General features: G+C 45.0%; 1 protein-coding gene across 2 annotated transcripts; it reads right to left on the reverse strand.

The window, feature by feature from the left end:
* Positions 1-21,850: 21,850 nt before the first annotated feature.
* Positions 21,851-31,963, reverse strand: LOC123188920 (probable carbohydrate esterase At4g34215). 2 transcript variants are annotated; one of them, XR_006495372.1, is made up of 4 exons: positions 31,379-31,963; positions 22,986-23,215; positions 22,137-22,315; positions 21,851-22,040 (listed from the first exon to the last, which is right to left on the reverse strand). XR_006495372.1 is itself a non-coding variant. In XM_044601200.1 (3 exons), the coding sequence occupies exons 1-2, from the start codon at positions 31,886-31,888 to the stop codon at positions 23,009-23,011; spliced, it is 717 nt and encodes a 238-aa protein (XP_044457135.1). In that variant the 5' UTR covers positions 31,889-31,963; the 3' UTR covers positions 22,048-22,315; positions 22,986-23,008. The 2 variants fall into 2 exon arrangements, 1 of the variants encoding a protein (XP_044457135.1); XM_044601200.1 differs by lacking the exon at positions 21,851-22,040 and having other exon boundaries at positions 22,048-22,315.
* Positions 31,964-72,089: the final 40,126 nt, after the last annotated feature.

The following is a 72,089-nucleotide window of genomic DNA, read 5'->3' on the forward strand; positions in this document are numbered from 1 at the left end:
TTGTCTATGTATTCACACATGTATTATGTTTCCGGTTAATACAATTCTAGCATGAATAATAAACATTTATCATGATATAAGGAAATAAATAATAACTTTATTATTGCCTCTAGGGCATATTTCCTTCACTAAGAACCCTAAAAAAACACCTTCCCTACCTATGTGAGTTTAATGATAATGAAATCTTATACTCTTATGAAAAGGGTGTTTATAGTTACTATGATATCGAACAAATTGAGGAATTTGTTGCTTTTAAGAGTGCTTATGAAGTTGCGTCTTTGATTGAAAAGTATGATATTACTCTCTACAATCTAAAAATTTCGACATACTTAAGTATTGCTATGAAAATTATGCTCACAATGCCTATGCCAAAGAATTTATTGAGAGAATGACCGTTGCTTTGGAAGAAAATAATGATATGCATGAATCTATAGATGGTTATGATTCTGATGATTTGATTGAAATATCCCTTGATGAACATGATGCTTGCTATTCTTATGGCCATAATGCAAATATTTGTGGAGATGAATTTGGTATAGTTCCTTATGTTAAACATGAGACTATTGCTATTGCACCCATACTTGATAGTTCCTTGAATGAAAAGCATGATTGCAATGATGTTATTATAAATTCTATTAATGTCAATTGTGTTAATGATATGCAAAACCCTAAGCTTGGGGATGGTAGTTTTGCTACGTCCACTACTTGTTGCAATGATCATGATTGGGGTGATTCTTCTTATAACCTTGGAAATTTATTTAAGCCCCATGATGAATATGAGATTGATTATAATGTTTGCAATAATACTTAAAGTGGGTTTGGAAGAGTGTCAACTTTAGATCCCATGTATTTGGATAATTTTCAATCTTATGAAGTTTTCAATAAAAGTGGGTTCGGTGAGGTCATGACTTTATTTTATGATAATCCTACTATTTCGGAAGAGTGTCAACTTCTTATGCATGTGGATCAATGAAGAGAAAATTTTATGTGATAGCTATATTGTTGAATTCAATTATGATCCTACGTGTAATTAGTATGAGAGAGGAAAATATGGTTGTGGAAATCTTCATGTTACTAAATTACCTCTCGTTATGTTGAGATTGCTTATGTTTCTTTCTTCTTCTTTGCATATGCTAGGATTTGCTTGCCTTGATAATTTGTTTGCCTATAAGATGCCTATTCATAGGAAGTATGTTAGACTTAGATGTATTTTTCACATGCTTCATGATGCTCTTTTTATGTTCCAATTGCTATCTTTCATGTGAGCATCATTAAATTTATCAATGACTAGTTAGGGGCGTTAAACAATAGCGCTTGTTGGGAGGCAACCCAATTTTACTTTTGTTCTTGTTTTTAGGTCCTGTTTTGCATTAAATATTTCATATAGCCTATGGTTAGATGTGCTTTTATTTTTTAATTAGTGTTTGTGCCAAGTAAGACCTTTGGGATAGCTTACTGTGATAGTTGATATGATCCTGCTGAAAAACAGAAACTTTTGCGCCCAGGAGATTAATTTTCATTTCTAGAACAAGCGCGATAAAATATTGATTATTTTTCAGAGGATTTATAAACAAATTTTATGGGACTTCCTAATTTCTCAGGATTGTTGGAGTTACAAAAGTATTCGAAATATCTAGATTGCTACACACTGTTCTGTTTTTGACAGATTCTATTTTTCACATGTTGTTTGCTTATTTTGATGAATCTATGGCTAGTATCGGGAGTATGAACCATGGAAAAGTTGGAATACAGTAGAAATTACACCAATATAAATAAATAATTATTTCACAACTGTACCAAAAGTGGTGATTTATTTTCTTATACTAACGGAGCTTATGAGATTTTCTATTGGAGTTTTGTGTTGTGAAGTTTTCAAGTTTTGGGTAAGGATTTGATGGACTATGGAATAAGGAGTGGCAAGAGCCTAAGCTAGGGGATGCTAAGGCACCCCAAGGTAATATTCAAGGACACCAAGAGCCTAAGCTTGGGGATGCCCCGGGAAGGCATCCCCTTTTTCGTCTTCGTCTATCGGTAACTTTACTTGAGGCTATATTTTTATTCACCACATGATATGTGTTTTGCTTGGAGCGTCTTGTATGATTTGAGTCTTTGCTCTTTAGTTTGCCACAATCATCCTTGTTGTACACACCTTTTGAGAGAAACACGCATGAATCATGATTTATTAGAATGCTCTATGTGCTTCACTTAATATCTTTTGAGCTAGGCAAATTTGTTCTAGTGCTTCACTTATATCTTTTTAGAGCACGGCGGTGGTTTTATTTTAAAGAAATTGATGAACTCTTGTACTTCACTTATATTATTTTCAGAGTCTTTAAAACAGCATGGTAATTTGCTTTGGTTATAAAATTAGTCCTAATTTGATAGGCATCCAAGAGGGATATAATAAAAAACTTTCATATAAAGTGCATTGAATACTATGAGAAGTTTGATTCCTTATGATTGTTTTGAGATATGAAGATGGTGATATTAGAGTCATGCTAGTAAGTAGTTGTGACTTCAAGAAATACTTGTGTTAAAGTTTGTGAGTCTCGTAGCATGCACGTATGGTGAACCATTATGTGATGAAGTCGGAGCATGAGTTATTTATTGATTGTCTTCCTTATGAGTGGCTGTCGGGGACGAACGATGGTCTTTTCCTACCAATGTATCCCCCTAGGAGCATGCGCGTAGTACTTTCTTTCGATGACTAATAGATTTTTGCAATAAGTATGTGAGTTCTTTATGACTAATGTTGATTCCATGGATTATACGCACTCTCACCTTTCCCCCATTGCTAGCCTCTCTAGTAGCGTGCAACTTTTGCCGTTACCATAAACCCACCATATACCTTCCTCAAAACAGCCACCATACCTACCTATTATGGCATTTCCATAGCCATTCCGAGATATATTGCCATGCAACTTTCCACTGTTCCGTTTGTTATGACACGCTTCATCATTGTTATATTGCTTTGCATGATCATGTAGTTGACATCGTATTTGTGGCAAAGCCACCGTTCATCATTTTTATACATGTCGCTCTTGATTCATTGCACATCCCGGTACACCGCTGGAGACATCCACATAGAGTCATATTTTGTTCTAAGTATCGAGTTGTAATTTTTGAGTTGTAAGTAAATAAAAGTGTGATGATCTTCATTATTAGAGCATTGTCCCATGTGAGGAAAGGATGATGGAGAATATGATTCCTGCATAAGTCGGGATGAGACTCCGGACGAAAAAAAAGAGGCCAAAAAAATGAGAGAAGGCCCAACAAAATATGAGAGAAAAGAGAGAAGGGGTAATGCTACTATCCTTTTACCACACTTGTGCTTCAAAGTAGCACCATGATCTTCATGATAGAGAGTCTCCTATGATATCACTTTCATATACTAGTGGGAATTTTCATTATAGAACTTGGCTTGTATATTCCAAAGATGGGCTTGCTCAAAATGCCCTAGGTCTTCGTGAGCAAGCGAGTTGGATGCACACCCACTCAGTTTTCTTTTTGAGATCTCATAAACTTATAGATCTAGTGCATTCGTTGCATGGAAATCCCTACTCACTCACATTGATATCTATTAATGGGCATCTTCATAGCCCGTTGATACGGCTAGTTGATGTGCGACTATCTCCTTATTTTTATCTTTTCCACAACCACCATCTGTTCCACCTATAGTGCTATGTCCATGGCTCACGCTCATGTATTGTGTGAAAGTTGAAAAAGTTTGAGAACATCAAAAGCATGAAACAATTGCTTGGCTTGTCATCAGGATTGTGCATGATTTAAATATTTTGTGTGATGAAGATGGAGCATCACTAGACTATATGATTTTGTAGGGATAAGCTTTCTTTGGCCATGTTATTTCGAGAAGAGATAATTATTTTGTTAGTATGCTTGAAGTATTATTGTTTTTATTTCAATATTAAACTTTTGTTTTGAATCTTATGGATCTGAACATTCATGCCACAATAAAGAGAATTACCTGGATAAATATGTTAGGTAGCATTCCACATCAAAAATTCTGTTTTTATCATTTACCTACTCGAGGACGAGCAGGAATTAAGCTCAGGGATGCCTGGTACGTCTCCAACGTATCTATAATTTTTTATTGTTTTGTGCTATTATATTATCTATTTAGATGATTTATATGCATTAATATGCTATTTTATATGATTTTTGGGACTAACCTATTGACCTAGAGCCCAGTGCCAGTTCTTGTTTTTTCCTTGTTTTAGAGTTTCGCAGAAAAGGAATACCAAATGGAGTCCAAATGGAATAAAACTTTCGCGATGATTTTTCTTGGAATAGAAGACACCCAGGAGACTTGGAGTGCAAGTCAGAAGAGCCACGAGGTGGCTACAAGGGTGGAGGGCGCGCCCCCGACCTTGTGGGCCCCTTGGTGACCCCTGACCTAGATCTTCCTCCTATATATTCTCAAATACCCCGAAAACTTCAAGGGGAGCCACGAAACCACTTCTCCACGGCCGCAACCTTCTGTACCTGTGAGATCCAATCTAGCGGCCTTTTCCAGCATCCTGCCAGAGGGGGATTCGATCATGGAGGGCTTCTACATCAACACCATTGCCTCTCTGATGAAGCGTGAGTAGTTTACCACAGACCTATGGGTCCATAGCTAGTAGCTAGATGGCTTCTTCTCTCTCTTTGATTCTCAATACCATGTTCTCCTCGATGTTCTTGGAGATCTATTCGATGTAATACTCTTTTGCGGTGTGTTTGCCGAGATCCGATGAATTGTGGATTTTTATGCCAGCTTATCTATGAATATTATTTGAATCTCCTCTGAATTCTTATATGCATGATTTGTTATCTTTGCAAGTCTCTTCGAACTATCGATTTGGTTTGGCCAACTAGATTGGTTTTTCTTGCAATGGGAGAAGTGCTTAGCTTTGGGTTCAATCTTGCGGTGCTCGATACTAGTGACATAAGGGGAACCGACACGTATTGTATTGTTGCCATCGAGGATAACAAGATGGTATTTTCATCGTATTGCTTGAGTTAATCCCGCTACATCATGTCATATTACTTAATGTGTTACTCTGTTCTTATGAACTTAATACTCTAGATGCAGGCAGGAGTCGGTTGATGTGTGGAGTAATAGTAGTAGATGCAGAATCGTTTTGGTCTACATGATAGGGACGTGATGCCTATACTCATGATCATTGCCTTAGATATCATCATAACTTTGCACTTTTCTATCAATTGCTCAGCAGTAATTTGTTCACCCACTGTAATAATTTCTATCTCGAGAGAAGCCTCTAGTTAAACCTATGGCCCCCGGGTCTATTTTCCATCATATAAGTTTCCGATCTACAATTTCAGTTTCCTATTTACTTTCTTTGCAATCTTTTACTTTCCAATCTATAAACCAAAAATACAAAAAGTATTACTTTACCGTTTATCCATCTATATCAGATCTCACTTTGCAAATAACTATGAAGGGATTGACAACCCCTTTATCGCGTTGGGTGCAAGTTGGTGTTTGTTTGTGCAGGTATTCGGTGGCTTGTTGCGTTATCTCCCACTAGATTGATACCTTGGTTCTCAAAAGTTGAGGGAAATACTTACTCTACTTTGCTGCATCACCCTTTCCTCTTCAAGGGAAAAACCAACGCAAGCTCAAGAGGTAGCAATAAACCCTAACAAAACTAACTGGATTACATGATAAATCTCATCCAATCCATCACCGTCCAGCAAGCCTGTGAAGGAATCACTCACTCCCGGTGATGAGCATCATGAAATTGGTGATGGAGGATGGTTCATGATGACGACGATGTCGAATCCCTCTCTCCCGAGCCCCGAACTGACTCCAAATAAGCCCTCCCGGTGAAGAACAGGAGGTGGCGGCGGCTCTGTATCGTAAAATGTGATGATTCCTTATCTCTGGTTTTTTCTAGATGATTATGTACTTATGGAGTTGGAGTTAGGGTTGCGAGAGCTGCCAGGGGCCCAAAAACCTGCCAGGCGCCCCCTTGGGCTTGTGGCACCCTGGTGGCCCCCCTCTTGTATTTCTCTTCGCCAGTATTTTTTATATATTCTAAAAATATTCTCCATAAATTTTCATCTCAATCCAAGAACTTTTATTTCTGCATAAAAACAACACCCTGGCAATTCTGCTGAAAACAGCGTCAGTCCAGGTTAGTTACATTCAAATCATGCGAAATTAGAGTCCAAAACAAGAGCAAAAGTGTTTGGAAAAGTAGATACGTTTGGGACATATCAAAGCGCTATGAAACTTTTTGACGATTTTTTTCTAGACATAAATGACCATGGAAGCTTCGAGAGGAGACCACACGAGAAGCAAGGAGACGGCAAGGCAACAGGGCGCTCCCACGGTGGTAGGGCAATCCCTGATACCTTTGTTGGGGAACGTAGTAATTTCAAAAAAACTCCTACGCACACGCAAGATCATGGTGATGCATAGCAACGAGAGGGGAGAGTGTTGTCTACGTACCCTAGTAGACCGAAAGCGGAAGCGTTAGCACAACGCGGTTGATGTAGTCGTACGTCTTCACGATCCGACCAATCCAAGTACTGAACGCACGGCACCTCCAAGTTCAGCACACGTTCAGCTCGATGACGTCCCGTGAACTCCAATCCAGTAGAGCTTCACGGGAGAGTTCCGTCAGCAAGACGGCGTGGTGACGATGATGATGTTCTACCATCGCAGGGCTTCGCCTAAGCACCTCTACGATATGATCGAGGTGGATTATGGTGGAAGGGGGCACCGCACACGGCTAAGAGATCAAGAGATCAATTGTTGTGTCTATGGGGTGCCCACTGACCATGTATATAAAGGAGTGGAGGAGGAGGGGGCCGGCCAGGAGGAGGAGGCGCGCCCAAGGGGGGCAATCCTACTCCAAGTAGGTTTTGCCCCCCTTTCCTATTCCAACTAGGAGAAGGGGGAAGGAGGAGGTGGAGAGAAGGAAGGAGAAGGGGGGCCGCGCCCCTTCCCTTTCCCAATTCGGATTGGGGCAAGGGGGGCTGCGCGCCACCTCCTGCTGCCTCTCCTCTTCCACTACTTTGGGCCCATGAGGCCCAATAACCCCCGGGGTGTTCCGGTAACCCCCCGGTACTCCGATATATATCTGATAACCCCCGGAACCATTCCGGTGTCCGAATATAGTCGTCCAATATATCAATCTTCATGTCTCGACCATTTTGAGACTCCTCGTCATGTCTGTGATCACATCCGGGACTCCAAACAACCTTTGGTACATCAAAACTCATAAACTCATAATATAACCGTCATCGAAACGTTAAGCGTGCGGACCCTACGGGTTCGAGAACTATGTAGACATGACCGAGACATGTCTCCGGTCAATAACCAATAGCGGAACCTGGATGTTCATATTGGCTCCCACATATTCTACGAAGATATTTATCGGTCAGACCGCATAACAAAATACGGTGTTCCCTTTGTCATCGGTATGTTACTTGCCCGAGATTCAATCGTCAGTATGTTAATACCTAGTTCAATCTCGTTACAGGCAAGTCTCTTTACTCATTCCGTAATACATCATTCCGCAACTAACTTATTTAGTTGCAATGCTTGCAAGGCTTAGGTGATGTGCATTACCGAGAGGGCCCAGAGATACCTCTCCGACAATCGGAGTGACAAATCCTAATCTCAAAATACGCCAACCCAACAAGTACCTTTGGAGACACCCGTAGAGCACCTTTATAATCACCCAGTTACGTTGTGACGTTTGGTAGCACACAAAGTGTTCCTCCGGTAAACGGGAGTTGCATAATCTCATAGTCATAGGAACATGTATAAGTTATGAAGAAAGCAATAGCAACAAACTAAACGATCAAGTGCTAAGCTAACGGAATGGGTCAAGTCAATCATATCATTCTCCTAATGATGTGATCATGTTAATCAACTAACAACTCATGTCTGTGGTTAGGAAACATAACCATCTTTGATCAACGAGCTAGTCAAGTAGAGGCATACTGGTGACATTCTGTTTGTCTATGTAACACATGTATTATGTTTCCGGTTAATACAATTCTAGCATGAATAATAAACATTTATCATGATATAAGGAAATAAATAATAACTTTATTATTGCCTCTAGCGCATATTTCCTTCAGTCTCTCACTTGCACTAGAGTCAATAATCTAGATTACACTGTTATGATCCTAACACGCATGGAGCCTTGGTGTTGATCATGTTTTGCTCGTGGAAGAGACTTAGTCAACGGGTCTGCAACATTTACATCTGTATGTATCTTGCAAATTCCTATGTCTCCCACCTGGACTAAATCCCGGATGGAATTGAAGCGTCTCTTGATGTGCTTGGTACTCTTGTGAAATATGGATTCCTTCGCTAAGGCAATTGCTCCAGTATTGTCACAAAAGATTTTCATTGGTCCCGATGCACTAGGTATGACACCTAGATCGGATATGAACTCCTTCATTTGCTGCTTCTGAAGCAGCTATGTACTTCGCTTCACATGTAGATCCCGCCACGACGCTTTGTTTAGAACTGCACCAACTGACAGCTCCACCGTTCAATAAAAACATGTATCGGTTTGCGATTTAGAATCGTCCGGATCAGTGCCAAAGCTTGCATCAAAGTAACCATTTACGATGAGCTCTTTGTCATCTCCATAAACGAGAAACATATCCTTAGTCCTTTTCAGGTACTTCAGGATGTTTTTGACAGCTATCCAGTGATCCACTCCTGGATTACTTTGGTACCTCCCTGCTAGACTTATAGCAAGGCACACATCAGGTCTGGTACACAGCATTGCATACATGATAGAGCCTATGGCTGAAGCATAGGGGACATCTTTCATTTTCTCTCTATCTTCTGCAGTGGTCGAACATTGAGTCTTACTCAACTTCACACCTTGTAACACAGGCAAGAACCCTTTCTTTGCTTGATCCATTTTGAATTTCTTCAAAACTTTGTCAAGGTATGTGCTTTGTGAAAGTCCAATTAAGCATCTTGATCTATCTCTATAGATCTTAATGCCCAATATGTAAGCAGCTTCACCGAGGTCTTTCATTGAAAAACTCTTATTCAAGTATCCCTTTATGCTATCCAGAAATTCTATATCATTTCCAATCAATAATATGTCATCCACATATAATATCAGAAATGCTACCGAGCTCCCACTCACTTTCTTGTAAATACAGGCTTCTCCAAAAATCTGTATAAAACCAAATGCTTTGATCACACTATCAAAGTGTTTATTCCAACTCCGAGAGGCTTGCACCAGTCCATACATGGATCGCTGGAGCTTGCACATTTTGTTAGCTCCCTTTGGATCGACAAAACCTTCCGGTTGCATCATATACAACTCTTCTTCCAGAAATCCATTCAGGAATGCAGTTTTGACATCCATCTGCCAAATTTCATAATCATAAAATGCGGCAATCGCTAACATGATTCGGACAGAGTTAAGCATCGCTACGGGTGAGAAAGTCTCATCGTAGTCAATCCCTTGAACTTGTCGAAAACCTTTCGCAACAAGTCGAGCTTTGTAGACAGTAACATTACCGTCAGCGTCAGCCTTCTTCTTGAAGATCCATTTATTCTCAATTGCTTGTTGATTAATGGGCAAGTCAACCAAAGTCCACACTTTGTTCTCATACATTTTGAGTATATGTTCACTGACAGAACTATTCTCCTCCATCTTGCAGCTATACAACTTATTGGAGACTTCATATCTCTCAATCCGGGTATTTGCTTGAAATATTAACTTCAACTCCTGAAACATCTCATACGCCCCATGACGTTCAAAACATCGTTGAAGTCCCAATTCTAAGCCGTAAAGCATGGCACACTGAACTATTGAGTAGTCATCAGCTTTGCTCTGCCAGATGTTCATAACATCTGGTGTTGCTCCTGTAGCAGGCCTGGCACCCAACGGTGCTTCCAGGACGTAATTCTTCTGTGCAGCAATGAGGATAATCCTCAAGTTACGGACCCAGTCCGTGTAATTGCTACCATCATCTTTCAACTTTGCTTTCTCAAGAAACGCATTAAAATTCAACGAAACAATAGCATGGGCCATCTATCTACAGTTAAACATAGACAAGCAAAATACTATCAGGTACTAAGTTCATGATAAATTTAAGTTCATTAATCATATTACTTAAGAACTCCCACTTAGAAAGACATCCATCTAATCTTCTAAGTGATCACGTGATCCAAATCAACTAAACCATAACCGATCATCACGTGAAATGGAGTAGATTTCAATGGTGAACATCAATATGTTGATCATATCTACTATATGATTCACGCTCGACCTTTCGGTCTCAGTGTTCAGAGGCCATATCTGCATATGCTAGGCTCATCAAGTTTAACCTGAGTATTCTGTGTGTGCAAAAACTGGCTTGCACCCATTGTAGATGGACGTAGAGCTTATCACACCCGATCATCACGTGGTGTCTAGGAACGACGAACTTTGGCAACGGTGCATACTCAGGGAGAACACTTTTATCTTGAAATTTAGTAAGAGATCATCTTATAATGCTACCGTCAATCAAAGCAAGATAAGATGCATAAAAGATAAACATCACATGCAATCAATATAAGTGATATGATATGGCCATCATCATCTTGTGCTTGTGATCTTCATCTCCGAAGCACCTTCATGATCACCATCGTCACCGGCGCGACACCTTGATCTCCATCGTAGCATCGTTGTCGTCTCGCCAATCTTATGCTTCCACGACTATCGCTACCGCTTAGTGATAAAGTAAAGCATTACAGGGCGATTGCATTGCATACAATAAAGCGACAACCATATGGCTCCTGCCAGTTGCCGATAACTCGGTTACAAAACATGATCATCTCATACAATAAAATTTAGCATCATGTCTTGACCATATCACATCACAACATGCCCTGCAAAAACAAGTTAGATGTCCTCTACTTTGTTGTTACAAGTTTTACGTGGCTGCTACGGGCTTAGCAAGAACCGTTCTTACCTACGCATCAAAACCACAATGATAGTTTGTCAAGTTGATGATGTTTTAACCTTCGCAAGGACCGGGTGTAGCCACACTTGGTTCAACTAAAGTTGCAGAAACTGACACCTGCCAGCCACCTGTGTGCAAAGCATGTCGGTAGAACCAGTCTCGCGTAAGCATACGCATAATGTCGGTCCGGGCCGCTTCATCCAACAATACCGCCGAACCAAAGTATGACATGCTGGTAAGCAGTATGACTTATATCGCCCATAACTCACTTGTGTTCTACTCATGCATATAACATCAATGCATAAAACCTGGCTCTGATACCACTGTTGGGGAACGTAGTAATTTCAAAAAAAATCCTACGCACACGCAAGATCATGGTGATGCATAGCAACGAGAGGGGAGAGTGTTGTCTACGTACCCTCGTAGACCGAAAGCGGAAGCGTTAGCATAACGCGGTTGATGTAGTCGTACGTCTTCACGATCCGACCGATCCAAGTACCGAACGCACGGCACCTCCGAGTTCAGCACACATTCAGCTCGATGACGTCCCGCGAACTCCAATCCAGTAGAGCTTCACGGGAGAGTTCCGTCAGCACGATGGCGTGGTGACGATGATGATGTTCTACCATCGCAGGGCTTCGCCTAAGCACCGCTACGATATGATCGAGGTGGATTATGGTGGAAGGGGGCACCGCACACGGCTAAGAGATCAAGAGATCAATTGTTGTGTCTATGGGGTGCCCCCTGGCCACGTATGTAAAGGAGTGGAGGAGGAGGGGGCCGGCCAGGAGGAGGAGGCGCGCCAAAGGGGGGGCAATCCTACTCCAAGTAGGTTTTGCCCCCCTTTCCTATTCCAACTAGGAGAAGGGGGAAGGAGGAGGTGGAGAGAAGGAAGGAGAAGGGGGGCCGCACCCCCTTCCCTTTCCCAATTCGGATTGGGGCAAGGGGGGCTGCGCACCACCTCCTGCTGCCTCTCCTCTTCCACTACTTTGGGCCCATGAGGCCCAATAACCCCCGAGGGGGTTCCGGTAACCCCCCGGTACTCCGATATATATCCGATAACCCCCGAAACCATTCCGGTGTCTGAATATAGTCGTCCAATATATCAATCTTCATGTCACAACCATTTCGAGACTCCTCGTCATGTCTGTGATCACATCCGGGACTCCGAACAACCTTCGGTACATCAAAACTCATAAACTCATAATATAACCGTCATCGAAACGTTAAGCGTGCGGACCCTACGGGTTCGAGAACTATGTAGACATGACCGAGACATGTCTCCGGTCAATAACCAATAGCGGAACCTGGATGCTCATATTGGCTCCCACATATTCTACGAAGATCTTTATCGGTCAGACCGCATAACAACATACGTTGTTCCCTTTGTCATCGGTATGTTACTTGCCCGAGATTCGATCGTCGGTATCTCAATACCTAGTTCAATCTCGTTACCGGCAAGTCTCTTTACTCGTTCCATAATACATCATTCTGCAACTAACTTATTTAGTTACAATGCTTGCAAGGCTTAGGTGATGTGCATTACCGAGAGGGCCCAGAGATACCTCTCCAACAGTCGGAGTGACAAATCCTAATCTCTAAATACTCCAACCCAACAAGTACCTTTGGAGACACATGTAGAGCACCTTTATAATCACCCAGTTACGTTGTGACGTTTGGTAGCACACCAAGTGTTCCTTCGGTAAACGGGAGTTGCATAATCTCATAGTCATAGGAACATGTACAAGTTATGAAGAAAGCAATAGCAACAAACTAAACGATCAAGTGCTAAGCTAACGGAATCGGTCAAGTCAATCATATCATTCTCCTAATGATGTGATCCCGTTAATCAAATGACAACTCATGTCTATGGTTAGGAAATATAACCATCTTTGATCAACGAGCTAGTCAAGTGGAGGCATACTAGTGACATTCTGTTTGTCTATGTAACACATGTATTATGTTTCCGGTTAATACAATCCTAGCATGAATAATAAACATTTATCATGATATAAGGAAATAAATAATAACTTTATTATTGCCTCTAGGGCATATTTCCTTCAACCTTGTGGGCCCCATGTGGGTCCGTCTGACCCAATTACAACGCTATAAATTCCCAAATATTCCAAAAAACCCATAGAGCCAAACAAAACAATTTTTTGCCGCCACAAGCTTCTATTCTTCCACTATACCATCTGAAGACCTTTTCCGATACTCTGCCGAAGGGGGAGTCGATCACAGAGTGCTTCTACGTCAACCTTGTTACCCTTTGGATGGTGTAAGAGTAGTTCACCGCAGACCTACAGGTCCATAGTGATTAGCTAGATGGCTTATTCTCTCTCTTTGATCTTCAATACATTGTTCTCTTTGGAGATCGACCCAATGTAATCTTCTTTTGCGATGTGTTTGTTGGGATCCGATGAATTGTGGTTTTATGATCAGATTATTCATTGAAAGTAATTGAGTTTTTTTCTAAACTTTATTATGCATGATTGTTATGGATTTGTATTTCTCTCCAATCTATATGTTTGGTTTGGCCAACTAGATTGATTTATCTTTAGTGAGAGAGGTGATTTGTAGTGGGTTCAATCTTGCGGTGTCCTCACCCAGTGACAGCAGGGGTAGCGAGGCACGTATTTGTATTGTTTCCATTATGGGTAAAATGGTGGGTTTTAATCATATTGCTTGGTTTTATTCTGTCTCCATTATGTCATCTTGCTTAAAGCATTACTCTATTTGTCATGAACTTAATAGAATAGATGCATGCAGGAGTCAGTTGATCGGTGGAGTAATAGTAGTAGATGCAGGCAAGAGTCGGTCTACTTGTCACGAACATGATGTCTATATACATGATCATTGCCATGAATATCGTCATAACTATGCGCTTTTCTATCTATTGCCCAATAGTAGTTTGTCTACCCATTGTATGCTATGTTTCGAGAGAGAAGCCTCTAGTGAAAACTATGGATCCCGGGTCTACTTTTATCATATTACTAAAACCAAAAATACCTTGCTGAAATTTTAGTTCTTTTATTTTACTTTTTAGTTTATATATCTATCACTATCAGATTTAATCCTTGCAAGTAACGAGTTCAAGGTGATTGACAACCCTCCTGCCTCCATGGGGTGCAAGTATTTGCTCTTGCATGTGCAGGTACTGCTTACTAGGAATTTGTGTGGTTCTCCTATTGGTTCGATAACCTTGGTTCTCACTGGGGGAATTACTATCCTCTAATATATTGCTTCACCCTTCCTCTTCAGAGAAAATCCCAACGCGGCTCACAAGTAGCAATAGTGGTAACACTATAACCACTATTTGGTGGCTTTTTGGAAAGCCACAATTTAGGGCTTTGTCCCAAAAGTCAAGGGGATGACATGGGGTGGTAGGACCCCCTTTGGGGGATCCCACTAAAGGTGACCGGCCAAGGGAGGAGCTCCTCCATGGATCTCCACTTCCCTTCCCCTTTTGCCCTTATGAAGGACAAATCTCATGGGTTTTTTGGTATTTCCAAGTGCCACTCTACCCCTTGCCTCACACTATAAATAGAGGTGGAGAGAACTCTTCAAACTCACTCAAGTTCTCTCATACACATGCCATGGAATGATCTTGCTTTATATCTCCCTCTCCACGAAATAGTTTCATAGCCGAAGGCTATCTAGTCTTCGGTAGGGCCTAGTTTTGGATGACAAAGCCCTGTTGGATAATTGACACCGGATGTGTGCAACCCGGTAGAGAGATTGTAGTTTCAATCTTATTTCGAGAGATACGCTGAGGTTTTGTCCGAGTGATTGATCAAACTTCTGTCTGAAGGCCTCCCGAAGGGCTATCGGAGTGACTGGTCGAGTTTCTATCCAAGGGCCTCCTAAAGGGCTGTCCGAGGGAGAACATCCTTGTGGTTGGGAGGTTGTAAAATCCTAGTCGCGGATATCTGCACCAACGATCTCCACCGACTCTCCTTCCACTGCGCTACGAGTCGGTAATTATCAGATCAAACCTTGTATGCATCTTCATAGTGGTCCTAGGCGTCTACGTAGTACGGAATTTATTTTGTTTTCTGCTATGTTAACCTACACTTCCATCTACTCTAGTTTCTCTCCTTTCAATTGCACCCCGCTAAATATCGTGTCATAAAATAACCCCTGCAAAGGTACCATGCAAAGATTCCAGGCTTCAAGCATATTTCTATTTTTTTCAAGATGGATTTTCTCAAGAACTGCCGTCCCATGTGCACCAATGTTGCATACATTGACTAAATAAAAATAAATAAAATCAGACTTATGGTCATATGCAAACTCACTGAGCGATAAATGTGTCATGAGTTAGATTAACTAACCACCCTATTAGGTTGTTTCATGCTAAAAGTTTAGGCTTCATCAATTCCTGCCATATGTCAAGGTTAACTTTTCAGGGACACAAAGTCCATCACATTAGCAATATTCTACAATTTATTGCTCAGGGGGGCTATATGGATATCATTTTTACTTTTTTAAAAGGGCGTATGTTAATTAAGAGTCATTACAATCATGACACACCAAATCCATATGCATGTTGGGACTAAATGTAGTAACACACCGTTATGCACCCCATATCTACTTAACCTAGCTAATCCATCTACAAGTGGGGTGGACTTAGAGACAAGTTAAACCCTGGGCTGGGCCACGTGGGTGGGCTTTGGGCCATTACTTTCTATGTTTTTTCTAGATTTCACAAAGGATTGAGTGTAGTTTTGGGCCTAAGCACTGGGCTAAAGCCCGGGCTTACCTAGGTGTAGGTCCACCCTAAGAAACTCCATTGGCGCTCCTATGAAATTTCACAACTTTAAATCCTAGGAGCTGCACCAGAAGTTGAACTTTATCTTGGCTATGCCAGCTAATGCTGACTTTGAGTTCTTGCAACTGTCCAACTCCTTTGCGACTGATGTGCACCCTGCACCCCTTCCAAGCACATGATGTCTTCAACAAACCGTATTGTGGGACAATATTCAATGAAGTGCCCTGCTGACTAGAGGACACCGCCTTCGCCGTTGCCTAACACAGCCCCAAGTGTCCCTACCTAACTGGGGGTCAAAGCTCGCACCTACACTAAGTTTCAGCTAGCCCCTGTCTGAAAGTGCTAGTTATCGACTAGAGTGGGGGTGAATAGGCGATTTTTATGAAAGTGTTCAGAACATGGGGCCTTTAAAGATAAACAATAGAAATGAACCTATTGATATGCAGCGAAACATAGACTACACTAGACAAGCCATAGTCAAGTAAGCAATGAAGTGAAAACACGAAGACTATCAGCAGCTAGGTAGTATGGATCAGGATGGAAGATAGTATGAAGCCAAACAGTAAAGAGTCTTCACTTAGTGAATTCAATCAGATCATAAAGGCATGCAATGACTTCATGAAGACAAACTGTAAAGTAAAGGGAAGTGAAGGATAGAACCAGTAGCTTGATGTAGACAAACTGTAACTGGATTTGGTAGACCAGATCCAGTTGTTGTGACAACTGTATGTCTGGTTAGGGAGGCTGAGGTTCAACTCAAAAGACCGCCTCTTCACCTTATTCCCCTTGAGCTAAGGACACACAGTCCTTGCCCAATCAGTCTGGTAAGACTTCAAGGTATACTTCCAAATCTTCACAGACTTCGTTCACCGGCGATCCACAATGACTCTTGGACGCTCAGAACGTGACGCCTAACTGGCTGGAGGATTCACAGTCCTCAAGTGTAACAAGTCTTCAGGTCACGCAGACAGAAAGACTTCAGTGATGCCTAACACTCTTTGGCTCTGGGTGTTTTGGGCTTTGTCCTCGCAAGGATCTCTCTCTCAAATGCTTCGGAGGTGGGTTGCTCTTAAACGACAAAAGTCGTGCACTAACTCTGAGCAGCCACCAATTTATGGTGTAGGGGTGGGCTGTTTATAGCCAGGAGGCAACCCGACCTGATTTGTCCGAAATGACTCTGGGTCACTAAGGAACTGACACGTGTCTAACGGTAAGATTTCAAACACACGCGGCAGCTTGACTTGGGCTACAAGTTAAGCTGACTCATCCAGCTCTGAATAAGATTTGCTCTCATTGTCTTCGTTCGAAGACACATGATTTGGTTGAGCATCACATCAATCACTTTGACCTTGTTCACTTGGACCCCACTTAACAGTACGGTGGTTCCTATGACTCAACAAAGAAGAAAAGCAAACTACGAAACAACTATGTCTCTGTACTCCATAGTCTTCATACGATGTCTTCTCATGTCATAGTCTTCAATGTGAATCTCTTCACAGACCACCATTGTCTTCAATGTCTTCACACATTTTTATGGGTCGTCTCTGATAGGTAAACCGAATCAATGAGGGACTACTACATGTGTTATCCTGCAATTCTCACAAACGCATTGGTCCCTCAACCAAGTTTGTTGTTAATACTTCAAAACCAACTAGGGGTGGCACTAGATGCACTTACACTGTCCGGCCTAATTCATCTGGCACTGGTGCTTTTACTCTCATGTATGGGTTCATTATATTCACAACTCCTAGTGTGTTTTTCCATTACGGTTGTACTAATTCAGATCGGTTACTATATCTCTCAAAGTTTGTTCATAGCCTTATAGGTACAGAGGCATAGATCGAAGCGCCCCCCCCCCCCTCCCAAAAATGGCGCAATTTATTATGTGCGATGCTCTCCACCATATGAACAATAGTTGTCCTCATCAAATTTTGCTGTAGTTGTGAGCAGCAAATCCCTAACTATAAATCTATCTCGCTGGGAGGTTCTATTGCTTGCTTATCTCACTTCACAGTGCTCCTGCAATTTTAAAGCTCATCACCGTGTAGTAGCCGTCATCCGGTTCCATACCACAAACACTGTAGGTTGGCTTTCCTTCCATTTTCCTCCTCCAATAATTACTTTGAACCCGTGCAATTCCGTGGCAAGTTTGGGACCAAAAGCCCAAACTTTGAGAGGTACTCCTGCCTTCTAAATCACATTTAAGAGCTTCCTGTCTTCATTAGGATTGTTACTAAATTGAGCCCTAGAGCTATTGCTTATAAGTTCTGAAATCGCCAAGAAATAGGCACTATAACATAGAATAGTGTTGATTTTTTCATACTACCATGCTATAAAATCATCCCGGTGGCTTGAGGATAGTCCGACAGAGAGGATTGCATATGTGTCATTGGGAAGATAATTTGGTGGATCAATGGCTCATTGTAACTCCGCGTGTTTGTGGTCATTAAGTCAAACACCCATCATATACTTGATCGAGTCAAGTTCGCGGGAACTTTTAGATTTTTCTATGGCATCTAGTTTTTTTCGTGAATACACAAAGCTTGCGTATCATTCATTAATAGAAGGAGTTGAAAAGAGTATATGTAGGGATAAATCACACAGCACGGACGCCAGGAGGCATGTACATGGCACCCGAAGCAGAGAGATAGGGGATGCTTGACCCGAACAGAGGAAACTACATAGCTAAACCCACAAAGTCGTGAACAAAAGAAGCGGATCTAACCAACAAGACATCCAACATTGCCAAAGCCAACTCCAAAGACACCACGGGTGACAAGATAGCGCCTTCAAGAAGGAAAGCGACGCCACTGCCGTCCGATCCGGAAAACCGGACCTAGGGTTTCCCTTGAGATCAAAGAGGGGCACACATGAAGGCTATGGCAGCGCCTCCAAGAAGGAAAACGACACCTGCGGGTGTCACCGCTGCCAGCATTAGGAAGCCGAGCAGAGTTTTCTCCCTGGCCTGATACTGAGGTATCCCAAAGCCCCCAGATCCAAAATCTGTGATGGGGAAGCAGCAGTTGGTCGGAGCCGCCAAGTCTGTAGTGTGGTTAGCCGCTAGGAGGTGGCACCTGATGCCACCGAACACACATCATAGGATCTGACACTAGGCAAGGCGTGGAGGCGTACAAGCGTCGAGATGCGGCGAGGCAGAGAGAATCGGCGCAGAGGAAGCAACGGCGATCAACGACGCTGACAAGCTAGGACTAGAGAGAGCACAGATCCGAGTTGCCGGAGTCGTAGCCTCAGGACACAAGGAGCCGGGAGAGTTGGAAGGGACGCAACTACCGGATCGCTGGGGCCGAAGCTGCACTGAAAGAGGACACCAGCAAACCACGGACACTGGAGAACGCAGGTCGAGAGACCTCCGAGGCCAGAGTAGCGCCAACAATGCCCCACTGCGAGGCGCCATATAAACACCACATCAACCATCGTATCCTCGACCACCGCCACGCGGAAAAGCCGCCACCACAGCGCGAGGGAGGTGGGCGCCGCCGAAGACGAGGGCCGCCTCCACGAGGCAGGCCCGCGGCCGGCCGCAGCATCCACCTCCACACCCCGACAAGCTGCAACACCAACAGCAAGTCTGGATGCGTCCACGGGGAGGGAGGGGGCTGCAGAGGTGAGCTTCCTGGAGGCCTGCCGGCCAGATCGGCAACGGGAGGGGCAGCCGGAGGGGGGCACCACGCACACGAGCAGTGCATGGGGGAGGAAACAACTCCACCACCACCATGCCCATGACCAGGCCGCGCCTGGCCAGACCGGCAGGAAGGAGGGTGCGTCGGAGGGGACCAGGCCGCCCGAGGACGGGTCTTGGGGAGGGAGGGGCGCAGCGCGCGAGGGGGCAGGGGGAACTGCTCGGCTGCCACCATCCTAGGGACCGGCGCGGCTTCGCCGGTCGTCCCTGCGGCAGCGTGGGGAGGGAGCGAAGGGAGAGCTCCCGGCAGCGGCGCGAGTTACCTCCGTGCCGCCAGCGTCGAGCGCCCCCGTACGACATCTAGTTATCTCTAGTTCTCTACCCCGAGTGAGTTCTCCAAATGGACTTTCTTCTTAACAACTCGATCTCATTACATATACCATGCCAGCAAGGAGACGAGTTGCGAATAAATGGATTATCGATCAGTCCTCTGCTGGGGTAATATTTTGCTCATGCCTCTGTAATATTTAGGTTTGAGAAAAGTATACTTTTCGTCCCTCAACTTTTGGTGAAGTCTAGATTTGGTCCTTCATCTTCAAAACCGGACAACTTGCACCCCCAACTACCGAAACCGAACAAGGTTCGTCCCTGGACTCGGTTTTGACCGGTTTTGGTGCTGACTCATCCCGGTTTTGACCGGTGCTCACTCATATTTGTGTAATTTTTTTATGTCCGTGAACTTTTTGAAATTCACATACACTTTTCAACTCTACGTAATTTTATCAAGCTCGCGTATTTTTTCAAAAATAAACATACTTTTTTTCAAATGAGCGAACTATTTTGAAATTTGCATACTTTTATAATATGTGTTCCTTTTATGATAATCCATGAACTTTGTTTGAAATTCACGTACTTGTTTCAAGCTGAACTAATTTTTGAAATCCACATATTTTTGCGTAAAAAAAGTCCATATCCCCGTACTTTTTTCCGGTTCGCATAAACTTTTCAAATTCATGAACTCTTTCCAAAAAAATGTACTCGAATATGAAAAGGTACATCAATTTAAAAAATGAACTTAAAAAAACTAGATGAACTTTAAAAAAATACGCATAATTAAAAAAGTACATGAACTTGGAAAAACTACGCAGATTTTAAAAAAGTACACAAATTTTAAAATGATTCACGTATTTGAAAAAAGTAACCGAATTTTAAAAAGGTGCACGTATTTGAAAAAAGTAACCGAATTTTAAAAAGGTTCACGTACTTGGAAATGGTAGGCAAATTTGAGTTGGAACGGTCAAAACCAGGGTGGGACGGCACCAAAACCGTGACCAGGGATGAATCTTGTCCGGTTTCAGAAGTTAAGGGTGCAAGTTGTCCGGTTTTGAAGTTGAGGGACCAAATCTAGACTCCGTCAAAAATTGAGGGACGAAATATATACTTTTCTCTTTAGGTTTCGTCAATTTGTCTCAAGCCATCCAGTGAACCTTCCTTCGATCATATTCATCGCCCCACCAAAAGTTACGAGTGAGCTTCGCTGATTCCTTGCACAACCCACACGAGAACTTGAAAATGATCGTGGCATACGTTGGGAGGGCTTGCACCACAGACTTAATAAAGAACTTCCTTTGCTGCACGTGATAAATAATATCTCTTAGACCAATCTGAGCATCTCTTTAGGAACTTATATTTAATAGGCTGAAACTTTTCCTGTCCTAGACATTTCTCCTTGAAACCAGCGGACTAGACGTTCAAAACTTGTATCACACTAAATGGACATCATGATGCAGATAATAGAGTACGAGATGAGTCAAGATATTTTGATGTTCCATTCAAGTTTTTCAAATACATCTCTTGACTGTATTCATTTTATTCTACCATATCATAAGTGTTGGTTGTTTTCACGTCAAGTTACTGTATCATGTAAGAGCAGTTCTGCAGGGACGACACGTTTCCAGCCGAAATCTGGACGATGGATCAAATCATCCGATTTAAGATGGACATTGTCCAGATTTGTCCATGCAGTGTCTTGTGCGGAGTACTTTCGATCATGTAATGTCTGTTAATCATTTTGTAATTTTAGCACGAACGCAAATGATCATGTTTAAAATTCAGAATTTGCGCGCACATACTTGTATCCATTTTCTACATGCATGAATTTTGTTCATAAATTTGTGGAACATAAGTGAGGCGGTTTTTGCCTAAAGTCCAAGTGAAGATCATATGTACTCCCTCCATAAAGAAATATAAGAGCGTTTATAGATCACTAAAGTACCTAGGTTCCAAAGGTCGACGGTAGGGAGAGAGATAAACGGCAGAAAGGCTGGAGACACGTATGACATGTCAACCGGTTGAGGGCTGAGTGCGTCAGTAGGAGAGCTGAATAATTTACCTCCCGGTTCACAGGGGGTGCATGCCATGCTACATCAAGTACTGCATGGTGGCATCAAGTATTTGAGGTACATATTCATCGCCCCACCAAAAGTATTCATAGGGGATGCATGCCATGCTACCTGCATGCCATCCATTCCCCCGAAAGAGGAACACCACCCACATCATCAGTACTGTATTTGAGGTACGCATGGTCGCATCAAGTGTGTGTTCTTGCGGATCCTAGAGGGATCTGATGTTGTTTTGCGCGCACACAAGGTTGTCGTGTCGATGTAACTGAAAATATAAAATGCATCCTTTTCATTACTGCAGAAACATGGAAAACATTATGAAGTACTCCCTTTGGAATCCATTTTGGGACGGAGGGAGTACCTTAAAACAGGAAATACATTTGGAATCCATGCAAATTTTCATTTACATGTGATTTTTATTCGGTCTTTGTACTGCAGATGTGCAAATGTTACAATGCCTTCCAAATATAAAAGGTCGTCATGGCGGTCTTGCAAGGGTACTGTCAAACATATGTGCCGTGGAACGAAGATGGGGCAACCCTGCAAAATTGGGAAGCAAATAAGAACAATACTTCTGGAGGTCACAACAGTTTAAAAGATCGAGCAAAGTGAGAGCTAACTGGAAGGAAGGAAACTGAAATTTTCAATCCCAACACCCAAAGTGTATTATCAAGAGATAGGAAACAAAGGGGGCAGCCCAGAGCAAGAGATAGGAAACAAACTGAAAAAAAAAGCCTAAATTACCACAGAGCCACTAAAAGGAAACAAAACAATAGGTCCACACTGCGCACCCAATCTAATTGACTAATTCATTTAAAGAACACATTAAAAGAAACCTCTCACAAGAAATTCAAGCACCAGTGAGAAAAGTATTCATATGATCTGCTTATCTTGAAAAAGAAACCAAAATTTCCAGTTTGAAATAAAAATGCTATTATCATGTACACTATATTGTTCTAATTCAGATACGAGAGATAGGTAAGTTTATGCACTATGAATGCTGAAACTTTCACGATATCTATACAAGAAGAAACATACAGAGGGTACAACTAACAAAACAATGAAGAATTTCACCTGCAGAAAGACATTTGACTCATGTGGTTCTCTTGTAGAGTTTATAGGTATATCATAATAAAAAATGAACACAATATCATAATAAAATTATTACCAAACATCAATGGTTGTATGAAAGGAGCCTCAAGAATTCTACCTATTGTGACATTTGCGGGTCTCCTAGCAGGTTGCTTGTAAAAAGTTACTGATGTAGGCTTGTGCAAGACTTTCTCCAAGCTTTACTTGTGCTTCAGTGGTAAGATGCAAATTATCTTCGTTCAAGGGCAGACCAATTGCATCCACAGTTACAACATTCAGCAAGTTAATGCTAAGCTGAGCCTCCCTCACTTTTTCAATGTTCCTTTTATTCCCAGATGCGAGAGCAACCTGTTTAGTGCATACATAATCTTGAGAGAAATGGTAATCTTCATAGCAAATAATATCAGAGAAATGAAAATATGATCACTTGGCAAAGCAACCAGCATTTTTGTAAGAAAGAGTGAAATCAATTAATGAAAGATTTAAGGTGTTAGATAAGAATATATTATTTAAGTAGTTTTAGAATAAACCATTTTTTTACTTGAGGATATAAAATTGGTGAAATAAAATACACACGTTTTCATGTCTTGAATCACATCTTGTGGTTTATTTTCGTGAACCAATAACATCAATTTAAACTAATCTGATCAGTAGGGAAATGAAAATAGAAGTTAGTTTGGATATACTTATGATGTTAAAATACCTGATTGTAAATCCAAAAAAATTACAACTATGCATATTAATGGCTTGAGAAAGTAAGCAATTACTACACAGCTGCCTGCCTGTACGTTTTTCAAACTGAAACGAGACAAACAATTGTATGCTTCCTTGTCCTCCATCTACAACCAATGTGTATTCACAAGTCCATCTTTTATTTTTTAAGTTCTGATTCTTTTTGCTCATATAGTGGTCTATTTTTCATATTATGCCAATAACCAGACTGTGCCATGGTGTCAGGTCCGAGTGAGTCAAAAAACCTTTGAATTCAGCATTATTCTAAGACTCCTATTTCAAAGTCTATCTTTTAAGGGGAAAATGGAAATAAAAGTAACCCTTATTTTCCCATTCCCTCTCTATTGCATGGGTGGAAGAACTAAAATAGAGGATTCTGGAAAAAAAAAGGACCTTCAAAATCAAATTTTATGTGTAGCGCAAAGGAGTTGCGATTTCTTCTTATTCCTATAGAACATCTAGTAACAAGAATATGAAATCGTAAATAGCGTACCATGTCATTACCGAATCCACATAACCCAGGATAAGGAACTAAACTATACAATTTTAGAGTTGAAGGAATAGGTTTGCCTGGAAGTATAGTTGAGGGACCAAAATTATACTTTTTACTGGCTGCAACAACCTCCATAAGAGATTAGGCTAGACGTGTATTGTTCATCTCGATTGGCTTCGCATCTGGTGTTTGGCCAAGGTGTCCCGCTTCTTGCATTATGCTTGCTTCTCCTATTAATATAAACATGTGCAAATATTGTTTACGCATGTCTAAAACTTGTTCCAAGAACGGGTATCTTAATCGTATCAGTGGAGCCACTTACTTGGCATAATGCTGCATACAGAACACCATGTATGAATTTTAATCATATATAACTAAATAGTTGATCCTCACTGACCTATTTATCTCAACATGCACACATGTCACCATGCATGAAAAACACCCACCTCAATAATTAATACACTAAATCATATATTCATATTCCATACAACAAAATCCATCAAAATATATTGCAATAATTTCCCGTAGCAAACGTGTGGGGTATCATCTAGTTAATTAAGTCTGTGTCTGCTGTGTCTGCCCATCATAAAAAAAGAAGGAATCATGCTGCATTACTCATGCAGGACTGTAATTAAGTATTCATAAAAATTACGCATATGATTGCTCTCTCTGTTCAGAAACATAGGACACATTTTGACTCTTACAACTACAGCTTTGAACAAAAGTTAGTTCATTAGTAAAGTTTGTATTCAAAAGTATTTTCTTATGGCTACTATTTTGTAGTAGTAGTTAACAGAACATTGAGCAAAGTTTATGGTGAAAGTTTGAGCATAGACAATCAAATTTTCTGAATGGAAAGAGTAATACTTCATCTTCACGTGCATTGAACAATAGTTATCTACCCGAGTCCCCCGCGTCGCCCCCCGGTCGGGCGACTCAGGCGGAGACCCTAAACCTAGCCGCCAGGCCACCTCCATCCCCGTCCTCCCCTCCGTCGCCGCTGGAGGAAGCCGCCGGGCGAAGCCCCGGGCGACCGACGGCGGTGGCGGAGGTCCTCTTCCATCCCGCACCGAGATCGGGTGAGGCGGGTCACTGTGACGCCCCGAGACCGATGCTCGAGAAGACTTCCATATGTTCCGGGTTTCGCCGTGTGTTTCATTTGTGCCTGCCCTTTTATTTTTGCATTGCATCATGTCATTTGCAACTCAACTAAATAAATTACATAGATCGTTGATCTATTTAAACCGAGGGAATTCACGTGGTGATTCTCTTTACAACATATATCCCAATATTAGGGAGCTATGATAAAAATTATTCCATTTATTTGAAATTAACCATAACACACTTGCAAATATTCCCCATGTCTTTTCTACTTCAAGTTTGACTTCAAAACCTTGCCCGCTTTTCTCTTCCCTTTTGTCGAGGTTCCTCCAAAAATTTCAACATTTTTGGACACTTCAAAACCCAAGTCCCAGTTCAAACCATTTGAATTAAATTCAAATGAGTTTGAATTTAAATCTTGCAATCTTGCCACTCCAATTTGCTTGGAACGAGCACTTTTTCGTGAGTCCAGAAAATTAAACCCTTTCCCAAATTCCTTCCCTAATCCTTACTTTTCTCTCTTTTCCTTCCTTCCTTTTTTTTTCTCTTCTCTCCTCTGTTTTGAGTAGAGAGGTTATGGGGGAGAAGAGAGCCCAGCCAGGCAGGCCCATCTGCGCTTAGACGCTTCCCTCTCCACTGGGCCTCCCTAGGCCTATTCCCGCGCCGGCCCACCTACCCTCCTAACCCTAGCCCCGACCGGATCCCTCTGACGGATCCCATCTTCCCTCGTCTCCCTCCTCTCGCCGCCAAGAGCCCCTGCTCCCGATTCCTCATCTCCCCGTTCCTTCCCTGCGCCACATGCACGTACACATCAAGCATCAGGAGAGCCTCCGTCGCCCTGTACCTTCGTGCCCCGCCGGATCTTCGTCCTCCGCGACCCGGACGACCGGCCAGAGCCGCCATCTCCCTACGCCTCGCCCCGACTCCCTTCGGCTTCCTCGCCGGGGGCCGCCGCCGCGGCCCTGCTGGACTTCGGCGACCCGGAGCGCGGCGCCTCCGCCCTGCTGCTCCGTTCATGAGCTCCGCCGGACCTTCCTGCAGCCTCGCGCGCCGAGTTCCCGAGCCCCCTCGTCCAGGAGCTCCACGAGGAGAGGAGCAACAACGCCGGAGCGTCGGCTTCGCCCGCTGCTTCTCTGGATGCCGCGCCTTAGCGAGCTCCTTCGTCCCCTCCTCGCGCCGATCCCCATGGCCATGGCACCGCCGGCCTCCATGGTTTGCCGCGCCCCTGCCGGCCTCTCCTTCCTCGCGCCGCACCACCAGACCCGGCGCCCGGCCACGTCGCAGCCCCTGCTGCCGGCGACCTCGCCTGGACCCGTCAAGCTCCGCCGCCCAACCTGCATCATGTTGTTCATCGTAGTCCCTCTGCTGCTCCCCGGTGTCAAGTCTGCTGCTGCGTCATCGTCTGCATCCACCATGGCCTCGCCTCTGCTCGAAGCAGATGAACAGCAGCGTCCGCCGCACATTTCCTTTGCATCGTCACGCCCGCGCCAAGTCCTGTTTGTGGATTTCGTCAAGTTCGAGCTTCTTTGAAGGAGGGCTTTTGCCTTGCTCATTTTGGGACGCGACAAGTTCCTCTTCGAAAGAACGTCTGCATGATGATCTGACAAGTACCGTGGCACCGAAGACCTTTCATGCGTCAAGTCCATCTCCGAGGATTTCACCAAGTACCACGACGGCCGTTATTCGTCAAGTACCCTTTCGGATCACCAAGTTTCGGCTGCCATTGTCGTGAACTGCTTTCGAAACGTGTATCACTAACGCCAAGTACTAGTTCTACGAGGACCGCCAAGTTTGTCTTCCATCGTCTCCAAAATCGCCAAGTACCACGTCGATACGAGAACAACTACCCTCGACGTGCATTTTGCCAAGTACCACTACTGTCGACCTCCGAAGAACAGGGTTTTGCCGAGTACCCCTTCGTTTTGTCAAGACCATCAAGTCCCTCGACGACAAGTGCACGACTACGCGGATTGTACCAAGTACCCCTTCGTTTCGACGAGACCAGCAAGTCCAAAGAATGCCAAGTTCGACGACGCTCTCCGCTCGAACGACTACCGCCGGCGCGTACCTCTCCGTCGCCGTGGGTTTCGTCAAGTTCAACAGTGAACCCCGAAGCCCTCGGATTCGTCAAGTCCGAAGGTGCAAGTACCACTCCGAACCATGTACGTCGACCGTCGCCAAAGACCCGTGTAACGCGAACGTCAAGTTCGACTACCGTCGCGGAACAACTACTTCCTCTACTTCCCTCGACGAACTCGAACCGTCTCGTTTGCACGCTTTGAAGGTATAACCGCCGAGAACGAACGTCCGAGAATAATGCTTGTGTCGTATGGGGTGCACCCTTTGTCTGCACCGTGTCTGATTTGTCACTCGTTTTCCATGCCACTAACCCATGGGAACCCGGTAGTCGGGATCACCCCACCATCTTTTGCATGCTCCCATCACTTTTCCTTTTGCATCGGTATTTCCATGAGCTACCGGAACCGTTATTGTTGCCGTGGCACTCCCTTTCTTTCCACGACGGTGACAAAAGCTTCTTAATATGCTCTTATCAACATTTTCATAAATATTGCATAAAACGTGCATGTCATCCGCATCATGATAACAACTTCAAGAATGTTTATAATTGTTGTTTCCATCAAATTTCTATATGCATATGGGGAATTACCGGATTTGTTGTTTGTTATATCCGGCCCCATTTAAACTGTTTAAATGGTATAGTTTTGTTATGCTTCACCTCTTGCCATGTAACCAACATTTAATATTGTTGAGAACTTAAACGGGAGATAACTAAATAACTGTTGTGGTGTTCCGTCAATATGCAACTCGTTGCATATTGAGCTCCACTTAACTTGTAGTATTGCTTGAGCACTTTGCCATGCCATGCTTCATTAAATCAGACATGCATCTTAATTGTTTGTGCATCATGCCATGATTATGTCGTGGGTGGTTACTATGTTGTTTGCTTCTTTTCGGTGTTGCTTCTTCGGGTTAGTTCCGATAACGTCGCGTTTGTGAGGAACCGTTCGACTACGTCCGTTTGTCTTTTTCATGGACTCGTTCTTCTTCCTTGCGGGATCTCAGGCAAGATGACCATACCTTCGAAATCACTTCTATCTTTGCTTGCTAGTTGCTCGCTCTTTTGCTATGCCTATGTTGCGATACCTACCACTTCCTTATCATGCCTCCCATATTGTTAATCCAAGCCTCTAACCCACCTTGTCCTAGTAAACCGTTGCTTGGCTATGTTACCGCTTTGCTCAGCCCCTCTTATAGCGTTGTTAGTTGCAGGTGAAGATTGGAGCTTGTTCCATGTTGGAACATGGATATTTTGTTGGGATATCACAATATCTCTTATTTAATTAATGCATCTATATACTTGGTAAAGGGTGGAAGGCTCGGCCTTATGCCTGGTGTTTTGTTCCGCTCTTGCCGCCCTAGTTTCCGTCATATCGGTGTTATGTTCCCGGATTTTGCGTTCCTTACGCGGTTGGGTTATAATGGGAACCCCTTGACAGTTCGCCTTGAATAAAACCCCTCCAGCAATGCCTAACATTGGCTTTACCATTTGCCACCTAGCCTTTTCTTTCCCTTGGGTTCTGCAGACTCAAGGGTCATCATTATTTTAACCCCCCCCCCCCGGGCCAGTGCTCCTCTGAGTGTTGGTCCAAACTAGAGCCCCTTGCAGCGCCACCTCGGGGAAACTCGAGGGCTGGTTTTAGTTGTACGGACTGCTCATCTGAGTGTGCCCTGAGAACGAGATATGTGCAGCTTCTATCGGGATTTGTCGGCACATTCGGGCGGTGTTACTGGACTTGTTTTACCATTGTCGAGGATGTCTTGTAACCGGAATTCCGAGCCTGATCGGGTCTTCCCGCTAGAATGAATATTCTTCGTTGACTGTGAGAGCTTGTGATGGGCTAAGTTGGGACACCCCTGCAGGGATTTAAAGTTTTGAAAGTCGTGCCCGCGGTTATGGGCAGATGGGAATTTGTTAATGTCCGGTTGTAGAAAACCTGAAGTTGACCTTAATTAAAATACATCAACCGCGTGTGTAACCGTGATGGTCTCTTCTCGGCGGTGCCCGGGAAGTGAACACGGTGTTGGAGTTATGCTTGACGTAGGTTGTTCTAGGATCACTTCTTGATCATAGTTTCTCGATCATGCTTTGCCTTCTCGTCTCGCTCTCTTTTGCGTATGTTAGCCACCCTATATGCTAGTCGCTTGCTGCAGCTCCACCTCATACCTTTACCTTACCCATAAGCTTAAATAGTCTTGATCGCGAGGGTGCGAAATTGCTGAGTCCCCGTGGCTCACAGATACTTCCAAAACTAGCTTGCAGGTGCCGATGAGACCGTGCAGATGACGCAACCAAGCTCAAGGAGAAGCTCGTTGAAGATCTTATACTTTGTGTTGTTTCGTTCTAGTTGATCAGTAGTGGAGCCCAGTTGGGGTCGATCGGGGGCCTTGTCGCATTTGGGGTTCTTCTTTTATTTTGGTTCCATAGTCGGACCTTGATTGTATTTGGATGATGTAATGCTTTATTCATGTATTGTGTGAAGTGGCGATTGTAAGCCAACTATGTATCTTTTCCCTTATTGTATTACATGGGTTGTTTGCAAAGATTACCTCACTTACGACATTGCTTTCAATGCGGTTATGCCTCTAAGTCGTGCTTCGACACGTGTGAGATATAGCCGCATCGAGGGTGTTACAGTCACCTAATGGCGCCGGGGCGCTTCTCCTGGATCTGGGTCGTGGCGGCGCGGCGGCTCGCCTCCGGCGACTGCGCAAGGCAACGGCATGGTGGTGGGCAGAGGCGACGGAGCTGCAGGGCGACGTGGAAGAGCGGATGCTGTTGGCTGCTCGGCACGTCCGCATGGTCACGACGGCCATGGCTGCGGTGGTCGGCGGCTCGGCGGCGGCGGAATGTGGCCGGTGGCGGCGACGACGTTCGGCCTGGATCCCGGGGCGGCGGCCCTGGAAGGTGGCGGCCGGTGAAGCTAGGGCCTCCCGCGGCGGCATGGCGTGGTACTGTCCCTATCCAAGGCGGATCTGCGCTGGCGATCTGGTGGCTTTGGCTCTTGATTTGTTCGGATCAGAGACAGTGACGAGCGTGCGGGATCCCTCTCGGCGGCTCTCGCGGTTTGCTGAGTTGGGGTGGCGGCCGTCCTCCCAGGCTCAAGTGGTGGCACACACAGGCAGTGACCGGTGTGCCAGGGCTCCCACGGTGGCAGTGCTGCTGTGGATGGTCGCCGGATCTGGACGGCTAGATCCGGGGCTTTGAAGGCGGTCTGGACGGTGCACAAGTTGTCGGTTGGATTTTCTTGGGACAGACCCTTGGCATTGTTTCCTTCATGAAGGCATCATCAAGGTGAAGCTCTCAACTCCTCCTGGTAACTTCGGGGGAAACCCTTGATCAGTTGATCGGATGATGGCGGCGCTCTTATGTTGCTCCCTCCTTGGGGGCATCATTCTTGGAGGTGTACATTGGCTCGAGGGACCAGTGGACGGTTTTAGTGGTGGAGCGGCGTTTCATGTCATGCATCGACAATGTGGAGTCTCGACGGTGGGGCGGGGCAGGGTCTCGGTGATGGATGTATGATGATGGACGCGCGTAGGAAGGTCGCGTTGTCTGGCATCGTGGTGGTGTTGACGGCAGGCCTGACAAGGTCAATGTGTCAGTACCTGCTCTGAAGATGGACCGATGGAAGACAACGGCGGCGGCGGCAGCAACTGAGAGTGCGCCGGACGGATGTGTGCCCTAGACCCGGCAATGTGGCTTGGTTGGGGCCTCCGTCTTTAGCTGTTAGGCTTTGGTGCGAGGTCTGTTTGGTATTCGACTCGGACAATCGGCACCCCTTCATCAAGTGGATAGGAGTACCGACAGATGTTGCCAAGATGATTGCTTCAGACTTATCGATATATTACTTTATAAGGTCTTTGCGAATAATTAATAAAATGGTTGCATGCATCTCCCAGAGGCCAGGGGTCATCCTCCTTTTCAAAAAAAAAAATCTTACGTGCATTACTATTTTTCATAAAATTACTATTCATTTGTCCAAAATTGCTAGCGTGTGTGAATGCCCAGATTGATGACCAGTTCAGTTTCTATAAACTTCAGTTCACAACAGCCATGCCAAAAATGAAGACAAAATACACTATTTACCGAGCGCGGCGATCACCTGAATGAATGGTAGGTGCGGCATCCCAAGATCTGCCCTGATATTTGCTATCAGCCTCTCCACGTTCCCCTGGTACGCCGCCGTTTCGGCATCGGACTCTGCATCGCTCTCCCCCTGGTACCACAGCACGGCCTCGATCTCGCCGCACTCGGTCGCGGCGCGCGCGCGCCGCACCATCTGCTCGTACAGGTACTCCCCGCGGGCCCACTCCCGTATGGCTGTGCCGCCGACGGCGCACGGTACGAGCCCGACCCCAGCGGTGCCTGGGGGCTGCAGCCGCGGGAGAATGGCGCGGGCGAAGGCCATCCCGGGGCCGACGCCGCAGGTCTTGGTCGTGTCGATGTCGGCGTGCAGCGGCTCGAGGGCCTCCTCCCATGCGAGCGCGGCGGAGAGGCGGAGGATGGAGGGGTCCGGCGCGCACTCCGGCGGCACGACCCCGTCCCACCTTCGGTGGTGCACGCCGCCGCGGCCGGCCATGTTGCTCTGCCCTGAGAGAAGGAAGATGCGCATGACTGCGGGAGCAGCGCTGCGCCAGCGGCGAGGAAAGTGTGAAGAAGAGAAGACTGCGGCTTCAAGCGTTAGTTGCAGGTTGTTTATATTAGACGTGAAACTGTCCGGAATAACAAACCGTTAAAATTTCAGCACTCAGTTCCAATCTAGGAACCATACATTTGAGTACACAACTCGTACACCAATCTAAAATCTCATAAAAGAACTTAGATGGTTGATTCTGTGGGCAGGTGATTCTGTCGGCAGTTCTCCAGAATCATGGCGAAAAGAATTGGCCCTTAGTATCTCCAACGGCAACCCGGCAAAAACTTCCGGCATCTGTTCGCAGATAGGAGATCAGTCTGCAGACATGAATATGGAAGGCAGTCATTCAACGCTAGCAGCATACATTTTAAACCGCATTTTAACTAACCGGGCGAAATTCATTCAAATCGGCTGATATTCATCTAAGTTCGGATAGAAAATAGCACAAATCATTCACACATAGCATGCAAATTAAGCCCGGTACAACAATGTCTCAAATTCGACTAGATCCCGGATGTCCAACAAGTTTTTGAGGATCAAGTCCTCCCACACATATTTCCCCTTCAGCTTTATCCAACAGTGTGTGCACCTAAATGGTCGTCTCGCTGACCTGTGGTATGGCACGACGGCATGTGCGGGCTACATATAATGTGTAGATCAACATTGAATGAATGAATGAATCAACAAGTTTAGCAAAAGAAAGTAAAACTTACCATCTTTTCATGCCCGCGTGCAATGGTGACCTTGCCTCGAGCTGCCTGATCAAGTTGTAGTACTTGATGACGCTGACCTAGATAGCGTACCAGCGATACGATGACGACCTCATGTTGCGTGGTCGCATGATGTACACCTCGTAGGGCGCAATGTGCTTTCCTGCGTGAAACTTTTCATGCACTTGCTCCCAGAAGGATGGCCATCTGGTCTTGCCTATGAAATCCGCGGATACAGCCAGTCACGCATCGCACAACAACTCATCCTTGATGGTCGAGTAGCTCACCATCCTTCGTACTCTAAAAACGACATAGCATTTGAAAATAAGCTCAATGACATTTGACCGAACACCTGCCGGATGTGGTGTTCGCCATGGAGGTCGTCGATAAGGGCGGAGTGTACTTGGGTACAAATAGCTCCAGAGCTGAAAGCTCCGTCTGAACGGCGAGCGGTCACGTCGGTGCAGGTTGCGGACATCCGACAATGCCTCTGTGGAGGCCGGAGACGAACAGCAGCGGCGGCGGAGGTGAATGGTGCAGATGCAAAGCAAGGGGGGAAAGGGGCGGAGTGGAAGGAAATGGGACCGGGAGGAAGATTGGGTGGGCCGAGGGTGTCGGAGTCCTGCGTTTGGGGTGTCCGGACTCCCGCAAACCTCCCACGCTTTTGTCTCTAATTTGCGGGAGAAATCGTGTCTGAACCGCCCCGCGGACCGATACAGGTCGGCGCTGGATGCCTTCCGTGGTTCGGACATCACGGTTCAGATGATTGCGGGAGGTTTACTGGTCCACCTTGGAGATGCCCTTAGTTTGGAGAGGAAGTTGGTGATGAAGTTGTAAGGCAAACTTCAACGCATGACTCATTTGGTCCGCGCGTGTCCATTTAAATTGAAACGGACAAAATCACGGCCCAACGCGGTGACCCAAACGGACAGGCACCCGTTTTTCGTTCGTCTACGACCTTCCGGCTCAAATTTGGGCACAGTTTGGGTCGCGTGCGGACACAAAGTGAAGGCACGCGGGCACGCGACGCTCTTGTCCTCCCCCTGGCCTGCCTGTCGATGTCTCGTAGGCTATTTCCCCCTATCCCACACCACACACCCTCCGCCCCTCGCCATCGCCACCCACTTCCCAGCGCTCGGACGCTGCCCAAGCCGTCGTCGGCATGCACGCCCTCCCCCCGCCTCACCGCCGCATCAAGAGTCAGTTATTGCCGGCGTTGGTGGCCTCTTCTCGCCGTCGTTGGTCCATGAGAAATCACGGCCGCCAGCACCACCCATCTTCTCTAGTACCATTGGCTTCACGCTCCATAGTCGCCTATCGTCCTCGTCTCCGCTTCGATAGGCCTGCTGCATGTACGGGAAGGCCTAACTGCTCTTCACCAACCGCATCTCTGCCAAGACCGCAAGGTGTACGACGCTTTGCCCACAAGGTGCAATGGATAGTGGGGATGAGTATTTTTTTTCAACAACTTGTCACATCCCTAGCTTCTGGTAATGCTCTAGGCTAGCTCATGTGTGCATCATGTTTAAATTCTGAAAATTTGAACTGAGGGAATTTTGCAAGCCTAAAAAACTTAAATAAAAGAGGGGCAAAAACCCTAGAAATCTCATTCATTGTTCCAAAATGTTCTTCTTAAATGTTTGATAATTTTTGGCAAGGGTTCTGGTCCCAACCAAAATATTGAACATTTTTAAGGATTTATTTTTGGGATTTTGAATTTAAATCATTAGCTATTTGAATTTGAATTATATTCATATAATTAGAATATAATTTCAAATACCCCTGAAATATTTTATGAGCTTTTGGAAAAGTCCATCTAGCCAAATAAAATTATTCAGAGGAGTTTTTGGCATTGTTTGAATTTGTTTAAAATTCAAAAACAGTGGCAAAAGATTAAATAAAAAACAAAACAGAGAAAAAAAATAAAAAGAACAGAGCCTACCTGGCCTTACCCGTGCAGCCACCAGAGCCGGCCCAGCTCCTGTGCTGGTCCAGCACTGTGCGGCCCAGCCCACCTCCTCCCCCTTGTCCTCTTCCTCCTCTGCCAGGAGGACGAACAGAGGCGAGGCGTGGCGCGCGCCGACGCTGCCTCGGCCACCTCCTGCTTCCCCTGGCCACCTCCTGCTTCCCCTGGCCGCGTGGATGAATGCCCGGTGACGTCCCGATCCGCCCGACCTCTCTCACTCCTCCCCTGCTCCCTCTCTCGCCGTTTCCCACCTCACCGAACATGCTCGCCGCCGCCGACGAGCTCCCTCGTGGCCACCGGCCACCCCTAGCCTCGCCGATGCGCTCAAAGGCTCCGCCTCGACCCCCTCCTTCCTCCCCACCGACCCACGGCCCTCCGGAAGCCCTGCAACGCCGCCACCATCGCCGTTCCGTCGCCGGCCACCGAAGCTCACCGCTGTCGATTCGCCGCCTCCGACGCCTCCCCGAGCTCCCCGAGGCCACCGATGAAACCCTTGTGAGCCCCTCTTCCTCTTCCCCCTTCCCTCAAGCTCGCACTCATCCCCTAGCCTCTTCCTCCACCGCGGCCGAGAGTTTCTCGCCGCCGGCCATGGCGTGGTCGTGGCCACAGCCACCCCAGCTCGTATCCGAGCCCACTGACGTGTTCACCGCGATCTCAGGAGTCCGTAGCACGCCCCAGCTCCTCCTGCCGTGCTCCCTAACCCCGACCCCGAGCTCGCCCGAGCTCCGGCCGCCGCCGAGGTCGACGCCGTGCTCAACTCCGGCCACCTCGCGGCCTCCCGTCCGTTCCTTTGGATGCGTAGGAGCAAGAGCTTCTCCCCAGTGCCCTCAGCGCGCCAAACCACCGCTCGTAGCGCCAAACCCGCCACCACCCGAACTCCGGCCGCCGCCGTCGTCATGATTGCCGTCGCCTCCGGCCACCCTAGCTTCTTCCGATGGCCCTGTTAGATGCGCGCGAGCCTGGGCATCCCGTAGAGCCCCTCCGCCGCTCTTTTGGTCATCGGAGGGCGAATCCCGACGCTCTCCGCCGTCCCTGGCCTCGTCGGCGACGAGCCTCGGGTCAACTCCGGCGAGTTTGACCCGGGTTTGACCCCCTCTCTCTCACTGACCTGCGGGCCCCGCCCGGCTAATTAGGTTAGGTTAGTTTAACTAAGCTAGGTTAGTTTAATTAGACGCTGACACTCGGGACCCACCGGTCAGGGGTTGACCGGACTGTGCCACGTTGACCTGCTGACGTCATCATGACATCAGGCTGACGCAATTAAATCATTTCTGGATTTAATTTAATTCTGAAATTCCAGAAAATAGCTAAAACTTCAATAAATCATAGAAAATTAACCGTAACTCCAAATTAAATAAATTATATATGAAAAATTATCAGAAAAATTCAAGGAATCCATCTGTACCATTTTCATGCATGTTAGAATAACTTATAGGTGCTGTTTAGCACAAATCAATTAAATGGCATTTGAATAATCACATATGGAGTTTGAATTTGAATCTTGTATTCAAACCAACTTCATTTAATCTGTTGCTAGTTGCATTAGCCCAAAACACATTCATTTTGCCATGTCATGATCATGCATCATATTGTGCATTGCATTGATTGTGTTCCCTTCTGTGTTGCCGATATTTGTCCCCTCTCGGTAGACGTGATACCAATGATGCGATCGTTGACACTGATGAAGACTCAATGCTACGTTCAGAAGTGCCAGGCAAGCAAAACCCCCTTGTTCATTCCGATACAATCCCACTCTCTCGCTCCTGCTCTCTTTTACTGCATTAGGACAACACCGATTCAACTGTTACATGCTGCGGTAGTTGAACCCCTTTATCCTCTGCATGACCTGTCATTGCCACAGTAAATAGATGAAACCCACTAGCATGAGTAGGAGTTGTTTGAGCCCTGTTGTGCCTACTCATTCATGTTTGTTTGTCATGCCTGCTACTGCTTAGAGTTGAGTCAGGTCTGATTCATCGGGGATGAATCAGAGGTGTGTGAACATGTCCTACTGTGTGTGAGCTAAGTGTGTGAATACGATTTGGTAAAGGTAGCGGTGAGAGACCATGTAGGAGTACATGGTGGGTTGTCTCATTGCCGTCGTCCTCAGGAACTGAGTTCTGTGTTTGTGATCCATGATTCAGTTACTACCATACATTGGGCCCTGAAATATGACCCCGCTCGACTTCTTATTCACCCTTGTCCTCTGTCCAGGAGTTGCAAGTAGTTTCTGGTGTTTGTAGTATGCTGGAGGCCGTGGACAGCGCTGACCGTAGGGGTGGGCTGTGATGCGGTAGGCACGTGGCCGGGTATACCGGGCGCCCGTTTGGTGTCACGGAACCCTGTTCACATCGTTTGGGGCTGTGAGCGAAGCTCCGGCTGGATCTCCTCATGGATGGAACCTGAATAGGCGATAAACCTGGACTAGAGACTTGAATGTTTAGGTAGGTCGTGGTCTACACCCACGTCGGCTTTCGCTTGAAGTCTGCCGAGCACATGTCGTGTGCAGACGCTAAGTGGTGGAAACATGTATGAAGAAGTACACCCCTGCAGGGTTAACATCATCTATTCGAATAGCCGTGTCCGCGGAAAAGGACTTCTGGGTTGCTTATATCAGTTCATAGACAAGTGAAAGTGGATACTCTAAAATACGCAAGATAAGCGTGAGTGCTATGGATGGCGTTCTCGTAGGGAGACGGGAGTGGATCCATAGTGGTGTATTGATATGGTGAATATGTGGACTCGTGTGCGCCTCCTCAAAAGAGTCGCTTGCAGTCGTAGTTTAGGATAGCCACCGAGTCAAAGCTGGCTTGCTGCAGTTAAACCCCACCATCCCCTTGTTGAAAATGATGCATATGTAGTTAGTTCTGATGTAAGTCTTGCTGGGTACATTTGTACTCACGTTTGCCTATTTTATGTTTTTGCAGAGAGACTTCAGTCTCACTAGTAGTTCCGCTTGGACTTCGACGTTTAGCTTGATACCTCAGCTACGATCTTGTGCCCTCGGCAGGATCTGATAGATAGTCAGGCTTCTCAGCCTTTTCATTTATAGATGTCTGTACTCAGACATGATAGCTTCCGCTTGTGCTTTGACTTGTATGCTCTGATTGTTGGGTCATGAGACCCATGTTTGTAATGTCTCGCTCCTCGGAGCCTATTGAATAAACTACTTGAGTCGTAGAGTCATTTTGTGATGCCATGTTGTATTGCACATATCGAGCATATTGTGTGTATGTTATTGAAATGCTTGGTATGTGTGGGATCTGACCATCTAGTTGTTTATCTTTAGTAGCCTCTCTTACCGGGAAATGTCTCCTAGTGTTTCACTGAGCCATGGTAGCTTGCTACTGCTCCGGAACACTTAGGCTGGCCGGCATGTGTCCTTCTTCGTTCCTGTGTCTGTCCCTTCGGGGAAATGTCACGCGATGAATACCGGAGTCCTGTTAGCCCGCTACAGCCCGGTTCACCGGAGTCCTGCTAGCCCAGTGCTACAGCCTGGATTCACCCGCTGATGACCGACACGTTCGATGCTGGGTCATGGATGCCTGTCCCTGTAAGTTTGTGCCACTTTGGGTTTACGACTAGCCATGTCAGCCCGGGCTCCTTATCATATGGATGCTAGCGACACTGTCATATACGTGTGCCAAAAGGCGCAAACGGTCCCGGGTAAAGGTAAGGCGACACCCGTGGGAATACCGTGCGTGAGGCCGCAAAGTGATATGAAGTGTTACATGCTAGATCTATGTGGCATTGAGTCGGGGTCCTGACACAACTTCATTTGTTCATCAGGCAATTCATCGTCGGATGATGAGGAAATTTGTGCTTGCGGCTTTGCTTGTCAATGAACACATAGCTAGGCAGCGGCCAGGGTACAGGGGATCAATCTCGCACCATTCTTTGGTGTTGAATCGCAATAGAGAGAGCGGACATTGCTTACTATTCACCGATTACTTTCAATGCACGTTCCCACTCTTCAATCCCAAACTTTTTCGGCGGCGCTTCTGGATGGCTAGACATGTGTTCAATCGTATTCGGGAGTGAGTTGTAGCACATGATAATTACTTTGAGTGCAAAGAGGATGCACTTGGAAAGGTTGGCTTCTCCTCTATTTTTGAATTAAAATGAAATTTTATTCATTAGCAATAACCAATACATCATTTGTGAGAAACGTTACAATTTCACTAATAGGCTCCTCAAACCAGTCCGAAGTCGAAAAAAATCTAGCTAATCTAGCAAGTTCATGTGCTACTTTAGTAGTCTCTCTATTGCAATGTTCGAATTTGGTCATGATAAAATCACAAGCATAGTGATAGCGGTCATCGAAGATTGCCGCCGCCGCTCCCGCTGACTGTCCTCCGTCCTGCATGGTCTCAATCGCCTCCAGATTGTCAGAGTTGATGATTAGGCGATTACATTCCGCCCTTTGCGCTAAATTTAGGCCAAATTTGAGAGTTAAGGCCTCCGCCATGAGAACATCCGCGCAGTAGTCTATCTTTCCATTCCCTCCTGCAATAAACCTACCCTTGTCGTCTCTCAATACTGCTCCCATCGTACCCTCCAGCAAGTCATGGTCAAAAGAGGCGTCAACCTTGAGTTTCACAAATCCCCTAGGAGGACATTGCCAACCCCCCTTTTTCATGGACGCCTTTGAAGATGATGCATTTACAAAATTATATGTAAGAGCTATGATCCCCATTGAGATCTGAGTCACATTTTGAGTTAATTCCTGGTGCACTAATTTCTGTCTTTCCCACCATAGATACCAAACTGAGATAGCTATCATTTCTCTAACATTTTCATGCCCCATAATGCGCAGGGCTTGATCTGGAAGGAGTAATAGGTATTCCAATGTTGCCTTTCCAGCACGATCAATCTCACAAGCTCTCTTAATAATCATATCCAACCCTAGCCTTTTCCAAACCTCATTCGCTTTTCTACATAGGAAAAGCAAGTGCTTCGTATCTTCTACACACTGAGAGAAGGTAGGGCAAGAGGGCGAGACCTTCATGTGTCTATTAGTGAGTGTTGCCCGACATGGGAGAGTGCCATGTAGTGTCCGCCATAAAAAAATTGACTTTAGCCAGACAAGATAACTTCCATATCTAACACCATATAGGGTTAGGTGTGCTCCGTCCCATCCCATTGGAAAATTTTAGTTTGCTCCCATACTGATAGTTCCACTCCACAGAGTAAGCAGACCGTACCAAAAACATACCATTTTTGTATAACTCCAGGCAATAAAATCCGTCATATTATGTTGCGAAATTGGGATTGAAAGAATTCGTTGTACGTCAATGGTCCACATAGTTTGTCTAATCAGGTCCTCATCCCAATTATTGGAGACTGGATCAATCAAATCTACGACTTTTGATAACAAATGTCCCCCCTAGGGGTCATAATCTTCCTAGAGGCACAATTTGGGATCCAGGCATCTTCCCAAATATTGATGTTATGCCCACCCCCACTCGCCAAATATAACCTATCTTAAGAGTAGTGATGCCTGCCATAATGCTTTGTCAGGTGAAGGAAGCACCATGCTTTGGCTTGGAGTTCAGCAAATCACCATTAGGATAGTACTTGGCCCTTAGAATAGTAGCACACAAGGAGTCAAGATTATCAAGGAGACGTCATGCCTGTTTTGCAAGCAGAGCCAGGTTGAAACAGTGGATGTCATGGAATCCCATCCCTCCTTGGTTTTTTGGTACACACATTTTCCACCAGGCCATCCAATGCATCCTCTTTTGATTCTCCTCGTCTCCCACCAGAAATGCGCCATCGCGTCAATGATTCCTTCACAGTTTCTTTTAGGAATTTTAAAGACCGACAATGCATAGGTGGGTATGGCTTGGATCGCCGCCTTTAATAGGATCTCCTTCCCCTCGGCAGATAGTGATTTTTCCTTCCAACCACTAATTCTCTTAACAATACCTTTAATCAGAAAACTAAAGCAGTATGTTTTATCAACACCCACATTTGCTGGTAAGCCCAAATATTTATCAGTGAGAACCTCCGTCATTATATTTAGCGTTGTACACAATTGTTCTCTGATCTCTACCATTGTATTAGGGCTGAAGAAAATACTGGGTTTTTCCATGCTTACCAGCTGTCCCGATGCCGCACAATATAAATCTAGTGTTGATTTCAGGTCTTCTGCATTATGTTGGTTGGCTTTCATTAAGATCAATGAGTCATCCGCGAAGAGAAGATTTGTGACTGGCGGGGCGTCTCTATAGACTTTAACACCTGATATGTTTCCATTCTCTTCAGCATGCGCAAGCAAGGCATTCAATCCTTCTGTGCACAATAAAAAAAGGTATGGTGATAGTGGGTCCCCCTGTCTCAACCCTCTCGTAGGCTTAAATCTCTCACTTTCCTCTTCATTGATCCTTACTTTGTATTCTACGGTTGAGACGCACTACATAATCAAGTTAACCCACTCACGACGAAAACCCAATTTCAACATAATCTCCTTCAAAAAAGTCCACTCAACTCTATCGTAGGCTTTGTGCATATCAAGTTTTATAGCACACTTCTCCTCTTATCAGAAATGCACTGCGGTTATTCGTATGCTTGCATACAGAAATCCTAGTGATCTTGTGGATTACGTCCACATGAGTGAGTCCACATGTCTCGCATCATTGTACAAGTTCTGGAAGGCTTTGGTAGCAGTGTTTAGCATGGAGTACCTAAGCGAGCCAAATGTTGCGGATATAACCCGGTTGTTGGCGATCAATGCAGATAGAGGCTTTCCAGAAATGCTTGGTAACATAGATTGTATGCACTAGAAGTGGAAGAACTGTCCATTTTCTTAGCAGGGGCGGTACAAGGGACATGTGAAAGCTTGCATTGTCATACTTAAAGTAGTGGCTTCACAAGATCTTTGGATTTGGCACCCTTTTTCGATATGGCTGGTCCTCACAATGACATCAACGTGCTTTAGTGCTCTCGAGTGTTCGCAAGACTTGATGAAGACAACAACCCAGAGGTCAACTTTGAGATCAAAGGCCACCACTACAACATGGGTACTACTGTTGGATTACGGGTTCCGGCAGTACCCTTGAGGTTCGAACTCTGGGGTGCGCATGAAGATCTCTCTCCCCTAGCTCACACTCTCACAACGATCTCAAAGCCTAGCTCGCCGAACCCAAGGAACAAGAGACACAAGAGTTTATACTGGTTTGGGCCACTGTTGCGGTGTAATACCCTACTCCAGTGTGGTGTGGTGGATTGCCTTGCAGGCTGGGGATGAACAAGTACAAGGGAAGAACAGCCTCCTGAGGAAAGGTGTTCTTGAGCTCGGTGAGCTTGTGTAGTGGCCTTGGTGGAATGGATCCAATCCAAGATGAGCCGATCCCTTACTACGGTAGTGGCTAGTCCTATTTATAGAGGCCCTGGTCCTCTCCCCAAATGTTTAGGCAGGAAGGGATCCCACAACGGCCAGTTTGAAGGGGGCAGCTAGTACAAGCCATCCTGACAAAAGGTGGTCTTCGCCTGCCAAAGGCTCTGGTGGTGACGCCGCCGTGGGCTCCATGATGACCTCTGTCTTGCCGTCCTGCTGGTCTTGGTATCGTTGCACCTATATGGAAACCTTTGCTCGACGCCTCGGGACCCCTCGCTTGCGCCCGCCTCTTTAGCACCAAAGAGGAAACTGGCACTATGTGCCCGCTAGCGCCCGCCTGGCCTTGGTCGTCATGGCTCACGTCACAGAAACCTCACGAGGTGCTCCTCGCCTTGATCTTTCCGCTCCTCGCGAGCCAGCCTAGTGAGGCTGCCCCTGAGGAGGTCTTGTGTCGTCCGCCTCGTGAGGCTTGGCCCCTCGCGAGGGTCTTGAGTGTTGGTTGATGAAGATGGGCCATACCAGGCTGCTGGTGGAGCCATGCCTTGGGCCGCAGGCAGGCAAGTCTGGGTTCCCCGTTCCCAGGATGCCGACAACTACATAGTTGATGATATCTATCCTCAGTGGTCAACTCTTGTGAAGATAATATCCAATCCGGTAGGAGAGAAGAGGCAAAGATTTTCCCAAGCACAAGAGAGTGGTAGGAAGAATGTGGAGTGTGCTTCAATCTCTATGGGCTATCGTTCGACGCCCTGCTAGAACATGGAGCACTAAGAAGCTGGGGGAGGTGATGACTGCTTGTGTGATCATGCACAATTTGATCATGGAGGCTGAGTGTTATGAAGCATGTTTGATCAGCGATTTCAATTTTAGGGTGAAAAAGTTGTGCCTAAGCATGGAGAAATGGAAATGTTTGAACAATTCACCCATTTCATCATGAAATGCGTGATTGGCAAACTCATATTCAACTCCAAAATGACTTGGTTGAGCACATGTGGACTCACCTTGACACTTAGTAGATGTATCGGTTCTTTTTTATTTCAATGTATTTTTTATAATTTCTCGGCCGTCGAGCGTGAGGAATGGAAGATTAAATCCATCCCCTCGCACCAGAGGGCACGGAAACTGTGCACCCCCATGATTCTCCGCAAGCTTTCCTAGTTGGAGTCGAACGCCTTGGCAAAGTCAAGTTTTGGCACCAGGGTGGCGTTTTGCGGCTGTGGTATCACTGCACCATTTTTGTGACGTAAACAAAGTTCTTCGAGATGCTTCGGCCAGATTCTGCTTTGGGAGTTGGACAGGATCACCCATGTGCTCAAACTCCAAATTGTGGTAAACCCCATCATGCTCATCCTCCACAATCATGTTATACATGATCACATAAGATGTCATCGCCACCCACAATTTCTTTGTGAAAGTGCATTATATCGACTAGAGGGGGGTGAATAGGCGACTTTTATGAAAGTCTTCAAAACGTGGAAGTTATGAAGACAAACAATAGAAATAAACCTATTACCCTGCAGCGGAAGGTAGACTACACTAGGCAGGCCATAGTCAAATATTCAATAGAGTGAAAGCACAATGACTAATAGCAGCAATGTAGTAAGGATCAGGTAGGAAGATATTGTGAAGCCACACAGAACACGCAGTCACTCAGTGAAGACAAAAGATAAAGCGAACATACAATGACTTCACAAGGAGTAACAGTAAGTAAAGGGAAGGGAAGATGAAACCAGTGACTCGTTGAAGACAATGATTTGTTGGACCAGTTCCAGTTGCTGTGACAACTGTATGTCTGGTTAGGGCGGCTAGGTATTTAAACCTTAGGACACACAGTTTCGGACACCCAGTCCTGAACACGTAGCTCAGGACACCCAGTCCTCACCGTATTCCCCTTGAGCTAAGGTCACACAGACCTCGCCCAATCACTCTGGTAAGTCTTCAAGGTAGACTCCCAAACCTTCACAGACTTCGTTCACCGGCAATCCACAATGTCTCTTGGATGCTCAGAACGCGACGCCTAACCGGCTGGAGGATGCACAGTCCTCAAGTGTAATAAGTCTTCAGATCACACAGACAAGAAGACTTAAGTGATGCCTAATTCTCTTTGGCTCTGGATGGTTAGGGCTTTATCCTCACAAGGAATTCTCTCTCAAAGGCTTCGAGGTGGGTCGCTCTCAAACGACAAAAGCCGTACTCTGAATCTGAGCAGCCAACCGTTTATGGTTGTAGGGGGTGGGCTATTTATAGCCACTTGGCAACCCGACCTGATTTGTCCGAAATGACCCTGGGTCACTAAGGAACTGACACGTGTTCCAACGGTCAGATTTCAAACTCACACGGCAACTTTACTTGGGCTACAAGCAAAGTTGACTTGTCCGACTCTGGACAAGATTCGCTCTCAAAGTCTTCACTCGAAGACATAGGTTTTGGTTAGGCATCACTTTAGTCATTCTGACTGGTTCTCTTGGACCCCACTTAACAGTACGGTGGTTCCTATGACTCAACACAGAAGAAAAGAGAACTACGAAAGATCTAAGTCTTCGAGCTCCATAGGCTTCATGTGGTGTCTTCTCTTGTCATAGTCTTCAATGTGAATATCTTCATATACCACCTTTGACTTCAATGTCTTCATACATTTTTAGGGGTCATCTCTGGTAGGAAAACCGAATCAATGAGGGACTTCTACCTGTGTTATCCTGCAATTCTCACAAACACATTAGTCCCTCAACTAGGTTTGTCGTCAATACTCCAAAACCAACTAGGGGTGGCACTAGATGCACTTACAATCTCCCCCTTTTTGGTGATTGATGACAAACTAGTTGAAGTTTTCAACGGGGAATATAATCTGTGAAATTATAAAGGATAAGGAATTGTCTTCATAAGTTGCAAGGGCTCCCCCTGAAGATGTGCATATAAGTAATTTGCTTTTGGAATGCAAATGCACATGGCAGGTTGTACTTGTGGAGATCCACTTCAACTTATGATGACAACTTCAAGCCAAACAGATCAGAGCCTGATGCAGCAAGTTGGCGAATGAAGAAGTCCTGTGCATTGAAGCATTTTCCATGAAGAATATAGAAGACCAAAGTCTTCATTGCACCTTCAAGCTTGGCATATGGAGAGTGTCCCTTGATTGGCCAGAGAGTTCGCCTTATGATGTGATAAATAGTTCTTGGCAGATACTCAAGGTCTTCAACGAAAAACTCCATGGGATAAGCAGCATCTTGGGGCAATGGCTTCATCATACTGAGCATCTGACTCATATTAGGTTCAGTCTTCTGAAAGATGCTCTCAATAGCTTCACTATGAAGCTGACAGCCATGCTCGTAGAGATCGCCAGGAGTGGGCAAACCAGTGAGCTCAATGATGTCAAAGGCTCTGGCTTCGTGATGAACGTTTCCTGTCATCCACTCCAGGACCCAAGTCTTTGGATCTCTGCTATACCCGCGGATGTGAAGTGTGGCATAGAATTGGAGCAGCAACTCTTCATTTCAATGCTCTTGGTCAGTGACGAACGGCAGCAGTCCAACCTCTTTGAAGCAATCCAGAGCTTCTTCCAGACAAGGCAGACCAGCTATTGCTTCAATGTCAAGGCGCTTGTGTGAGAAGATGCGACCTTGGTTGTAAAGAACGCATGAGTAATAGCTTCGCTGCGGATAACTCCAGAACCGATCAGATGATATTCTTTCCCTAGAGTAGGGGTTTCTGGAGCTATTGAAGAATGTGTTGTCTGCTCTGAAGCCATTGATATTGAAGGAGCCAGGTGCTGATGCAGGACCTGGGAACCTTGGCAATCTTGGGATTGGCTTCTGTACCTGAGGTCTGTGCTCAACATGATAGTCGAATTGGGGACCGGCAGCAGATGCAGGAACAGAAGCAGCGGGATCAGTGGCTTCGCTGACTTCTGGTGCTTTTGTTGGTGAGGGCTCCACATTTGCTTCAGCCATGACAGCGTCAGTGGCTTCATTGGTGGTGGTAGCAGCCGCAAGATTTTCAATCACGTTCTCCTCGAGAACTGCTTCTTGGTGGGACAGGGCAGTGGCAACTTGTGGGACTTCTTCTTCATCGGCTGATGCAGCCGGAATGTCTTCAGCAGCTTTAGCTTCAGACTCAGAGACTAGAGGCCTTGGTCCTTTGTGAAGTCTGCGTAACGCTGGCGATGCTTGTGGAGTTGGAGTTGGCTGGGCCTCAAAATCATCTTCCTCTTGTGGGCGATCAGCCCATGAAGCATCCTGAGCGATTGGCGTCAGAGGACGACCAATGCTGATGAGTTCGCTGTTATCGAGCTGAGGAAGGACTGCACCATCTTCTACATGGTCATGGTGACCAATGTCTTCAGCAGTGATGGGATCAGCTGTCGGAAAGTCTTCAGCTTCATGAGCCTCTGTGAAAGCAGGCTTATGGATTGTCAGTTGGCGTTCAGCGTCAGGACGAACCATAGAAATGGGTTCAACAATCAAAGGCTCTGTGGGAGCAGCCCGATCTTTCTTGGTCTTCCTCTTCTTCTTGGAGGGGGCAGTAGGAGAAGCTTCAGGATGTTTCCTCTTCTTCTTGGAGGGGGCAGTAGGAGAAGCTTCAGGATGTTTCCTCTTCCTGGCTTCAGCCTCAGCAGTCCTCGTCTTCTTGAGTTCTGAAGCGGTTGACCAGCTTTTTGGCTTCGAGCTAGTCATTCTAGTTGGGAAGACAATGGGATCTGCTTCCTGCCTTGGTGCGTCAGGTTCAGCCGTAGCGGGCTTCTTCTGCTTCTTGGCAGCCATCCTGGGGTCAATGCCAGGACGCCCAAGGGCCTTGCGCTTCTCAGCCTCATTATAGGCTTGCACACATCTGTCAGCCAGAACCTTCATGCGCTCACGCGAACCCTGAGCTTCTACACGTTTCTTGAGAAAGGCTTCCTTGAGCTCGTGCAGCATAATCTTGAAGTTCTTCACCTCTTGCATGCTGAGCTTGGCCATATGCTTCTTGAACTGAGCCTTTTCATAGTCAATCTTTTGCTTCAGTTCAACAATGCGCTGGGCGATAGCTAGCTCTGAAGCAATGGCGCCTTGGAAGGCGACACTGAGGCCAATGGGTGGTTGTAGATCTTCAAAGCTGATGTTTGGCGTGTCAAGCCACTCGTCAATGAAGTTGCGGATGATGGTTACATCAAAGAGAGGCAGATCATTGAAGATTTCTGCTTCTTCTTTGCTCTTGATGAGTTGCTCAAGAGCGTCATCTGCAAGATCTTCATCACTTGACAGATCAATGGCATCATTGCGCAGAATGGCAGCAGCTGTTAGCTCTTGGCCGGTGTGTGGCAGAGGCATCTTGACCTTCTGGGGCTTGGAGATGCGTGATAAATCTTCAGACTGCACACTGTCTTCAGGAGGTGCAGTTGCCAGTGGCTTCGCCCGTGAGATTTTTGGTGAAGGGGCAGGCTTTGAAGCTTTAGGCTTCTTCAACTTCTTTGGCTTCGGCGCTGCAGGCGCTTCATCTGATTCAGCGTCAGTTGCAGGCTCATTCACTGCAGTCCCTTGAACCAAGACATGGGTGATGAGGCCTTCAAGGTTGTAGAAAGGACCGACGACATTGGGTTCTGCTTCGCGAGTTCCATCGGCACGGGGAGCAGAGGGACCAGGGTTGAAATCTAACCCCAAAGTCTTCTTGTTCTGCTTTGTTGAGTTCTGGGCAAACTGGAAGTTGCGCGTAAACAGATTGTCATCACGACACCGTAGTAGTGACGATGGGTGTGCATCAACAGGCTGTGGCCCACGGACCCTGCAGGGATAGAAGCCTTGTTCAATGGCTTCATCTCTAGACCTGGGTTGAAGATTCTTGTATAGGATGTCTCCCCACGGTCTCTTGATGGCATTTTTCTCAGCATATTCCTGGGTTACAAATCGGTATTTGAACCATTGTTCTGCCCAATATCTTCGAATCCATTGGATTCGGGTCTTGCGCCGATTGTAATCCTCTTCAGGATCTGTCTTGTACAGTTCTGAGAGGTCATCTGGCAGATCTCTAGATGTTTCTTCATGATGCTTTCTGCCACCCTTCCTTGCTGATTTCTCTGAAGCCATGAACTTTAAACTGAAAGGCTTCAACACGTGCAGAGGCTTCAAAGGTTTTCGCTTGCTGGACAAACAGGAACTGGCTTCGGGAGAATTTATGTGATGCTGTAAGAGTTCTGTAAATGAATGCAGACTATGAGAACCAAGGGATTCTCCCATGGACATGTACCTGTGACAGCATTAAGGTGCGAGGGAAGGGGAAGAGGTCATATGCATTCTTAGAAGATTTTGAATATAAAACAGTTTAGAAGATATTGACCTCATCGTGCAAAGACATTCACTCATAGATAAGGAGTTGGTTCCAGATTTGTACGAATCCAGAGATCAGTACAACTGAGGAATCTAACTACTTTGTGAATCATAAGTGAATATACTAGGCATGTTATGAGATCCAGTATGAGAGAGATCTAACTTGTGTGAATAGAAACTACTTGTGGTAGAAAGTGACAAAGCCATAGGATCAACGGTGCCGTAAAAAGGAAGTTTTATTTACCACACTAAGAACTGCTAGACGGAGTGGAAGATGAGGCCGAGCAGTTTGATCTTCCGTGCCCTAACTTGGTGACGGAGGACACCTACGGCGACGGCAGAGAGGACGATGTCCGCGGTCGGCGTGAAGACAGCGTCGGAGAGGTTGTGGCAGCGAAGCGCTTCGTCACCGGCGTCGTCGAGGGCTAGCGGTGGCGCTAGGGTTCGTGCGAGAGTGGAAGAAGAGATAATGACCGCTGTGAAGTGTGTATTTATAGGTACAGGGGCGGCACTGCGTTATTACACAGGTGCCCCTGGCGATTCGCATATGAGAAACACGTGGCCATTATGCGGAATTTTGGGGTTTGTTCCACGTCCCACGCACGCCTGGATTGTCAGGTGGTCATTCCTACTTCTCCGGGTTTCATGTGGAGGAATGAGCATTGAAACGGACTTAAAGGTTGTCTCTGTATCTTCTGCTGACAAGGACGCAGAGAAGACATTCGACAGTTTCAATAGAATGCATATGATTTGGAGAGATAGAATTTGAGATAGAAAGCATAGAGAGGTTAGGGTCCGATCACATTCACTTAGTTCAAAAGATTCAACAAGAAGACATAGCTATAAGTGAATGCTGTAGAGGACAGAACACTAGTATATATATATAATCAACATAGTGAAGATAATCATGAAGACATGTTGAGATTGAAGCCAAACCAAATGTGAAGACATAGCAAGGTAACGCCATGAGTGAAACACTTCAAAATAGAACATTTGGTGGTGGCGTTACCCACCGTATAGGAAGTATTAGACCCAGACACGGCGCACAATTATCATGGCGCTCCGAAGTCAAATTCCACATTAATGTATTCACACTTAGAATGTATGTCTTCATTGATTGAAGATATACTTTACTTCGTGTGTTGCACATCCAAGGCATCAATATGCATAAGGGTTAGGATGTGTGCCTGATCACAGGACATTTGAGGATTTCAGGATATTTAGCTCACACCGTAACTTGCAAAATCTCTTCTCATCCAAGGGCTTGGTGAAGATATCTGCCAATTGCTCTTCAGTGTTGACATGTATGATATCAATATCTTCCTTCACAACATGATCTCTGAGAAAGTGATGACGAATTTCAATGTGCTTTGTCTTCGAGTGCTGAACTGGGTTGTTGGCAATCTTGATGGCACTTTCGTTGTCGTAGTAGAGTGGCACTTGCTTCAGATGAATGCCATAGTCTTTGAGCGTTTGCTTCATCCACAGAAGCTGAGCGCAGCAAGATCCAGCAGCAATGTATTCAGATTTAGCAGTGGAGAGAGATACACAGTTCTGCTTCTTTGAAGACCAACATACAAGTGATCGTCCCAGAAAGTGACATGTGCCTGATGTAGACTTGCGATCAACTTTGTCACCAGCATAATCAGCATCCGAGAATCCAACCAGATCAAACTCTGAGCCCTTTGGATACCATAATCCTAGAGTTGGGGTGTGAGCCAAATATCGAAGAATTCGCTTCACAGCTAAGTGATGCGACTCCTTTGGTGCCGCTTGAAATCGAGCACACATGCAAACACTAAGCATAATATCTGGCCTAGATGCACATAGATAAAGTAAAGAACCAATCATGGAGCGGTATACCTTTTGATCGAACTCTTTACCATTGTCGTCAGGACCCAGATGATGCTTGGCTGGCATTGGCGTCGTGAAGCCTTTGCAGTCTTGCATACCGAACTTCTTCAGGCAATCTTTGAGATACTTCTCTTGAGATATGAAGATGCCGTTGCGTTGCTGTCGTATTTGAAGACCGAGAAAGAACTTCAGCTCTCCCATCATAGACATTTGATATTGCTCTTGCATCATATATCCAAACTCTTCACTGTACTTCTGATTGGTGCAGCCGAAGATAATGTCATCCACATATATTTGGCACACAAACAGTTCACCATCATATGTCTTCGTGAAGAGAGTGGGGTCGAGGGAACCAGGTATGAAGCCTTTGCTCTTCAGGAAGTATTTGAGTGTGTCATACCAGGCCCGAGGGGCTTGTTTGAGGCCATACAGTGCCTTGTTGAGCTTGTATACCATGTCAGGATGTTTTGGATCTTCAAAGCCAGGCGGTTGTGCAACATACACTTCTTCTTCAATCTTGCCATTGAGAAAAGCACTCTTCACATCCATTTGATATAGAAGTATGTTATGATGATTTGCATAGGCCAGCAGTATGCGTATGGCTTCAAGTCTAGCCACAGGAGTAAATGTTTCATCGAAGTCAATGCCTTCCACTTGATTATATCCTTGAGCAACGAGACGAGCTTTGTTTCTGACAACTTGACCATGATCATCTTGCTTGTTGCGGTATATCCATTTGGTGCCTATTATGTTGTGCTTCCGAGGATCGGGACGCTTGACCAGTTCCCATACATTATTCAGCTCAAACTGTTGAAGCTCGTCTTGCATAGCTTGAATCCATTCAGGTTCCATGAAGGCTTCTTCAACTTTCTTGGGTTCTGTTATTGAGACGAATGCGAAGTGCCCACAGAAATTTGCTAGCTGAGTTGCCCTTGAACGAGTGAGTGGACCGGGTGCATTGATGCTATCAATTATTCTTTCAATCTGCACTTCATTGGCAACACGAGGATGTACAGGGCGAAGATTTTGCTCTTGCTGATCATTGTCGTTGTTAGAAGGAATGTCTTCAGGCTGAGCATTGTCTTCATGTTGATCAGGTGCTGAGATGATAAGTTCTTCTTCAGGATGAGCTTCAGAAGGTATAATTTCTCCAGTTCCCATTAGCTTGATTGATTCACTGGATGGAACTTCATCTAGCACATTTGGCAGTTGCTCTCTTTGTGAACCGTTGGTCTCATCGAACCGCACATCCACTGTTTCAACCACTTTGTAATGAAAGAGATTGAAGACTCTGTAGGAGTGCGAATCCTTTCCATATCCAAGCATAAAACCCTCATGTGCTTTTGGTGCAAACTTTGAGGTGTGATGTGGGTCCTTGATCCAGCACCTGGCGCCAAATACTCTGAAGTAACTGACATTTGGCTTCTTGCCAGTAAGGAGCTCATAAGATGTCTTGTTCAGAAGCTTGTGAAGATAAACACGATTGATTGTATGGCATGCAGTATCAATGGCTTCAGGCCAGAATTTTCTTGGAGTCTTGTATTCATCTAGCATCGTTCTGGCCATCTCAATGAGTGTTCTGTTCTTGCGTTCGACGACCCCATTCTGCTGTGGCGTGTACGGGGCTGAGAATTCATGTGTGATGCCCAAGGTATCAAGATATGTATCAAGGCCAGTGTTCTTGAATTCAGTGCCATTGTCACTTCTGATATGCTTTATCTTGGCGCCATAGTTGTTCATTGCTCGATTGGCGAAGCGTCTGAAGACATCCTGCACTTCAGTCTTGTAAAGGATTATGTGCACCCAAGTATATCTAGAATAATCATCAACAATGACAAAGCCATAGAGACAAGCAGTAGTAGTAAGAGTTGAGTAATGAGTGGGACCGAAAAGATCCATGTGAAGCAGTTCGAAGGGTCGAGTAGTGGTCATGATTGTCTTCGAGGGATGTTTGGCCCTCGTCATCTTTCCTGCCTCACAGGCACCGCATAAGTGATCTTTCTTGAACTTGACGCCCTCGATGCCTATGACATGCTTCTTCTTTGCCAGGGTGTGGAGGTTCCTCATGCCAGCATGCCCAAGCCTCCGATGCCAGAGCCAGCATTCTGAAGCTTTTGCTAGAAGACATACGGCAAGCTGTGGTCCTGCTGAGAAATCTACCACGTACAAATCATCTTTTCGATACCCTTCAAATACTAGAGACTTGTCAGATTCCATTAGAACAAGGCAACGATATTTTCCAAATATTACGATCATGTTTAAATCGCAAAGCATTGAGACAGACATTAAGTTGAAGCCAAGGGATTCAACAAGCATGACTTTATCCATGTGTTGATCCCTTGAGATTGCAACTCTACCTAGACCCAATACCTTACTTTTACCAGTGTCAGCAAATGTGATGTGGCTCTTGTCGGATGGACGTAAGGTTGAGTCCATAAGAAGGCTTCTTTTGCCAGTCATGTGATTTGTACACCCACTATCAATAATCCATTCTGAAGACGCTGGTGTCGTACCCTACAGTGCAGTTAGGGGGATAGGCTTCACCAAGAGCATTGTGAAGCAAAAACATTTGACGAACCAGTGGGTTATGAAAGCTTAGATCCAGATTAGGACTAATAGGGAGAGTAGCAAGCGATTCAGGAACGAAGTACATAGTAAGACCATTCGGGCATTTGATCTTGCGCCCTACAAGATGTTTAAGGTCCCCAGCAATAGCGTCAGACGATTTTGGTTTTCTGCTGGAGACCTTTCCCTGCAAAAGAGAGTTAAGCTTTCTTAGCCACCCACATCTTCAAGGGTGGCTTAGAAGCAATAAGTCTAAGTGCAGCATCTGAGAACTTTGGCTTTGGAGCCCTAGCAAACAGTCTTGCAGGCGGACAATAGTACTCATAAGAATAAGCAGAATAGTTCTTGGTCTTATGAACATGGCGGTTTGATGAACCGCTCTCATATTCATATGCCTGAGTATGGTTTCCCTGCAAAACATTTGCGTTAGTGCGACTCAGGTGAGTCCTCTGTCTGTATGAAGCCTTTGGACCGTATGAAGCCTTTGGTCTGAGGTTTGTCTTCTTCACGTGAGGTGTCATGATGACATTCACAGGAAGATTCTCCAGACACCTTTTCGGAACCCAGATCTTCTTCATAGGCGGTCCATTCCTGCAGTTAGTACCAATGTACCTGGCAAACACTTCACCATTCTGATTCTTAAACAGTTTATAGTTTGCATCAAGGGATTCATCAATGATAATGGGGTTAGCACAAGTGAAGCCAGATAGATTGGATGGATCTGCTGAAGGTTCCTTTGCAGCAACCCACGTGGTTTTGGGGTACTGCTCAGGTTTCCAGTAAGAGCCATCAGCATTCATTTTCCTTACGAACCCAACACCCTCTTTCCTCGGGTTTCGGTTCAGAATCTGCTTTTTGAGGACATCACATAGTGTCTGATGCCCTTTAAGACTTTTGTACATCCCTGTTTCAAGCAATGTCTTCAACCTAGCATTCTCATCAGCAATAGCAGTGGTATCCTCAGCAGAGGGGTTAGTTACCACATCAACAGTTGAAGATATTGCAACAGTAGTAGCAGTAGAACATTCAGCAACAGAAGTAGCATTATCACGCTCAATGCATTTAAGACATGGTGGTTCAAATCCTTCCTGAGCGGAACTGATCTGTTTGGCGCGAAGTGACTCGTTTTCCTTTTGAAGATCTTCATGAGCCGCTCTCAATTTCTCAAGATCTTGCTTCCTTTGAAGATAATCATAGGAAAGCTTTTCATGAGTTGTTGAGAGAGTTTCATGACGACTTTCAAGTTCCTGATACTTAACGTGAAGATTTTTTATGTCTTCAATTAAGGATTCAGATCGAGTCATTTCAGCACCTAACAGATCATCGCTTCTGTCTAACAGTTTTTGAATATGTTCCATAGCTTTCTGTTGTTCAGTTGCAATTTTAGCAAGTGTTTTGTAGCTGGGTTTTGAACCACAATCAGAGTCATCGTCACTAGATGTTTGATAGTGAGTAGTGCGTGTGTTTACCTTGGCACCGCGTGCCATGAAGCAGTAGGTAGAAGCGGAGTAGTCCTTGTCATTTGCATCGGTGTCGGTGATGAAGTCATTGTCTTCAGTGTTGAAGATGGACTTGGCAACGTATGCTGTAGCCAGACTTGCGATGCCTGAATCGGACTCCTCCTTAGACTCCACCTCCGCCTCCTCAGAAGCGGACTCCTCCTCTGAATCCATTTCCTTGCCAACAAACGCACGTGCCTTGCCAGATGAGCTCTTCTTGTGTGATGAAGACTTTGAGGAAGACTTGGAAGAAGACTTTGAGTATTTCTTCTTCTTCTTGTCGTCAGAGTCATATTCCTTGCTCTTCTTCTTCTTTTTGTTCTCATTGTCCCACTATGGACACTCAGAGATGAAGTGGCCAGGTTTCTTGCACTTGTGACATGTTTTCTTCTTGTAGTCATGAGCAGAAGCTTCATCATTCCTTGAGCTTGATCGGGAAGACTTTCTGAAACCTTTCTTCTTGGTGAATTTTTGGAACTTCTTGACAAGCATAGCAAGTTCCCTTCCAATGTCTTCAGGATCATCAGAACTGCTGTCAGATTCTTCTTCAGATGAGGAGACAGCTTTTGCCTTCAAGGCACGAGTTCGCCCATAGTTTGGACCGTAGATATCTCTTTTCTCAAAAAGCTGAAACTCGTGTGTGTTGAGCCTCTCAAGTATGTCAGACGGCTCGAGTGTCTTGAAATCAGGACGTTCTTGAATCATCAGGGCTAGGGTGTCAAACGAACTGTCAAGTGATCTCAGTAGTGTCTTGACGACTTCATGCTTGGTGATCTCAGTAGCGCCGAGGGCTTGAAGCTCATTTGTGATGTCAGTGAGTCGGTCAAATGTGAGCTGGACATTCTCATTGTCATTTCGCTTGAAGCGGTTGAAGAGGTTGCGAAGGACACTGATTCTCTGATCTCTCTGGGTTGAGACGCCTTCATTGACCTTGGAGAGCCAGTCCCAGACCAGCTTAGATGTTTCCAAAGCACTCACACGGCCATACTATCCTTTGGTCAGATGACCACAGATGATATTCTTGGCAGTAGAGTCCAGTTGAACGAACTTCTTGACATCAGCAGCAGTGACACCTTCTCCAGCCTTGGGAACGCCATTCATGACGACATACCATAGGTCGACGTCAATGGCTTCAAGATGCATGCGCATCTTATTCTTCCAGTAGGGATATTCAGTTCCATCGAAGACGGGGCACGCAGCGGAGACTTTAATTATCCCTGCAGTCGACATAGCTAAAACTCCAGGTGGTTAAACCGAATCACACAGAACAAGGGAGCACCTTGCTCTAATACCAATTGAAAGTGCGTTATATCGACTAGAGGGGGGTGAATAGGCGATTTTTATGAAAGTCTTCAAAACGTGGAAGTTATGAAGACAAACGATAGAAATAAACCTATTACCCTGCAGCGGAAGGTAGACTACACTAGGCAAGCCATAGTCAAGTATTCAATAGAGTGAAAGCACAATGACTAATAGCAGCAATGTAGTAAGGATCAGGTAGGAAGATATTGTGAAGCCACACAGAACACGCAGTCACTCAGTGAAGACAAAAGATAAGCGAACATACAATGACTTCACAAGGAGTAACAGTAAGTAAAGGGAAGGGAAGATGAAACCAGTGACTCGCTGAAGACAATGATTTGTTGGACCAGTTCCAGTTGCTGTGACAACTGTACGTCTGGTTAGGGCGGCTAGGTATTTAAACCTTAGGACACACAGTCCCGGACACCCAGTCCTGAACACGCAGCTCAGGACACCCAGTCCTCACCGTATTCCCCTTGAGCTAAGGTCACACAGACCTCGCCCAATCACTCTGGTAAGTCTTCAAGGTAGACTCCCAAACCTTCACAGACTTCGTTCACCGGCAATCCACAATGTCTCTTGGATGCTCAGAACGCGACGCCTAACCGGCTGGAGGATGCACAGTCCTCAAGTGTAATAAGTCTTCAGATCACACAGACAAGAAGACTTAAGTGATGCCTAATTCTCTTTGGCTCTGGGTGGTTAGGGCTTTATCCTCGCAAGGAATTCTCTCTCAAAGGCTTCAAGGTGGTTGCTCTCAAACGACAAAAGCCGTACTCTGAATCTAAGCAGCCAACCGTTTATGGTTGTAGGGGGTGGGCTATTTATAGCCACTTGGCAACCCGACCTGATTTGTCCGAAATGACCCTGGGTCACTAAGGAACTGACACGTGTTCCAACGGTCAGATTTCAAACTCACACGGCAACTTTACTTGGGCTACAAGCAAAGCTGACTTGTGCGACTCTGGACAAGATTCGCTCTCAAAGTCTTCACTCGAAGACATAGGTTTTGGTTAGGCATCACTTTAGTCATTCTGACTGGTTCTCTTGGACCCCACTTAACAGTACGGTGGTTCCTATGACTCAACACAGAAGAAAAGAGAACTACGAAAGATCTAAGTCTTTGAGCTCCATAGGCTTCATGTGGTGTCTTCTCTTGTCATGGTCTTCAATGTGAATATCTTCATATACCACCTTTGACTTCAATGTCTTCATACATTTTTAGGGGTCATCTCTGGTAGGAAAACCGAATCAATGAGGGACTTCTACCTGTGTTATCCTGCAATTCTCGCAAACACATTAGTCCCTCAACTAGGTTTGTCGTCAATACTCCAAAACCAACTAGGGGTGGCACTAGATGCACTTACACTTTGCACCCGATAGTTTTTGCAGGTCCTCAAACAACTGCAAGATGGGCTTGAAGCACTCCAAATGCCCTCTCGATATCCTTCCTAGCTCCTTCTTGTCTTTGGGCAAAGTGAGATCTTTTCTCACCCCTTGGCTCAGAGATGGTCTTGATGAAGGTCGCCCATGGTGGATAGATATCATCACAACAATAAATAGCCCATGTTGTAGTAATGACCATTGATGGTATAGTTGCATGGAAGGGCTTCTCCCGCACACATATTTGCAAACAATGGAGATAACTGCAAGACATTGATGTCATTGTGAGACCCAACCATCCCAAAGAAAGAGTGCCAAATTTTGGAGGTCTTTTGATGGAACTACTTCAAGAATGATGGTGTGCTTCTTATAATGACCTTGATATTGCTCTTGGTGAGCATACGGGAAATTCTTTCATTTCCGGTGCATGAATCCAGGGATGTGAGAATACATGTCCAAACACCTTGACTACCATAGTAACAAACCTGACCATGGCTTTAAGGTGCGTGGTTTTGGACATCTGTATGTACTCGTTCCATTACTCACGGACATGCCATAGGCAAGCATCCTTAACACAGACGTGCACTTCTTGTAACCAGAGAATCCAGTCGCTCCAACGACGTCTTCCTTCAATATGAAGTAGTCATCATAGTGTTGGAAATATGCCCTAGAGGCAATAATAAATATGTTATTATCTTTTTTACCCGTTCGTGATAAATATTTGTTATCCATGCTAGAATTATATTGACCGGCAACTCAGATACATGTGTGGATACATACACTACACCATGTCCCTAGTGAGCTTACTAGACTAGCTCATTGATCAAAGATGGTTAAGGTTTCCTAACCATAGGCATGAGTTGTCATTTGATAACGAGATCACGTCATTAGGAGAATCATGTGATCATTGGTGCGCGTCGGTCCTAAACAAACGGGTTTTTTACCCCTTTCCGTGATGACATTTGGAACAGTCGCCAAGTGAGTGTGTGCGATAGAGTGTCCTTCCCACACGACCCAGAAATCGTCGAGGATAGGCCCTCCTGGTACCCAGGCTGGGGCTGTGTGTGATCGGGCGAGGCATCGAAACCCAATCATTTCTGTAGGTATGTACATCCCACACGGTAATCCGAGAAAATCATTTTCGTAGGTATGTACATCCCACACGGTAATCCGAGAAAATCATTTCCATAGGTATGTACATCCCACACGGTGAATCCCAGAAAAACATTTCCATTCATATGTATGTCACACACAGTCAATCCAAGGAATACGTTTCCGTTATTATGTACATCCCACACAGTCAATCCAGGGAAAACATTTCCGTTCGGATGTACATCCCACATGGTTTTATCTATACGCTTGTGTGTGAAAGGTGTAACTATCACACACGCTCTGCCTTGATTAACAGTTTGCTTTCATTAACTACATCACACACGATTTGATGTAGAAAACTGTGTGGCATTGGGCTATCCATCGCAAGCGCTTTTACTGCTAGAACCATTTGCAAAGGTCCATGACCGTCTGTTCTATTTTTTTTTTCCTATAATTTATTATTCTAATTGGAAATTTTGAAATACGAAACGTGCAATTCAAATTCTCAGCACAATGGTTCAACAACGAATCCATAAATAAAATTTCCAGGACAATATGTTCAGTAATTACACAATTAGGTAGCAATTAACTATGATGAACCGCATTATTTAAAGGCAGTAAAGGTGAAGAGACAAGTGTAAATCATTTTGACTGCCGACAGTGTTGAAGAAGCGAAATGCCCATAATGTGCCTTCCTGCATGCCATAGGCACGAACCACTTTTGTCCAACCCCTTGTGATGATCGCCCGCCCATCCTTCACTGCCTTCAGGAAGACTTCTAGAGCATTATCATGGTAGCATGAATTATATACTTTAACCTTAGTTGCCTCCACTCCGGTCATGTAGTTTGCAAGGTAATCATCAGTAAATAGCTTCGGAAACCGCTGAAAAAAGAAAAAAAATCAGATATTGAGGTCTAATAGAGTAACTTGTTGTGGATAGGGGGAAAAGGCAACACATTACTTACCATCCTAAAGTTCACTGTTGTCTTTGACAAAGTGTAAATAAAGAGCTTAATTCCAATCACCCATTTCTTTCGCCTAACAATCTTTCTTAGTTTCCTCACTTGACGCTTGTTCATGAATATCACATTTCCCCATACGCAAAAGTGATCGAAGCGTGGATCAGTACCCCTCATATATGTACCTACAAGCAACCAGTAAATGTTAGAAGTTAAACAGAGACTATACAAGTGATGTAAAATACAACTACCTATGTTCCTAAGTACAAGTATTTTTTTTAGATTCCAATATGAATACATACAGATGTATATAGAATTATAGATATAGTTTAGATTATAATCTAGATTCACTCATTTTGCTCCTTAAGTAGTCTATATTGGAATCAATAAAAATACTTATATTTTGGAATAGATGGTGTATAAGACATGGGATGCAGCTAACCTCGATGGCAAACAACAAACATCACCCATTGTAGCCCTGTGTAAGTACATGGAAAGCCAATGTTAACTACAACATGGTTAGCATCCACCAAAAATAGAAAATGGTAATAAAACGGCAGCATCTCTAGTGATATCTTCATTTCGAAAGAGTAGCACGGTACCAAAGGGACGGATTAAAAAATGGATACAAGTGTTAATTGCAACAGGCTTAACAACATCCTAATTCATGTTTTGTAAGTTTGTAGCCATTGAAATACAACTCTTTAAAAATGGATACAACTGTTAATTGCAATAGGCTTAATGGCCATTGAAACCGGTACTGATAAAAATGCAATTGGCATAGTTAAACATCACAAGCCAGGTGCTGCCAAAGCACAGAATGGCCCAGATGTCTATAAAAATGTAGGGAAAGTAGCAAAAATGTGTTAGGCATGTTTACTAGAACATGCTTAATACATGTACAGAACATAGCCATTAATAGGAACTGGTATTGGTAAGATTGAACTGGTGAGTATATACTTGGTAAGTCCTGAGAGGTAGTTGCTGGGGCACTTCATCTTGGCCAGAGCTCGCCCAAAGTCAACGACGGTGGAGGCGAGCTGTTCCTATGGGTCGAAGCGTGGATCAGTGCCACTGACATGTGTACCTACAGGCAACCAGTAAATGGGTAGAAGTTAAACTGCAATTGTACAAATTATGTGAAATACTGTAAGACATGGGATGCAGCTCACCTCAACGACAAACAAAAGCATCGACCGTTATGACCCCGCGTAAGTACATGGATAGGCATGTTAAGTGCAACAGGGTTAGCATCCACTAAAAATAGCAAATGGGCAACATCTCTAGTGATATCCTGAGTCATGTATTGTAAGTTTGTTGCTAGTATTGGTGAAATTGAGCTGGACATGGTAATATTTGAACATCACACAGTGTGTAGTACTAAAATAAACAAGGCACGAACATGCTTAATACATCAACCGTACAAATCATAGCCATTGCAAGTGTGTAGGATCGAAAGTATGTCTAGAGGGGGGGTGATTAGACTACTTGACAAAATAAAAATCTAGCCTTTTCTCAATTTTAGTTCTTGGCAGATTTTAGCTATCTTAGTACAAGTCAAGCAATCTCCACACAATTCAAGCAAGCATGCAAAAGAGTATATGAGCAGCGGAAAGTAAAGCATGCAACTTGCAAGAATGTAACGGGAAGGGTTTGGAGGATTCAAACGCAATTGGAGACACAAATGTTTTTGTTGTGGTTCCGATAGGTGGTGCTATCGTACATCCACGTTGATGGAGACTTCAACCCACGGAGGGTAACGGTTGCGCGAGTCCACAGAGGGCTCCACCCACGAAGGGTCCACGAAGAAGCAACCTTGTCTATTCCATCACGGTCGTCGCCCACGAAGGACTTGCCTCACTAGCGGTAGATCTTCACGAAGTAGGCGATCTCCTTGCCCTTACAAACTCCTTGGTTCAACTCCACAATCTTGTCGGAGGCTCCCAAGTGACACCTAGCCAATCTAGGAGACACCACTCTCCAAGAAGTAACAAATGGTGTGTTGATGGTGAACTCCTTGCTCTTGTGCTTCAAATGATAGTCTCCCCAACACTCAACTCTCTCTCACAGGATTTGGATTTGGTGGAAAGAAGAGTAGAGTGGAAAGCAACTTGGGGAAGGCTAGAGATCAAGATTCATATGGTTGGAATGGAATATCTTGACCTCAACACAAGTGTAGGTGGTTCTCTCTCAGAAAATGTGTATTGGAAGTGTAGGTATGTTCTGATGGCTCTCTCCACGAATGAAGAGTGGGTGGAGGGGTATATATAGTCTCCACACAAAATCTAACCGTTACACACAATTTTCCAAACTCGGTGGGACCGAATGGTTAATCTCGGTCAGACCGATTCAGCAAACCTAGTGACCGTTAGGATTTTCGGTGGGACTGAGATGCAACTCGGTAGGACCGATATGGTTAGGGTTAGGGCATAACGTAATCTCGGTGTGACCGATTACACAAACTCAGTAGGACCGATTTTGGTAATAAGCTAACCAGAGAGTTGGTCAGGTAAACTTGGTGGGACCGATTCGCTCATCTCGGTGAGACCGAAGTGTTACAAAAGGGAAACAGAGAGTTTACATTGCAATCTCGGTGGGACCGATCGCTCATCTCAGTAAGACCGAAACATTACGAAGGGAAACAGAGAGATTACAATCCCATCTCGGTGAGATCGAGATCCCTATCGGTGAGACCGATTTGCCTAGGGTTTGTGGCAGTGGCTATGACATTTGAAACTCAGTGGCGCTGGATAGAAAGAATCGGTGGGGCCGAGTTTGACTTTTGGTTTAGGTCATATGTGGGTGTGGGAAGGTAGTTGAGGGTTTTGGAGCATATCACTAAGCATTTTGAGCAAGCAAGCCATTAAGCAACACCTCATCCCTCCTTCATAGTATTGGCTTTTCCTATAGACTCAATGTGATCTTGGATCACTAAAATATAAAATGTAGAGTCTTGAGCTTCAAGCTTGAGCCAAACTTTTTGTCCTTAGAATTTTGAGGGATCCACTTTCCTCATCCATGCCATGCCATTCATTGAGCTTTTCCTGAAATATTAATCTTGGAATAATGTTAGCTCAATGAGCTATATGTTGTTAGGAATTACCAAAACCACCCAGGATAGTTGCACTTTCAATCTCCCCTTTTTTGGTAATTGATGACAACATATAGATCAAAGCTTCGACAAATGATAATAAGAGTGAAAGATATTGTCACTTTGAGAGGTATGTGAAAAGCAAGAGCTCCCCCTAAATTTGTGCATATCTTAAGATTTGCTTTGGACTGCAAATGCACAATGAGTTCGGATCATGGGTTACTCTTCCATGTCACATACATCTTGGTGGAGCGCTTAAAATAATAAAGATTGAATGCATGCACTCATCACCAAGCAAAGTGAATGATCATATAAGGATAAGTAAGATAATATCATCTAACAAGCATAAGTGTAGCTTATGATCAACCACATGATCATCAATGTCTCACAGATAATAGCATAGTATCTCAAGCAATCAAAAAAAAACAAAGTTCAACCAAGAAGACAAGAGAGAACAAAAGCAAACTCTCTCTCTCTCTCTCGAAGCCTATGATCTATACATTTTTCTCCCCCTTTGGCAACAAGTTACCAAAAAGTTCATAGAAAATGCATAGCACTAAAACGTCTCTCAGGCTTGGTCTTCTTGACCCTTTCCTTCCTTTTCTTCCCTTCTGCAGCAGCCTCTTTGGGTTCAGATCCCAAAGGGACTTGAGTAGATGCTCTGGCCTTAGACATTGGAATTCTCTTTGCAGGAACCTTTTGCTTCATGCCTGGCTTGGTGGCAGCAGCAGTGCTATATTCCTTCTTAACCACTTTCTTCTTGGAAGTGGCCTCATCCTCAACTGCCACATAGTCTTCATCCTCAGACTCTGAAGTTTTCTTCTTCCTTGTTCTGGTGGCAGCTTTGGGCAAGTTGCTGGGAGTGCTCGTGCTACCATCATCTGAACTGCTAGAGGGACTAGTGCCCTCACTCAGGTGAACCTGCTCCTCTGACCTGTTCTGGCTGTCACTCTGATCAGACATATTGCAAACACTGACAACAGACCCTGTAAATAGATATAGATGAGATAGAGTGGATGAGCATCACAAAATGCAGAGGTTTTTGCAAAAGAATGAGTCAAAAACTTAGTTTTAGTTTTCCATAGAAAGCATTTCGGATCAACCGATTTGTAAACTCGGTGATACCGAAGCAGCTGTTGGAACCTAAACTAGTGAACTCGGTTAGACCGAGTCACAGTTCGGTTGCACCGAGACTGCTAGGGTTTCACAAAGTCCTGAACTCGGTCACATCGGTTTGCAATTCTCGGTCAGACCGAAAATTACATGTGCAATGGCCTAGCCGAATCGGTGGTACCGAGTTCCACAACTCGGATGGTCCGAGATGGTTTCGGCGGAAACCTAACCCTAAATTTTCAATTCAACTCTAATCTATGGAGTGTTTTGACTGGATAAGATCGTTTCAATCGTGGTAAGAATCATAGTGAACATAATGTGATAGGAATCGGATTGAGGATAGCACAGTGATCAAGTTCATACCCTAGTTCGGCGATGAACTTGCTACGGCGGCAACGGCGGGGAAGAATTCCGTTGACGGCGGCGGGGACCAGCGGCGGGAGGCAACTGGCGACGAGGAGGACGATCCGGAGTCCCAGGAGGCAGAGTGAGCTATGCGCGGGCGAAGGGGTTTCGGAGAAATTTCCAAAATTTTGCCCGTGGATATATATAGCTCGACCCTGTCGGTGTGACCGAGTGGGACAACTCGGTGGCACCGAGATTCATAACTGCAAGCAGTTACTGAAACTCGGTGTGACCGAAAGGTTCAAATTGGTTGCACCGAGATTGAAAACCTAGATCGACTTAGTGATCTCGGTATGACCGAAATGGATGAATCAGTCAGACCGAAACGCACAAAGAAGTTTTGGAAGTTTAAGTCTATGACGAATCGGGGACTCCGAGTGCTCCTCACACAGAGTGGTTCGAATCTGACTTGATCAAATTTTGTGATGTAGCATGAATAGAGTTTAAGACGAGAAAAGCATAGATAGCTAGAGAGGGTTCTTAGGCATTCTTGTCCATCCACTTGGCAAAAGAAAAGAAAACCAATCAATCAAAACAACAAGTGGATGTCCTCAAATGAGTAAAATATGCAATCAACATGCTCACACAATAAAATGGCAATTGAAATATGTGGCAAAGCATGCACAACCAATTCTAGGATCTATCAAACAATTTGCGATGACTAGGTCATCTATATATGAGTATATTGACTTAGGAGTCAAATGAGAACATTTGATCATAGGTCATACTCATCGTTTAAGCACAAGTGGGATTACCACTTTTACATAAAGCATTGTTGTGTTCACACCATTAGAGTTGCTTTACCTCAATTCTTAGAGTAAAGCTCCCCCTAGATGTGAGATCCCCCCTAAGAGGGATGAACTGACCTTGGGTTTTGTCGATGATGACTTCATGTAGATGTTGAAGATGTGGATGCTCAATGTTGATGTAGATCATTTCGAGCTATCCATTGGAGTGAGTTGCACTTTCAATACCTACACGGGTTAGTCCCACAAGGAACAAACAAGGATATCCATAGACATAAAGTGATGCACACACAAGATGATGTCTATGAAAGCTTTTAGGTTACCTTGTCCCTTGTCTTACCAACGAGAGGGTTTGTGACTCCTTGAACTAGTGCAAGATGTGGAAGTTGATTGCACTTGTTCTTGCCAAGATGATAAGAGTGAAGTATGTTGGCGGAGTCACCCTCAAGAACTCTCTAGTTCTTCTTCTTTGGGATCCACACCATCTTGATGGGAATCCTCGGTGTTGTAGTTGTACTTGATAAAGTGGAACTTGAAGTAGTCTTGGGAACCCACTTGACCAAGGCCTTAGGAGCTTCTTCAAATGCATCAATTTCCTCTTGAAGCTTGTCCTTGCCTTTTTGCTTGTGGTCTTGTGGTGGAAGATCATCTTGAGCTTGTGTCCCTTTGAAAGAAGCAGGATCATACTTCTCTTGTTGAGGAACAAACTTTGTCTTGGGGTATTGATCTTCTTCCCACTCAACTCCATTGGCATTGAACTTTCGTTCAAAACCAACACCTTGATTCTTCCGGTGCCTTCCTTGCTTGCGTACAATTTCCTCGAATTGCTTACCTCCGGCAAGGCTCTTGTAAACACCTTTCTCTATAATTCCCTTCAATAAGCTATTTTCTTGCTCAAGTGCAACTTGGCTAAGAGAATCATTAGTGGAATAAAGAGAACTACTAGAAGCAACAATATTGGATTTAGCATGATTATTGTTACTACTAGAGGAAGAATCTTTCTTGTTCTTGTTACTAGACTTGACTTGAGGCATGTAAGTGGATAAGAGTAAACGCTTGGCAATGTAAGAAGAACTTTTCTTGCGAAGATCATCATTGATTGCTTTTAAGAACTCATGCTCTTGCTCAAGGTTGAGCTTTTCAAAGCGTAATTTCTCATGAGTCCTTAAAAGTTCTCGATGATCTCCTAAGATAGTTTCATGAGCTAACTTAAGAGTGTTTAGTTCTTTAGTTAGAGACTCAATCTTCTCCTTATCATTGTCATTCGTTTTATCTTGATTAGCATGATTAATTGACATTTTATCATAGTATTCATCACTAGACTTGTCAACAAGTAAATCATCATCACCTAACAAGTCATCTTCATCACTATTGAAATCAACATACTCGGGGTGTGATACCTTTGGGCCTTTAGCCATGAAGCATATTCCAACTCCTTCATTTGGTGAGTCAAATATGTCGTAGGAGTTGGTTGTCACAAGTGCTAGACCGGCAACACCTTCATCTTGAGTATATTCAGAGTCGGAGTGATAGCTTCTCTCGGAGTGGTTGTCGGAGTCGGAGCCAGATACCCATTCACCAACATGAGCTTGATGTCTTCGTTTTGTGTAGCTCCTTGATGACTTGTCCTTTCTTTCCGAATCCTTGCTTCTCCGTGAGGGTCTTCGTTCATAACGATCATCTCTACTCCTTCTTTCTCTAGATGGTGATTCTTCTCTTCTACTTCTTCTCTTGGGAGAATCTTCTCTTCTCTTATAGGGGGCTGTACACTCATTGGAATAGTGTCCGGTCCTTCCACAATTGTAGTAGTTTCTCTCTCGACTAGAAGATCTTTTGTCATTGTAGGACCTTGACTTGGAGCTTCTCTCTTTGCTTCTACTCTTGTAGAACTTGTTGAAGTTCTTCACCATTAAGTTCAATTCTTCATTGAAGGTTTGTTTCTCACTTGATGATGTGGGGGCTTCACATGAGGCTTTATAAGCACCACTTGATTTGTTGTGAAGTTCCTCTTTATCCTTGAGTGACATCTCATGAGCAACAATTCTTCTGATGACTTCCGTTGGCTTGAGATCTTTGTAATTGGGCATCATTTGGATCAATGTGCACACGGTATCATATTTTCCATCCAAGGCTCTTAGGATCTTCTTGATGATGAATCTATCGATCATCTCTTCACTCCCTAAGCCGGCAATCTCATTTGTGATAAGAGCAAGCCTAGAGTACATTTCAGCAACACCTTCACCATCCTTCATTTTGAACTTGTCAAGTTGACTTTGAAGCACATCCAATTTGGATTCCTTGACGGAGTCGGTACCTTCGTGCATATCAATCAAAGTATCCCAAATTTCCTTTGCATTCTCAAGACGGCTGATTTTGTTGAATTCTTCGAGGCACAATCCATTGAAGAGGATATCACAAGCTTGAGCGTTGTATTGCAGCATTTTCAACTCTTCCGCGATGGCTTCACGGTTCGGTTCTTTCCCGTCAAAGAATTCACCTTGCAAGCCAATACACACAATAGCCCAAAAGGCGAGGTTATGTCCAAGAATATGCATTTTCATCTTATGCTTCCAACTAGCAAAATTAGTGCCATCAAAGTAAGGACCTCTACGGTGATAATTTCCCTTGCTAGACGCCATACTCTCCTAGGTTGTGAAACCAAGGCTATGACCGCCAAAAGCTATGGAAATCAAAGCAAATGGAGACAAAAGCTCTAATACCACTTGTAGGATCGAAAGTATGCCTAGAGAGGGTGATTAGACTACTTGACCAAATAAAAATCTAGCCTTTTCCCAATTTTAGTTCTTGGCAGATTTTAGCTATCTTAGTACAAGTCAAGCAATCTCCGCACAATTCAAGCAAGCATGCAAAAGAGTATATGAGCAGCGGAAAGTAAAGCATGCAACTTGCAAGAATGTAATGGGAAGGGTTTGGAGGATTCAAACGCAATTGGAGACACAGATGTTTTTGTCGTGGTTCCGATAGGTGGTGCTATCGTACATCCTCGTTGATGGAGACTTCAACCCACGGAGGGTAACGGTTGCGCGAGTCCACGGAGGGCTCCACCACGAAGGGTCCACGAAGAAGCAACCTTGTCTATTCCATCACGGCTGTCGCCCACGAAGGACTTGCCTCACTAGCAGTAGATCTTCACGAAGTAGGCGATCTCCTTGCCCTTGCAAACTCCTTGGTTCAACTCCACAATCTTGTCGGAGGCTCCCAAGTGACACCTAGCCAATCTAGGAGACACCACTCTCCAAGAAGTAACAAATGGTGTGTTGATGATGAACTCCTTGCTCTTGTGCTTCAAACGATAGTCTCCCCAACACTCAACTCTCTCTCACAGGATTTGGATTTGGTGGAAAGAAGATTTGAGTGGAAAGTAACTTGGGGAAGGATAGAGATCAAGATTCATATGGTTGGAATGGAATATCTTGACCTTAACACAAGTGTAGGTGGTTCTCTCTCAGAAAATGTGTATTGGAAGTGTAGGTATGTTCTGATGGCTCTCTCCACGAATGAAGAGTGGGTGGAGGGGTATATATAGCCTCCACACAAAATCTAACCGTTACACACAATTTGCCAAACTCGGTGGGACCGGATGGTTAAACTCGGTCGGACCGATTCATTAAACCTAGTGACCGTTAGGATTTTCGGTGGGACTGAGATGCAACTCGGTAGGACCGATATGGTTAGGGTTAGGGCATAACGTAATCTCAGTGTGACCGATTACACAAACTCGGTAGGACCGATTTTGGTAATAAGCTAACCAGAGAGTTGGTCAGGTAAACTCGGTGGGACCGATTCGCTCATCTCGGTGAGACTGAAGTGTTACAAAAGGGAAACAGAGAGTTTACATTGCAATCTCCGTGGGACCGATCGCTCATCTCGGTAAGACCGAAACATTATGAAGGGAAACAGAGAGATTACAATCCCATCTCGGTGAGACCGATTTGCCTAGGGTTTGTGGCAGTGGCTATGACATTTGAAACTCGGTGGCGCCGGATAGAAAGAATCGGTGGGGCCGAGTTTGACTTTTGGTTTAGGTCATATGTGGGTGTGGGAAGGTAGTTGAGGATTTTGGAGCATATCACTAAGCATTTTGAGCAAGCAAGCCATTAAGCAACACCTCATCCCTCCTTGATAGTATTGGCTTTTCCTATAGACTCAATGTGATCTTGGATCACTAAAATATAAAATGCAGAGTCTTGAGCTTCAAGCTTGAGCCAAACTTTTTGTCCTTAGAATTTTGAGGGATCTACTTTCCTCATCCATGCCATGCCATTCATTGAGCTTTTCCTGAAATATTAATCTTGGAATAATGTTAGCTCAATGAGCTATATGTTGTTAGGAATTACCAAAACCACCCAGGGATAGTTGCACTTTCAAAGTGGTATTGGTAAGATTTAGCTGGTCAGATCTTACCTCTTAAGTCCTGGGGGGTAGTCACTGGGGTACTTCATCTGGGCCAGAGCCTGCACCATGTCGGCGGCGGCAGCGGAGGCGAGGTGTTCCTCCGGGACAACACGCACAGCGGCCATCGCGCCATGAACCGCCATCAGCTCCTGGCGGGGGAGATTTGGAGGCATGAGGATGTTTCGCAGGCGCCATTTAAGCAATCAGGCGGGGGACGTGATAGAGATCGGTGGGTTACCTGACTAGATCCGAGCAGAACGTAGATGTGGTTGCGGCGGCGGTGGTTTGAGATGCCGATAGGGGGAGGCGCGAGGGAGGGGGAATACTGAGGGGAAGGGGATGTGGTTGGAGGAATAAATTCTGAAATCACGCGCCTAATGAAAATTTCGGTGCGAAATTTGAAACTTGGGCGGGGGAAACACACAACGCAGACGAAGTGCATAAAATACTCGTGTGCGAGAAAAAAGAAAGTTGGCAGATCCCGTCTCCAAAAAATGTACACGTGTACTTGATTTCTTTCGGTCAATGATACACCTAGTTTATTAGGAAATATCGCACATGTAACTGACTTATGGGTCATTAACGCAAAAAACGCAGACGGGTACGGCATAGAAACCGTGTGTTTTGTGATCTTCTAATGATTAACGCAAAAAAAAACACGGGCACACATGCTAATCAACGCTCAAAGCCCTCAAAGGATGCTCTTACTGACATTGTACGTTAATACTACAAACTTAAAGTACCACTGGTAATTTGCTCTAATACTACAAACTTAAACTACTTCTCATATGCTGCCATCAGGGCATGCTGGCCAGACGCCGGCTTTCTCCTTCCCGGCCTTGTAGGCGGCAGCCCACCGTGCTTCGATCTCCGCCAAGGTCTCCTCACCACGGTGTGCGGCCTCTTTTTTCTTGCAGCGGCGGGACTCTCTTTTCTTGATTGCTTTCTGCCTTTTCCGCTCCTTCTGTGCGGCTTGGGCTGCCTCTAGATCCACCACCCATTCGGCCATGGCAGCCTCAAAGTCCGCCCATGTAACTGTCTGGCCGCCGACGGCGATGAACTCGGCGCAGCGACATGCCATCACTTCCTTACCATGTGTGCGGTCGCAGGCGGCGAGGAACACAGTGCGACGGGATGCCATCACTTCCTTACCAGTTACTGTGTGCTGCCGTGCCATGGACGACGCCTGGAGAGAGCTCTGAGACGGAGGCGCCGGGCAGCCGTACAGTGCGGTGGTATTCAAGAGCTCAACCACAAACAATAATAGAAATTTGGTTTCCCTTACAATTTTGCTCGTTCATTATCGCACACGGTTCATCTCCGTCGCTTTCAGAAACAGTGTGTGCTGATCCTATTGTGTGTTGTGTTATGATTGGCTGGAACCCCAGCCACGCGTATCGCGCATGTGCACCGTTGGATGCGCCGCGATTGAATGGTGATCCACTTCCCTCACATCACACCCGTGCACCTGTAGCTGGATTGGATTTATATGCGCTAAATGCCTAGAAAATGCACACAATCCCCTAAATATGGTAAATGAGCCCGGAAAAATGCCAAATTTGAACACGGTGATTTGTAGGGTGTATGTTCGTCGTAGAAAAAAACTCCAGGGCAAAGAACGAAGAAAATTTGGATTCCCCTTCAATCTTGAGGATTTCCCTTTCGAAAGCGTGAAACTTCCTCGGTGATGGTTCGATTTATGAAGGGCGTGCATGACAACATAAGCCAAACCTTCTCAGATTTTCACCAAGGCATGGTGAGGTCATACCATGGAACCATGCCAGGCGTCATGTTTTTTAAGCATTTATTTTATTTTTTCTATAGTTGAAAACCCAACAAATAGACATTTGTGGTTGACTATTGCCACACATTTCATCGAAATATCTGTTCATTCCTTGTAAAAGGCATGAGAATTTACTAAATGGCACGAGCATGGTTTTCTAGGCCGTTCTTGTGGACCCTTTCATGCATTGATTGTTTGAACTTGAATTATGCGCATTAATGCCTAGGAAATGCACATAATCCCTTCAATATGGCAAATGAACCCGGAAAAGTGCCAAATTTGAACACGGTGATTTGCAGGTTGTATGCTCATCATAAAAAAACTCTTGGACAAAGGACAAAGGAAATTTGATCCCCCTTCAATCTTGGTGATTCCCCCCTCGAAACCATGAAACTTCCTCCGTGATGGTTCAATTTATGAAAGGTGCGCATCACGACATAAGGAAAACATTCTCCAATTTTTACCAAGGCATGGTGAGGCGATACCATGGCACCACGCCAGGCGTCATGTTTTCCAATCATGTGTTTCATTTTTTGTATAGTTGTTAACCGAGTAAACAACGCATTTATGGTTGACTATTGCCACACATTTACTTGAAATATCTGCCCATTCCTTATAACAGACATGAGAATGTGCTAAATAACACGAGCATGGTTTTCCAGACCGTTCTTGTGCACCTTTTCATGCACCAATTGTTCGAATTTGAATTATGTCCATTAATGCCTAGAAAATGCACATAATCCCCTAAATATGGTAAGTGAGCCCGGGAAAATGTCAAATTTGAACACGTTGCATTTGAGGCGGTATGTTGATCGTTGGAAAAAAACTGAATGACAAACTAGGACGGAAATTAGGATTCCCCTTCAATCTTGGGGATTTCCCCTCTCGAAAGCATGGAACTTCCTCGGTGATGGTTCGATTTATGAAGGGCGTGCATGACGACATAAGCCAAACCTTCTCAAATTTTTACCAGGGCATGGTGAGGTCATACCATGGCACCATGCCAGGCGTCATGTTTTTAAGCATTTATTTCATTTTTTCTATAGTTGAAAACCCAACAAACAGACATTTGTGGTTGACTATTGCCACACATTTCATCGAAATATCTGTCCATTCCTTGTAAAAGGCATGAGAATTTACTAAATGGCACGAGCATGGTTTTCTAGGCCGTTCTTGTGGACCCTTTCATGCATCGATTGTTTGAACTTGAATTATGCGCATTAATGCCTAGGAAATGCACATAATCCCCTAAATATGGCAAATGAACCCGGAAAAGTGCCAAATTTGAACACGGTGATTTGCAGGTTGTATGCTCATCATAGAAAAAAACTCGTGGACAAAGGACAAAGGAAATTTGGATCCCCCTTCAATCTTGGTGATTTCCCCCTCGAAACCATGAAACTTCCTCGGATGATGGTTCATTTTATGGAAGGCGCGCATCACGACGTAAGGAAAACATTCTCCAACTTTTACCAGGGAATGGTGAGGCCATACCATGGCACCACACCAGGCGTCATGTTTTCCAACCATGTGTTTCATTTTTTGTATAGCACGAGCATGGTTTTCCAGACCGTTCTTGTGCACCTTTTCATGCACCGATTGTTCGAATTTGAATTATGTGCATAATTAATGCCTAGAAAATGCACACAATCCCCT

The sequence above is a fragment of the Triticum aestivum genome, chromosome 2A, assembly GCF_018294505.1.
Source record: "Triticum aestivum cultivar Chinese Spring chromosome 2A, IWGSC CS RefSeq v2.1, whole genome shotgun sequence".
NCBI classification, from domain to species: Eukaryota; Viridiplantae; Streptophyta; class Magnoliopsida; order Poales; family Poaceae; genus Triticum; species Triticum aestivum.

Bases quoted from the DNA above. Each gene is read 5' to 3' on its own strand.
- LOC123188920 (XM_044601200.1), bottom strand. From the start codon at position 31,888: ATGCGCATCTTCCTTCTCTCAGGGCAGAGCAACATGGCCGGCCGCGGC. The intron at 23,216-31,378 runs GTGATCGCCGCG...TGCACTAAACAG, and splicing joins CGCACCTACCATTCATTCAG to GTTGCTCTCGCATCTGGGAA.